Source organism: Rutilus rutilus, assembly GCF_951802725.1.
Source record: "Rutilus rutilus genome assembly, chromosome: 15".
Classification (NCBI taxonomy): Eukaryota; Metazoa; Chordata; class Actinopteri; order Cypriniformes; family Leuciscidae; genus Rutilus; species Rutilus rutilus.
In genome coordinates, this window is record NC_140220.1 from 36,061,152 (window position 1) to 36,123,341 (window position 62,190).

The following is a 62,190-nucleotide window of genomic DNA, read 5'->3' on the forward strand; positions in this document are numbered from 1 at the left end:
GGCAGGAAGAGGAGCTCACCCTGTCCTATGGAGGAATCCACCTGCAATCCAAGGAGATGAAGGGTTTGTTCATTTAGCTTCCAGGGAGTTCATGAAAATCTCATGCGAATACTACCACTGGTCTTCAACATGCTATCGGCTTCAGTGACATCCTCTTAGACAGGGTTTGCGGTCATCTGGTGATGGGGCAGATTCTTATTACATTTGCTCCTTCCTCTAATGGAAATGGCTGTATTATTGTTGTTTTGTTTTGTTTTTAAAAAAAGAAAAAAAGCTGTGTGGGAGGAGCCTGCACCAGACATTACCCTTGCTGAGCATGGTGGCATGTGCGTGGGAGCACATTGTCCCAACGTCTCATGGGTATAGCTCGAGTTTCTCTTCTTTCGCGCATAAATCTTTCGCCTTTTACTAAAGATTTCCGTGGAGGGGAACATTTGCGAGTGTCTGCTATTTTTGGATGCTCTGCTCACAGCAGAGCTACCTGCGCTTGTTCAAAAACAGAGGACTTTTTGCGGCTTGCTCCGGAGAGCCGCAGCAGGTTGGGCCAGCGTGGCAGAAAGAGTTGGCCGTTTTGTCCGTGTCTGGGGCTGGGTGGTCGTCAAACCATCGCCACTTTCCCAGTTCACAACTTCAAGTCTTGGGTCAGCTGCGTGATTGTAAGGTTTACCAAGCTCAAAAGGGTAGTGATGGGAGAAACGCAGCTTTTCAAAGCTTTGAGCCGATTGCTTCGCAAAGTGATTCAATGTTTCGAAGCGTTCGGAACGCCGCACGCTGGTGACCCCTGCTGGTCAGATTGGAAATGCAACAAAAACTCAGGCCAAACATGCATAAAACAACCTTTTACAAACCCATTGCAAACGCTTCCTTGAAAGTAAAATCTTTCAAATGCAATTAGCTAACCATCATCAGGTGAGTCTTGAACGGCGGGTTGGCTTTATCAGCAGCTTCCACGGTAAAGCCTGAGCTCATGCAAGGTGTTTGGCCGTGATAAAGAAGAAGCCTCCCCGTCGGGGAATCGAACCCCGGTCTTCCGCGTGACAGGCGGAGATACTGTCCACTATACTAACGAGGACTGGTCGTTACAGCTGTGTCCCTGAGCAGTACGGTACTGTACGCTCAACCGTTGAGAAGTCACTTAATACTGGATATGCTTTCCATTATGGGAGTTATTATTATTTAAGCCTTTTACTTTGGCCAAGGGGGGCAGGAAGAGGAGCTCACCCTGTCCTATGGAGGAATCCACCTGCAATCCAAGGAGATGAAGGGTTTGTTCATTTAGCTTCCAGGGAGTTCATGAAAATCTCATGCGAATACTACCACTGGTCTTCAACATGCTATCGGCTTCAGTGACATCCTCTTAGACAGGGTTTGCGGTCATCTGGTGATGGGGCAGATTCTTATTACATTTGCTCCTTCCTCTAATGGAAATGGCTGTATTATTGTTGTTTTGTTTTGTTTTTAAAAAAAGAAAAAAAGCTGTGTGGGAGGAGCCTGCACCAGACATTACCCTTGCTGAGCATGGTGGCATGTGCGTGGGAGCACATTGTCCCAACGTCTCATGGGTATAGCTCGAGTTTCTCTTCATTCGCGCATAAATCTTTCGCCTTTTACTAAAGATTTCCGTGGAGGGGAACATTTGCGAGTGTCTGCTATTTTTGGATGCTCTGCTCACAGCAGAGCTACCTGCGCTTGTTCAAAAACAGAGGACTTTTTGCGGCTTGCTCCGGAGAGCCGCAGCAGGTTGGGCCAGCGTGGCAGAAAGAGTTGGCCGTTTTGTCCGTGTCTGGGGCTGGGTGGTCGTCAAACCATCGCCACTTTCCCAGTTCACAACTTCAAGTCTTGGGTCAGCTGCGTGATTGTAAGGTTTACCAAGCTCAAAAGGGTAGTGATGGGAGAAACGCAGCTTTTCAAAGCTTTGAGCCGATTGCTTCGCAAAGTGATTCAATGTTTCGAAGCGTTCGGAACGCCGCACGCTGGTGACCCCTGCTGGTCAGATTGGAAATGCAACAAAAACTCAGGCCAAACATGCATAAAACAACCTTTTACAAACCCATTGCAAACGCTTCCTTGAAAGTAAAATCTTTCAAATGCAATTAGCTAACCATCATCAGGTGAGTCTTGAACGGCGGGTTGGCTTTATCAGCAGCTTCCACGGTAAAGCCTGAGCTCATGCAAGGTGTTTGGCCGTGATAAAGAAGAAGCCTCCCCGTCGGGGAATCGAACCCCGGTCTTCCGCGTGACAGGCGGAGATACTGTCCACTATACTAACGAGGACTGGTCGTTACAGCTGTGTCCCTGAGCAGTACGGTACTGTACGCTCAACCGTTGAGAAGTCACTTTATACTGGATATGCTTTCCATTATGGGAGTTATTATTATTTAAGCCTTTTACTTTGGCCAAGGGGGGCAGGAAGAGGAGCTCACCCTGTCCTATGGAGGAATCCACCTGCAATCCAAGGAGATGAAGGGTTTGTTCATTTAGCTTCCAGGGAGTTCATGAAAATCTCATGCGAATACTACCACTGGTCTTCAACATGCTATCGGCTTCAGTGACATCCTCTTAGACAGGGTTTGCGGTCATCTGGTGATGGGGCAGATTCTTATTACATTTGCTCCTTCCTCTAATGGAAATGGCTGTATTATTGTTGTTTTGTTTTGTTTTAAAAAAAAGAAAAAAAGCTGTGTGGGAGGAGCCTGCACCAGACATTACCCTTGCTGAGCATGGTGGCATGTGCGTGGGAGCACATTGTCCCAACGTCTCATGGGTATAGCTCGAGTTTCTCTTCTTTCGCGCATAAATCTTTCGCCTTTTACTAAAGATTTCCGTGGAGGGGAACATTTGCGAGTTTCTGCTATTTTTGGATGCTCTGCTCACAGCAGAGCTACCTGCGCTTGTTCAAAAACAGAGGACTTTTTGCGGCTTGCTCCGGAGAGCCGCAGCAGGTTGGGCCAGCGTGGCAGAAAGAGTTGGCCGTTTTGTCCGTGTCTGGGGCTGGGTGGTCGTCAAACCATCGCCACTTTCCCAGTTCACAACTTCAAGTCTTGGGTCAGCTGCGTGATTGTAAGGTTTACCAAGCTCAAAAGGGTAGTGATGGGAGAAACGCAGCTTTTCAAAGCTTTGAGCCGATTGCTTCGCAAAGTGATTCAATGTTTCGAAGCGTTCGGAACGCCGCACGCTGGTGACCCCTGCTGGTCAGATTGGAAATGCAACAAAAACTCAGGCCAAACATGCATAAAACAACCTTTTACAAACCCATTGCAAACGCTTCCTTGAAAGTAAAATCTTTCAAATGCAATTAGCTAACCATCATCAGGTGAGTCTTGAACGGCGGGTTGGCTTTATCAGCAGCTTCCACGGTAAAGCCTGAGCTCATGCAAGGTGTTTGGCCGTGATAAAGAAGAAGCCTCCCCGTCGGTGAATCGAACCCCGGTCTTCCGCGTGACAGGCGGAGATACTGTCCACTATACTAACGAGGACTGGTCGTTACAGCTGTGTCCCTGAGCAGTACGGCACTGTACGCTCAACCGTTGAGAAGTCACTTAATACTGGATATGCTTTCCATTATGGGAGTTATTATTATTTAAGCCTTTTACTTTGGCCAAGGGGGGCAGGAAGAGGAGCTCACCCTGTCCTATGGAGGAATCCACCTGCAATCCAAGGAGATGAAGGGTTTGTTCATTTAGCTTCCAGGGAGTTCATGAAAATCTCATGCGAATACTACCACTGGTCTTCAACATGCTATCGGCTTCAGTGACATCCTCTTAGACAGGGTTTGCGGTCATCTGGTGATGGGGCAGATTCTTATTACATTTGCTCCTTCCTCTAATGGAAATGGCTGTATTATTGTTGTTTTGTTTTGTTTTTAAAAAAAGAAAAAAAGCTGTGTGGGAGGAGCCTGCACCAGACATTACCCTTGCTGAGCATGGTGGCATGTGCGTGGGAGCACATTGTCCCAACGTCTCATGGGTATAGCTCGAGTTTCTCTTCATTCACGCATAAATCTTTCGCCTTTTACTAAAGATTTCCGTGGAGGGGAACATTTGCGAGTTTCTGCTATTTTTGGATGCTCTGCTCACAGCAGAGCTACCTGCGCCTGTTCAAAAACAGAGGACTTTTTGCGGCTTGCTCCGAAGAACCGCAGCAGGTTGGGCCAGCGTGGCAGAAAGAGTTGGCCGTTTTGTCCGTGTCTGGGGCTGGGTGGTCGTCAAACCATCGCCACTTTCCCAGTTCACAACTTCAAGTCTTGGGTCAGCTGCGTGATTGTAAGGTTTACCAAGCTCAAAAGGGTAGTGATGGGAGAAACGCAGCTTTTCAAAGCTTTGAGCCGATTGCTTCGCAAAGTGATTCAATGTTTCGAAGCGTTCGGAACGCCGCACGCTGGTGACCCCTGCTGGTCAGATTGGAAATGCAACAAAAACTCAGGCCAAACATGCATAAAACAACCTTTTACAAACCCATTGCAAACGCTTCCTTGAAAGTAAAATCTTTCAAATGCAATTAGCTAACCATCATCAGGTGAGTCTTGAACGGCGGGTTGGCTTTATCAGCAGCTTCCACGGTAAAGCCTGAGCAGCTCATGCAAGGTGTTTGGCCGTGATAAAGAAGAAGCCTCCCCGTCGGGGAATCGAACCCCGGTCTTCCGCGTGACAGGCGGAGATACTGTCCACTATACTTACGAGGACTGGTCATTACAGCTGTGTCCCTGAGCGGTACGGCACTGTATGCTCAACCGTTGAGAAGTCACTTAATACTGGATATGCTTTCCATTATGGGAGTTGTTGTTATTTAAGCCTTTTACTTTGGCCAAGGGGGGCAGGAAGAGGAGCTCACCCTGTCCTATGGAGGAATCCACCTGCAATCCAAGGAGATGAAGGGTTTGTTCATTTAGCTTCCAGGGAGTTCATGAAAATCTCATGCGAATACTACCACTGGTCTTCAACATACTATCGGCTTCAGTGACATCCTCTTAGACCGGGTTTGCGGTCATCTGGTGATGGGGCAGATTCTTATTACATTTGCTCCTTCCTCTAATGGAAATGGCTGTATTATTGTTTTTTTGGTTTTGTTTTTAAAAAAAGAAAAAAAGCTGTGTGGGAGGAGCCTGCACCAGGCATTACCCTTGCTGAGCATGGTGGCATGTGCGTGGGAGCACATTGTCCCAACGTCTCATGGGTATAGCTCGAGTTTCTCTTCATTCACGCATAAATCTTTCGCCTTTTACTAAAGATTTCCGTGGAGGGGAACATTTGCGAGTTTCTGCTATTTTTGGATGCTCTGCTCACAGCAGAGCTACCTGCGCTTGTTCAAAAACAGAGGACTTTTTGCGGCTTGCTCCGAAGAAGCGCAGCAGGTTGGGCCAGCGTGGCGGAAATAGTTGGCCGTTTTGTCCGTGTCTGGGGCTGGGTGGTCATCAAACCATCGCCACTTTCCCAGTTCACAACTTCAAGTCTTGGGTCAGCTGCGTGACTGTAAGGTTTACCAAGCTCAAAAGGGTAGCGATGGGAGAAACAAAGCTTTTCAAAGCTTTGAGCCGATTGCTTCGCAAAATGATTCAATGTTTCGAAGCGTTCGGAATGCCGCACGCTGGTGACCCCTGCTGGTCAGGTTGGAAATGCAACAAAAACTCAGGCCAGACATGCATAAAACAACCTTTTACAAACCCATTGCAAACGCTTCCTTGAAAGTAAAATCTTTCAAATGCAATTAGCTAACCATCATCAGGTGAGTCTTGAACGGCGGGTTGGCTTTATCAGCAGCTTCCACGGTAAAGCCTGAGCAGCTCATGCAAGGTGTTTGGCCGTGATAAAGAAGAAGCCTCCCCGTCGGGGAATCGAACCCCGGTCTTCCGCGTGACAGGCGGAGATACTGTCCACTATACTAACGAGGACTGGTCGTTACAGCTGTGTCCCTGAGCGGTACGGCACTGTATGCTCAACCGTTGAGAAGTCACTTAATACTGGATATGCTTTCCATTATGGGAGTTGTTGTTATTTAAGCCTTTTACTTTGGCCAAGGGGGGCAGGAAGAGGAGCTCACCCTGTCCTATGGAGGAATCCACCTGCAATCCAAGGAGATGAAGGGTTTGTTCATTTAGCTTCCAGGGAGTTCATGAAAATCTCATGCGAATACTACCACTGGTCTTCAACATGCTATCGCCTTCAGTGACATCCTCTTAGACAGGGTTTGCGGTCATCTGGTGATGGGGCAGATTCTTATTACATTTGCTCCTTCCTCTAATGGAAATGGCTGTATTATTGTTTTTTTGGTTTTGTTTTAAAAAAAAGAAAAAAAGCTGTGTGGGAGGAGCCTGCACCAGACATTACCCTTGCTGAGCATGGTGGCATGTGCGTGGGAGCACATTGTCCCAACGTCTCATGGGTATAGCTCGAGTTTCTCTTCATTCACGCATAAATCTTTCGCCTTTTACTAAAGATTTCCGTGGAGGGGAACATTTGCGAGTTTCTGCTATTTTTGGATGCTCTGCTCACAGCAGAGCTACCTGCGCTTGTTCAAAAACAGAGGACTTTTTGCGGCTTGCTCCGAAGAAGCGCAGCAGGTTGGGCCAGCGTGGCGGAAATAGTTGGCCGTTTTGTCCGTGTCTGGGGCTGGGTGGTCATCAAACCATCGCCACTTTCCCAGTTCACAACTTCAAGTCTTGGGTCAGCTGCGTGACTGTAAGGTTTACCAAGCTCAAAAGGGTAGCGATGGGAGAAACAAAGCTTTTCAAAGCTTTGAGCCGATTGCTTCGCAAAATGATTCAATGTTTCGAAGCGTTCGGAATGCCGCACGCTGGTGACCCCTGCTGGTCAGGTTGGAAATGCAACAAAAACTCAGGCCAGACATGCATAAAACAACCTTTTACAAACCCATTGCAAACGCTTCCTTGAAAGTAAAATCTTTCAAATGCAATTAGCTAACCATCATCAGGTGAGTCTTGAATGGCGGGTTGGCTTTATCAGCAGCTTCCACGGTAAAGCCTGAGCAGCTCATGCAAGGTGTTTGGCCGTGATAAAGAAGAAGCCTCCCCGTCGGGGAATCGAACCCCAGTCTTCCGCGTGACAGGCGGAGATACTGTCCACTATACTAACGAGGACTGGTCGTTACAGCTGTGTCCCTGAGTGGTACGGCACTGTATGCTCAACCGTTGAGAAGTCACTTAATACTGGATATGCTTTCCATTATGGGAGTTGTTGTTATTTAAGCCTTTTACTTTGGCCAAGGGGGGCAGGAAGAGGAGCTCACCCTGTCCTATGGAGGAATCCACCTGCAATCCAAGGAGATGAAGGGTTTGTTCATTTAGCTTCCAGGGAGTTCATGAAAATCTCATGCGAATACTACCACTGGTCTTCAACATACTATCGGCTTCAGTGACATCCTCTTAGACAGGGTTTGCGGTCATCTGGTGATGGGGCAGATTCTTATTACATTTGCTCCTTCCTCTAATGGAAATGGCTGTATTATTGTTTTTTTGGTTTTGTTTTTAAAAAAAAGAAAAAAAGCTGTGTGGGAGGAGCCTGCACCAGACATTACCCTTGCTGAGCATGGTGGCATGTGCGTGGGAGCACATTGTCCCAACGTCTCATGGGTATAGCTCGAGTTTCTCTTCATTCACGCATAAATCTTTCGCCTTTTACTAAAGATTTCCGTGGAGGGGAACATTTGCGAGTTTCTGCTATTTTTGGATGCTCTGCTCACAGCAGAGCTACCTGCGCTTGTTCAAAAACAGAGGACTTTTTGCGGCTTGCTCCGAAGAAGCGCAGCAGGTTGGGCCAGCGTGGCGGAAAGAGTTGGCCGTTTTGTCCGTGTCTGGGTGGTCGTCAAACCATCGCCACTTTCCCAGACCCAGTCCCAGCAACAAAAACTCAGGCCAAACATGCATAAAACAACCTTTTACAAACCCATTGCAAACGCTTCCTTGAAAGTAAAATCTTTCAAATGCAATTAGCTAACCATCATCAGGTAAGTCTTGAACGGCGGGTTGGCTTTATCAGCAGCTTCCACGGTAAAGCCTGAGCAGCTCATGCAAGGTGTTTGGCCGTGATAAAGAAGAAGCCTCCCCGTCGGGGAATCGGACCCCAGTCTTCCGCGTGACAGGCGGAGATACTGTCCACTATACTAACGAGGACTGGTCGTTACAGCTGTGTCCCTGAGCGGTACGGCACTGTATGCTCAACCGTTGAGAAGTCACTTAATACTGGATATGCTTTCCATTATGGGAGTTGTTGTTATTTAAGCCTTTTACTTTGGCCAAGGGGGGCAGGAAGAGGAGCTCACCCTGTCCTATGGAGGAATCCACCTGCAATCCAAGGAGATGAAGGGTTTGTTCATTTAGCTTCCAGGGAGTTCATGAAAATCTCATGCGAATACTACATACTTCAACATACTATCGGCTTCAGTGACATCCTCTTAGACAGGGTTTGCGGTCATCTGGTGATGGGGCAGATTCTTATTACATTTGCTCCTTCCTCTAATGGAAATGGCTGTATTATTGTTTTTTTGGTTTTGTTTTTAAAAAAAGAAAAAAAGCTGTGTGGGAGGAGCCTGCACCAGACATTACCCTTGCTGAGCATGGTGGCATGTGCGTGGGAGCACATTGTCCCAACGTCTCATGGGTATAGCTCGAGTTAGTGGTGGGCAGATTGTGGCTTCGTGAAGCAATGAAACAGTTGAACCAAATGGGCCATATTGTTTCGAGGCTTCGAACCAATCCGACACCTGTCTCAACGGTGACACCTAGTGGTCACTTGCAGGTGTTGATCTGAAACAACTTTGACGAGCCATTAAAAAAATGTGTTGTTTTTTTATTGTTGTATTTTTCTAATATGTGAAGCTTGTAACCTTTTGGCTCCTCACTAATGTTATTTTGGTCCTGCAAAATGAATATTAATCAAAGAAATCAAGCCACAATGTCTCACTTTTTTAGAGATTTTTATTCAAAAATATTAATTTCTCTGCTGTGGAAGGACTTAGCCTTCACACTCTAGGGCTAGGCTTTGACACAAATGTCATGATTTGATTCTATTTCAAATCAATTTGATATTGATTAACATCAACTGAAAACAGCATAGACTGAAAAATCGATTCTTTGGATCTACAAATCAGTATTGGTTTTGAAATACTGGATTCAAAATGAGAAAAATCGATCTTTTTAACCCAGCCCTATTATTTTGACATTGCAATCCTCAATACCTTTCTCGTCTCCTTGCTAAAAGCGCTGTCCTAGCTACTGGGTCTGCATTAACTTTTTGGCGGTGCCTAGTAACTCTCTCTTTGTTTGTGGGCATCTAAAATAAATTAGTAACACATAAAAAAAGACAAAAATGCATTAAAACATGAATATTTATAAAGTTTAATATTTTCTTTTAGTGCTAAACATCCCTCATTTATCTGAAATACAAATAAAATGCTAAAAACGTTATCTAAACAGTGACACTGTCATTCAGTGTAATGGATGACACTGTGGTGTAACAGACAATTTGCATTACACTGAATGACAAAACATTACCCTGAATTACGAAACTTCTACTTAAGCTAATATTGCAGGCTAACAACTAACCACCTATATCAAACAGTGAACTTGGCCAGAAAGGTTAATCATAATTATTTACAACATCTACTTATTTTGAAAAAATTCTAACAATAAAAGTTTTTTTTTTTTTTTGGCATTTCACTAAAATCAGTTCACAAGAAAGTGAACTGATAATATTGTGTGAGCGCGCCATCACTGGATTTGTTCCTCAGCACGGGAAATAACTTAATACTCTGTCATTTATGTAAGGGTTAATGCCCGACGAGGTGTCCATTGTCAGGTATTAATGGACGACGGCGAGGCGTGAACCGTCATGCAGCCAATCAGAATCGAGTATTCACCCAGACCATGGTATAAAGTCATACAGATAATATGACATCATTCGAAAGAGTAAAATGTATATTTTTATTTTTGTACATTCAAAATGACTACAAAATGTCATGCCTTTGAAAAATAAAGAAATCGGATCGAAATTAGGGATAAGTGGCCGGGCAATATGCTAATGTTTCGTCTTGATGTCACAACGAAACGACTTATGACTGTTTGAAAAACGATTCATTTCATTGACTCAGAGTCGACTCTTACTTTTGAAAGACAATACCTTTATATACGGTGCACTTTCAGATTTAAAATTTTGCAGGATGTTTCATTCACTTAGAGCTGTTACACTCTACATGAAAGGGCATTTTCAAAAATCCATAATAGGGGCACTTTAATGGAAACTGGTTAGTAATAAGTTAAGCTGGTAATGCTGTTTGTGGAGATGTTTAATCCTCCTCTGCTGAGATTTTGAGATATTTAAAGTGCCCCATTATGATTTTTTTTAAATGACCTTTCATGTCGTGTGTAACAGCTCTAAGTGAATAAAGACATCCTGCAAAGTTTTAAATCTGAAAGTGCACCGTATATAAAGTTATTGTATTTCAAAAGTAAGATTCGACTCTGAGTACACCTACGTGTAGGAGGCCTCAGGACAGCTGACTTTGTTGTGGCAATGGGTGTTTTTGTTTTCGACATGTGCTGTAGGCTACATGGTAAATCAATCACAACAGACTGAGCTGTCTAGCCAATCAGTAGCTCACGGAAAGGAGGGATTTGGAGAGATTTATTCATCTGATGAGTCGTTTGAGAATCATTGAAAAATGTGATGTGCAAATGTATATTATGAGAAAATTAAACAGTTTTTTTTACTTTTGATGCATGTAAACCTGTTGTAGGAGACTCTAGGAAACAACATTAGGAAACTTTAAAATAGCACAATAATGGCACTTTAATGTCTTTTATCTTCAGTTGATTTCAGCTAAGGCTGTGTCTGAAGTCAGTTGTGGTTCTCGTGTTTCTCTTTCCTTTAGGGATTTTGCTTGTTTTTTATCAGCTGTCTTCAATGATGCTCAATCATCACTCAATTATCTTTATGTATAGGCTATTTGTGGACATCTCAGGTTAAACTTCATGACATTTACCTTTATTTAAGGGATGAGGCCAGTTTTTTTCAGTGGTCTGGATGTCTGTATTTTTAAGAAGGCTGTAGGCTGTCTGTATTTATACAAGGCTGTCTGTATTTTTAAGAAGAAAGAGAAGGCTCGTTTTATATACAAATTGTTAAATTTGACAGCATTTTCTCAGTAAAAACATATTTTTACTGTGCATTTCTTTTGCTTGTTATGTTGTAGCCTAATACATTTGTTCTCTGATAGTGGATACTTTGCAAAGTTTGCCATTATTGTTTCATATGTTTTTGTAGTGTGAAATCTCTAAAACAAATGTCTAAAAAGCAGCACCAGACAGCTGAATTGATATTCAGCTAAATTGATATTATTTCTATGTGAACATATGTTGATATTATTACAATGGGAATATTTTCTTTTACCTGCAGCATTTCTGGTATTATTCCATAAAAAAAAAAAAAAAGCCAATTGTGATATCATGGTGATAAGCTCTCTCGCAATAAGCGCTTTTCTGGTCTGCATGTAGCCTGTGAGGGAACTAGTCTACCCAATCTGGCAACCCTAGGAAGCACTTTTGTGTGTTTTCCCACATGTGGGAGTCGCATGAAATCGGACACTTTCTTGAGTGCGAAGGACGCTTGACGATGGATTGAGGCAAGAATATATTTGCTCTGTACACAGAATTTACAGAAAAACGTTACGCAGATCTGGTGTCCGTGTAGCGCGACAACAAAAAAACAAAATAGTTTTAAGCTGACGGATCTTTGCTCTGCTCAGTCTCCACCAGTGAGAGAGAGCATCAGCTTGAACAAGAACCTGCGGCTTTCAGCACCCACTTGACTCCGGTAATGATACAAACAGCTTTTTTCTTTTGGTGATGATGTAGTTCAGAGCTGACAGGTCGAATTGAGACAGTATAAGATTGTAGAATGTTTTCATGTACATTTTGTATTTATCAGGATAGCTGTCTACTTGTTTTATTCTCGGTACTGTGGAATTGTATTTTCCTGCCTCGTCTGCCTAAAAGTGGTTGCGATCAAAAAAGTTTCTATATTTTTGTTGTCATACAATCATTTACTGCAAGTCTCATATCTACTATGCTATTCTACAGCAGATTTGTATTTATTGTCGTGTATATTGGAATGTCACCACTTACAGTCAGATTAAGACTAAAACGGTATTTGTGAAGATGTATTGAGGGTGTTGTAAACAGTGCATGCACCTTGGCAATCTTTGGTTTAACTTAATTAAATTGTGGAGAGTTAATCCATATTTTTTTTATTTAAAAATACCAAAGTATCTCAACCGAATCTTTCAGGTTAACTACTAGCCACAGCACACAATGGAATCATAAATGTAACGTTTTCTACTAAGTAATGTATGGGATGAGCAAGGCATGGCAGTGTACTGGTTTTTGCTCAATAATTGCTCATTAAAGGGACATACATTATGTTACCATCCTCAACCTTAGCACAAGGCATATATTTACCCTATAACATAGCTAAGTGAAGTCTTTTATTATCATTAATGATAAACCTGTCCTCTTTTTGAAGTTGATGTGATGATGATGAAAATATTTACAATTGTGTCATGTTAATTGTGTTATTCATTGTGTTATTTTGCTTTTGGAAACAGAATGCTGCACCAAAAAAAAAAAAAAAGTATGCATCTTCTCATATAAGATGCAGTCTGCAATGTAAAGAGACAAATATTGGAGACAGATGTGGGAACTGAAAAAGTGAAAAGGTTTGCAGAGCAGAGAGGTTTGCTCTCTTTTTTTTTTTGTCTCCATTATCCAGTAGATTTACAGTAATCTGAGTTGCATAGCAGCCACATGAGCTCACAGTGCTGTCCACGCTTTGTGCCAAACTGTCAGTGTGCACTTGTGTAATCAGAGAGACCAGATAGAGTGCTTTTTAATTACATTTTTAAACTGGGCTCTGTTTGTTTTGTAAGAAGTAAATGGTGGTTACAATGACCATTCAGACAGAAGTAGATTCTTCAAACTTTGACTTTTGTGTGAGCTTTATCCTCATGGAAGCCATGCAGTGATGGAGAATAGTCCAGTTCTCTGGCTTTGGTGGAATTTTTTTCTTGTTACATTAAGTTACAATATTCAGTATAGAAGACTCCTGATCATAATTCTTAATCACCTTAACCTTGCAGTTTCTCACATCTGGGAATTAAGATTGTGATAATGTTTAAACAACGTTATCAACATTTCTAGTGATGCACCAAGCATTTTTTTTACTATCAAATTGGTTGATTCCAATATCAAAACTATTCTGAAGACAGTCAGTTCCCTTCAGAGATACATTCATATAAACCCCCACCCCCAATACAATATTTATATTTTTCTTCCTAGATTTCGAGCACAGCGAACAGTGAGATTGCTGTGCCTTGTGCAGCATTTTCTCTCCTCTTTGCGTCCGTCTTCAGCGTCTCCTGTCTTTGGCCCGTATTAACGTCCTGTTTACAGACTTTGTAATATTTCCACACAAACCATTTCTAAACATTTCGTTTTTATAAATTACCTGTGAGGGTCAGTGAAGCCATACTCATTTCGATGACCTTAATAAATGCTAAATATAAAACTACAGTTTTTAAATAAAAATACACCTACTAGACACAATCTTTATTGACTAATGCAAAAAAAAAAAAAAAGAGCAATTCCAATGTGTGCTTGTCATGTGAGATGCCTATCCACACCTAAAATAAAATATTCCTAAGAAAATAGTAATAAAGTAAAATAAATAATTACACTTATTCTTTTAGCAGGTGCTTTTATTCAAAGTGACTTATACAAATGAGGCACAATGATAACAATCTTATTCCTAAATGACAGTGATTCGGCTCTATGTCTATTATGACAAGTACGATCACAGTGAACGTTCAGATCTGATCCGGAGAGAGCAGTTGTCATGTATAGATATGAAACAGCTTAACAAACAGTCTTTTCAAACACACAGTATTATTTCTGTCATACAATAATTCAGATTATTGCAGAAGTACTGGGATAAAAGTTTATAGTTCAGATATAAACACTGATGTCAACAGTAGGACTAAATCACCTTTTGAAAATAATTTTCCTTTGTTAAAAATGTTACTTTCTGTAAGTGGTAATTAGGCATTTTTTCCATACTGTATAGTATATATAATTTTAACGTGGTGTAGATCACATGTAAACCAAAATCAGATGCTTCTTTATGTGTGATTTTGTACCTTTGTTGATGAACTCTATGTAATAATTACCATTTTTGATTGTAGGACACTGTTATTTATGAGAAAGTCAAATGGTACAAACAGTTCTTAAAGTGTAAAGATGGCCAAATTGTATTCATTTCATTGAATACAATTGTTCATTTCATTGATTAGTTTGTTTGGGTATTTAAGCTCTGCGTTTCTTTCAGTTTTTTATCTGTTCTCGGGTGGTTGTTCTGTTTCAGTTTTTGTAAGTCTAAGTATCCTGAGTATGTTGTTTTGAGAGTTTTGTTAATAAAAGCAAAATCTGCTGCAATTAGATCTTTTTCTCATCTTTATTTGCCACTGACAACAGCTTGTTCTGTCCTTGAATAATTAATTTTGTTCCATTTGTTTGTCATTTTTGCAGTGGGTTGTGAATGGAGAACAAGGCAATGTATCTGACCACCAACAGTGAAGATAGGGATAACAGCTCATTTTATGAGGAGGGCTACGATGGGATGAATCTATCAAAACTCAACCTATGTGAAGAAGGTTTGTATCTTCTTTACTATTTCTTTATTGCCTGCACTGCACACCATCAATCACAGAGTTATTTATGAAATAAACATCTTCTTTGACTGTGTCTACCTCTCTTTGTACAGTTTGTTTATCCGACATCTTTCCATTTTGCTTTTGATCAAGACAGGTCCTTTCTGTCCTTTCAGTAGCCTCACAGCTGCAGTCTTTCTAACACTGTGTCACAACCAGATGCGATGCGATGAGATTTCAGCTACAAGCTTTGTCTGTCCACAGAAAACGTGATCACGGCCAATCAGAAAAGTGTGTGGGCGGAGTCTCTTGGCAAGCGCACTGCACTCGCAACCAATTGGATAAATGTATAATCAAATTATTTTAACATTATTAAAATATGTACTGAGTGACTTAATATTTTTCACTGAATACACTTGACTGTTCACATTGCGTTTGAGTTGATTTTAACCTTTTGGTTTCCTTGAATCCTAAAATCTGAGGTGAATGATCCATTGTCGCTTTCAGTACGGCTATAAATTAGAGCTGTCAACGTTAAAATGTTAATGCCTGCGATTAATTCAAAATTCTTAACACACTGAAATAATTTAACGCAAATACATTCCTGAAGCTTGTGAAATTGCATCATTACCGTAATTTACATCACGCTGTTAGATGACATTTCAATTCTAACCCTTTAACCCAATTTCGCTTCTCTGTTTGCAATCAGATCATTTTAAGCAGGTAAACTCTGGGTAAGTTTTCAGTCCAATTATCCAGTAAGTGTATTCATTCAAACAGTCAGCCCAAAACAGCGCTAATGTAAAGAAAACCAAGCTGATTACATGTACATTGCGTTTTCAGTGAATTATTAATTCCAGTGTGTTTCGTTTTAAAACATGAGCGTTGTCATATTATGTGATTGTTTCTGAAGAGCACGGGCCCTCATGCATCTCACTGTGTGAAATGTCAAAACATCCCACCGCTATATGGCCAGATGATACGCAAACTACATTTCTCGGCTACATAAAGCAAACAAATGTTTCACTAGTAAAGTTTTGATGGATGAGGATTGCAATCAAGCTTGGAGAAAATACCTACAGTTTTGTGAGAATCACCCTGATGGTTTCCTTTGCTGGATATAGCAAATGGTGACAAAATTAATATGTTAAACAAGATAAATGATGTATGCATAATTTCATGACAAGTACGACAAAAGGGTGCGATTAATCTCGATTAAAAATGTTATTAAAAAAATCTATTGACAGCCTTACTATAAATTATATTCAAACATTGAATAAACATTGAATAAAGCACATAATCAGTACCTCAGATTATCACTGTCATACTTTAGATGTTGTTGTTCCAGCTGCAATAGAAATGGAAACCATTTCTAAATTAGAATTGTTGCGTATTGCTGCCGTGCCTGATCAGGAGAAAAAACCTATATATATTATCGAGCCTGGTTAGGACGCAGTGTTAGAATAAAGAAAACCCTTTTAGCATTGGCAGCTGGGTTATAAAATAAATGAGGCATTTTTTTTGTTTTTGTTTCTTTTGTTTGTTTCTAACTTTTTTGTTTTTGATTGTTTTATTTTTGCTTAACTGCTTTAAAATGATTTTTTTTTTTTTGTTGCTTTTAAATAGAAAAAAAATAAGAAAATGACTACACATGCATAAAGACAATGTACAGTAAATATAATGTCACGCACCTATCACTTGAAGAATTAATTTTTTTAAATGTCTGTGTTAAAAGAGCACAATTTAATGGTGATCAGTCTCTACCCTCTATAATTACGGTAGGTGCTAGATTTTCAGCAGGAGCAGTTATTATTATGTAAATTACGTCTCTACGATGATTGGTTGATATTACAAGGTAGGCTAGCCTATTATGCCAATGTATTTTTCTCAAAACTCTAACCACTAAAAGCTCAACGGTGATTGTCTATTTTTTTATAAAAAAAAATTTACCAATGGAAGCAAAAGTCTCCGGCTATGGATTTTGCCTACTCCTCCCCTTCTCTATGCCCTTAGATTCGCTTAAAGCTGCAGTCCGTACCTTTTTTGGGTTAAAAATTATCCAAAATAATTTTTTGAGCAAGGACATAACCAGCCAGTGTTCAAAACTATCTGCTTGCCTTAGCTCGATTCAAAACGGTAAGCTTGTAATAATGTTTTTAATTCCAGTGGTACTGGTGGATTTCGAACATGATTGTAATTACATTGGCAGATTCGGCACATTCGCGGGAAAAAGCAGTGGTGGTTCACACTTCAGTAATATTTTATGGTCTTACAATGGTGAAATTGCAAACAACAAATACACATTATGAGACATTAAATTAAATGAATAATTAGACATTTTATTAACATTAAATCATTCTCCAGTTTTCCACCTCAAAATCATGAGTAGGCTGTGGTTTTGTCCAGTTTATAGCACTTTTTGTGACACTCTTTCTCATGAAAGCTCCTTGGCAGTCTTGCCTGTCTTGGTACTATACTTTCCTGGATCATGTTTTAATTCTGGGATTACCATATCAACTGAATTGTCAGTTCCCAGTTGTCAGACAGTACTTTCTGTCTCCCTTTTCCTTGTGCTTGCTTATACAGAAAATCTTGTTGAAAATTGTAACAGAAACCTTAACAGAACTAGATGAGACAAGCATTGTGCACCGTCTGTGTCATATACCAGGATTACCGTGCTTAAATGTTATTCAGGTGTTGTGTTTAATTACTTTTTTTCTTCAGATTTGTGTCCTCAAAACATTATTGTGTGTAGAACTACTTTCTAATTCTTCTTCCTTATAAACAGCCCAAACATTATTATTTCCAAAGGAAAATTTCAGAAGTTGTAATGGTGGCTTAAGCCGTTGCTATGCAGTTCCCTTTTGAGGGAACTCGAACTGCATCGATTACGAAACTTTGGGGAATGCCCCCAGCGTAGCGTGTCTGAAGCTTGAATGAAACTATTCCAATCCTGATTGGCGTTGCGTCATGACATGTGACGGCATACACGGAAGCTACAAAGGGATGCAACAGCGTCAGCTTTTTGCTCTTCAGTAAGCGCTCTGTGTACTATGGAAGCTTGTTTCCGCCACTGAATAATAAATAACTAATAATAATGGCGACTTTTTATCTCACAATTCTGACTTTTTTTCTCACAATTGCGATATATCAAGTCAGAATTGTGACTTTTTTATATCTCGCAATTGCGACTTTATTTCTCAGAATTGCGACTTTATTTCTCACAATTCTGACTTGATATCTCGCAATTGTGAGAAAAAAAGTCAGAATTGTGAGATAAAAAGTCGCAATTATTATTATTTATTTATTATTCAGTGGCGGAAACAAGCTTCCATAGATATGTACTATGAACAGTTTGTGTCTCATGTTGTCGAGGCAACGTGTAGATTACGAGACCGGTATACGTGTTTAAATATCTGGCTTTGACGAGTTTGATATTTTTATTCAGCCTATCATTCAGACCATTTTTCACTTGTCTGTTTATTATGGCTGCAATTAATTCTGATGAATTAAAATGATGGAATATCTGACTTTGAGCTAAATATTTCAGCTTACCATTCAGACCATATTTTGCTTGTCTGGTTATTATGGCTGCATTTAATTCTGAGGAATTAAAAAATATTTAATAATCGTCTGACTAAGCTGGGAGCAGAGCATGCATGGGCAGTTCTCGAGGGGGCTGCCTGCGCACATTATGAGCCGAGCTCATCCACACATCGAGAATCGTTTTAGACCAAACCCTGCCGGAGTGCAGCTTCAGGGGATTGAGAACGAATCTCGAATAGTACCCAAAATCAGCCTCGAGAGGCTGGTTCCCTTAGAAGAATATTTCAAAGCATGGCAAAACCTGCAGAATATTTCTCCTTGGGAAAGGGGTATAGGCTGCAGTTCCACTTCCACCCCACTGAATTTCAGTGGGTTGGTTTGGACTGCAGTCAACCCACAGTAGGGTCGGGTACCCGTTCCACATGATCAGGGTTACGCGCAGATGGTGTCTATGTGGAAGAAACCTTGGTTTCTGTCCCAAGGTTCCGTGCTGGGAGCGTCATGTTGCCGGAAAGCCATTTTGACAGACGCATCCCTCACGGGCTGGGGCGCAGTCAGGGGTGGCCACTCTACGAGAGGTCTATGGCAGGACCATCATTCTTCCTGGCACATAAATTGCCTGGAAATGTTGGCGGTTTTCTGAGCTCTGACGAGTTTCCTGCCAGACCTCAATGGTCACCTCGTTCTTGTGAAAACAGACAATATGTCAGTGGTGTCCTATCTAAATCATCAGGGGGGTCTGAAACCATGCCCTCTATGAGGCGGTGGAGTCGATATGCGAGAGGTTCGGCCCAGTGGAAGTGGATCTGTTCACGTCTCAAGAGGCAACACACTGTCCACTGTGGTTTTCTCTCACGCATCCAGCCCTGCTGGGGTTGGATGCCATGCTGCAGGCAGGGCTGAGGCAGTGCCTGTACGCATTTCCCCCGATCGCTCTGCTCCCGGGAGTTCTGGAGAGGGTCTGTCGCGACGGGGTCTGTCTACTGCTGTAGCCCCATTGTGGCCGGCCCGAATATGGTTCTCAGACATAATATCACTCCTAGAGGGCCCTCCATAGGATATCTCCACCAGGAGGGCCCTTCTGTTGCAGGCAGAGGGCTCAATATTTCACCCTCGGCCAGAGTTATGCAAACTGTGGGTCTGGCCCCTGAGGGGGCACAGTACAGAGAGGCTGGCCTGTCAGCAGGAGTAGTCGAGACCATATTCAGCTCTAGAGCTCCCTTCATGAGGAAACTGTACAACCTAAAATGGAATGTTTCACCATTTGGTGTAGAGAACGTGAGGTGGACCCAGTTAACTGCCCGGTGGCTTCAGTGCTAGAGTTCCTCCAGGATCGCTTCTCTGCTGGTCTTACCCCATCCACACTCAAGGTGTATGTGGCTGCCATTACGGCTTTCCACACTCCTCTGGGTGATGGCCCTTTGGGAAGTCATCAGCTGGTCGTACGTTTCTTCCGTGGGGCTTGGACGATGAGACCTGCGACTCGGACCAGAGTTCCCTCATGGGAACTGGCAGTGGTTCTCGAAGGGCTGGTTGAGGCCCCCTTCAAACCTCCGGAGTCGGCTTAGGCCAAGAACCTTTCTCTCAAGGTAGCTTTTTTTATTAGCCATTACTTGTCTGAGGAGAGTATGAGATCTTCAGAACCTTTCTATATCTTACGGGTGCCTGGAGTTTGCTCCAGGCGATATTAAGGCTATCTTGCATCCCAGGATGGGCTATATGCCTAAAGTGCCATCTAATGTGGCACGGCCTTCGGCTCGGCAGGCTTTTCATCCCCCACCTCACGTGATGGCGGATGAAGAAAGACTTAATTTGCTCTGCCCTGTCAGAGCTCTCAAGATTTATCTCCAGAGGTCTTCTCATGGCAGAAGTCAGACCAGTTGTTGGTGTTCTTTGGGTTGCTCAAGAAGGGGCTTCCCACAGCCAAACAGACCATCAGTAACTGGATCGTTCAGGCTATCTCTATGGCCTATCAGGTGCGCAGTTTGGCCAAAGGCCTATCAGGGAGGATCTAATTAAATTGAACTAATTTTTAATTATTAACTAATACTGGGCTTCATTTTAATTAGTTTTAATTAGGATTTGTTATTGTACATCACACAAAAGATGAAGCTTTAGTTTTACTCCAGAAAATCACTAACCTGGTTTACACCAGACCCTTCTCAGTCGTAACTGAGAGTGGGTCTGGGGAAGCTTCATTCACATCCCATTTCCAAAGGGGCGTCACCAACGGTCGTCGCTCAAATGCCTGTAGGCGCAATTAGATAGACCTAAAACCAATCAGAGCGATCGTCATCGTGTAAAGCCCGAAACACTGGCGGACTGTGTCCAGCTCACTCAGAGCTGGTCTACGCTAAAACTGCAGTGTCAATCAACAGTCAACAGGAGGGGCCTGTGCAAAGTGACGTCACATTGCCGCATCGAACAGCTTGTTCTGAGACAGTGCTTATGATTTATGGGGATTTAGAAAAAAGCACTGGGTGGATTTTTATCATTATAGGGTGGTTTTGCTCACACACTGCCAACACACATTTATGTTCAAACACCATGTAAAAGTGAATTTTGCATAATAGGTGCCCTTGAACATAAACTACCAACATCTTTCACTGTACTGAAAAACACATAAAATAACACTTAATCCCTAAATTTACTCTCCTAATGCAGTCCCTTGCAAAGCATGCTGGGAACTACACATCCCACAGCACAGGGTTGCATTTCTCAAAAGCATTATGAGCTAGGCTCTACGATCGTGGCAAAGGCTCTACGATTTACTTAGGCTTATGATGCTTTTGGGAAATGCAGTTCTGGGAAGTGGATCTGTAGTTCCCAGCATGCTTTGCAAGGGACTGCATTAGGAGGGTACATTTAGGGATTAAGTGTTATTATATGTTTTTTTCAGCAAAGGGAAATATGTTGTTAGTTTATGTTCATGTTTAATGTTCATGTTTAATAAAATTGTTTCTAGTTCAGTTATCTTTTGAGGCTGCTGAGTCAGCTATGGTATCGATTTATTATCGATACAGAGGTATTCAATTCTGTTATCGTACCGAAGCCAAAATTTTGGTATCGAGCCAACGCTATAGTCTTTCTAAACTGGATTTATCTCCCTAGTTCCTGATGTTAAAGTCAGTGTGTTTCCTTTCTAGACTCCCTGTTGATCAGTGTTTATCTTTCACAGTAGGTTCTTCAAAGTACAGGAGAAAGACAGATAATTGCTGTGGTCAATTGGATTCCTTCACTGCAATCAAATATGCCATTGTGTCCCTTTATATTCTGGTACTGCTCACCATATTTGGCCTCTGCATAGCAGGTAGGCATATTTTCTTTTTCTCTCTTTGTCTTTCTCCTTTTTTCTGAACCTTGGACTTGTGTTGGGCCAATTTGTTTCACATGTTTTGCATAATTTTATACTTTTTTTAAATCATTATTAATTGTAATCAGAGAAAGGAAGAAAAGGATCTTGCTTTAAGTAGGCTAATAAATAATAAACAAAAAATATTAAAGATATAGAGTTATTTAAGAGTTAAAAACATGCGCAGTGTATTTTAGGCAATAGAAAATAGGGCTAGTTTTGTTTAAAGGGCTCGTATAATCCTAGTCAAGACCACAATTTTAACACTGGCACTTAAAACCTACCCCTTCAAAAAACTATGTGCAAGTCCATTATGATTAAATTCCATACAGATTCATAAAACAATCCACAATGAAATGTGTTGTGTAAACTTTTAAGGTAGAACTGGCATAATGGATCTTACTAAACATAAGCCTCAGTCGTTTGTATTTAACTTTGGGGTTCTTCAGGACAATATTTGAAGCAGTAGGTGTTTGTCACGTGTGTGTTCTGTTTTTGATTAAGTTTTCATTGTGTTATGTTTCTGTTCACAGTTAGTTTCTTGATTAGTTCATATTCTCATCTGGCCTAGTCCACACGTACACTTGTATTTTTTTATAAACAGTGTTTTTCCTCTTTTGTTTAAAAAAAAAAAATAGCATTCTGACGCCTCTGTTCTGCAATATAATGGGAGAACTGTGCATGCATATGTATTCATGTTATAAGCCCTGTTAGCATAGTTATTAGCAGCAATATTTTGGCTACGTCTCATGTAAACAAAGGAGATAGCAGCTCACAATCTGACATCAAACAACGGAGATAACAGCACACACTCCGATGTCACAAGCCAAAATCTCTGGTTTCACCGGCTACACGACAACACTGCAACTGTTTTTTTGCAAAAAATTCTTCACACTGGCACTGGGTTTTCAAAAAGGTTTGGTTTCAGTGACCTGACATGCGTTTGCATGTGGACGAACAGCAATAGAAAAAGCTGCGTTTTGAAAAGTTTTGAAAATACCTGTGTTCGTGTGGACAGGGCCTCTGTTCCCTGCCTGTTTGTCTCCTAGATTACAGATTAATTAGTGTCCTCAGTTCAGATTTGCCTTGTTAATTAGCTCCTTAGTTGTCTGTGTAGATAAGCCCTCTGTTTCAGTTTGTTCTTGGTCTTGCTTGTTTGATGTCAGTGTGTTCGTGGTTGTGTTTCCTCCGAGTTATTCTCCTGTTTTTTGTTTTGATTCTTGGGCCCTGTCCCAAATGGAACCCTAAGCACTCGCGGTCTTCCTCTGAGTCTGCACTTTCGTGACGTGATGCCGCTTTGACTGTCGGGAAGAAGTCTGCTGCGGAGACCGCATCAGCGCGGGCTCGGCAAAAGTGCGCATCAAGGGCGCAAATCGACCACATGGGGGCGCTCGCTAGCACCCTTCTGAGATCTAAAAATGACAAATGGGACACACTACGGTCTCACGGACTTAACGGACACGCGCACGTGGCAGCCATTGTAAGTCCACAAGACCGAAAGTGCACATGAAGTGTGCCATTTGGGACAGGGCCTTGGACTAAATCAGTGGTCTAAAAACTAAATTCCTGGAGAGCCACAGCTCTGCACAGTTTTGCTCCAACCCTAATCAAACACACCTGATCCAGCTAATCAAGGTCTTCAGGATTACTAGAAACTTCCTTGCAGGTGTGAGTTGGAGCCGGTTGGAGCTAAACTGTGCAGAGCTGTGGCCCTCCAGGAATTGAGTTTGAGACCACTGGATAAAAGATTTATTTTGATTATCTCCTTTGTCGTGCATTTCATTACAACCACCGACAGTGTTACACATGATCAGCAACAGAACAACATTTTGCAGACATTCTCCACATGATACTATTCTTTTGTTATGTGAACTGAAATAACAGTTCTGTCAGGACCATTATCGTCAAATACGATTGACAATTAGCATATAGATTGGATTGGCGGTATGGTTCTGTTCTGGGCAAGAACTCGATTATGAGGCATGGATAAGATTAGGGAGAGCAGCGATAACCAGAATGATAATAGATATCATTAATGTCAATATTTTAATGTACAACATAATTCGAGAATTTAGTCTGATTCAAGGGGGAATCAGAATGCCAAATTTTGACTGACGAGAGGAGGAGCTGGGGATGGAGGAGGGTAATTAGCTCCTGAGGAACGCGATAGCTGTTGATAACTACTGAAGGAGCTTATATATTAGTACAGTGATAGGCGTCATATTCCTATTGGTAGACTTGGATCAGTTGAGAGTCAGCTGATGCGAGCTTGACTAACGTGACCTGCCAGAACTAACCCAATGCTTGATTATTTTCTTCTGGCGTTAGGAATTCATTCGGTTCACGTGACGTCACTGTAGCTTTGCGCCGCCATCTTTGCGACCGATCTCAGTAATGCCTGCAATATGTTGTGCAGTTGGCTGCAACAACAGCCGAAAGAGGAATCCTGAACTGGTATTTTATTCTATACCAAAATAAGAGAGAAGAGAGAATAATTTATTTAAAAGACTTGAAGTCTCATGTTGGTTTGTGGTTAATTATATTTCCATTATACTCTCAGTGGCCAACATTATACAGATAGATATCGACAGATAATGTTTTGTCTTCATTTTATTTAGGCCTACTGTTTAAATGCATTTTATCATGGTAAGTTAGTAAGATTTGGGGTTGTTTTGAATATAACTGTCTGTCTGTCTGTCTGTTCGTTAATACCTACCTAAATCTAATAAATATTTTTATGAAGTTCATAAATTGTCTTCGTCACATGCGCTTTAGATGTTATTTTGTGTAAGTAACGTTAACGTTAGCTCTGCAGACGATGCATAATCTCAGCCTTGAAATGCATATTAAAGGACTAGTTCTTCCAAAAATGATAATTCTGCCGTCATTTACTCGCCTTCATGTGCAAATCCTGAAGTTTACTTTCCGTGGAAGACAAAGGGACATTTTTGAATATGTAGCCTAATGGAGACTCTTCTTGTCGATGTAATGAAAGTGAATGAGTAACATTAGCCTACTGGGGGCTGTCACGCAAAAAATAATAATAATAATAAAAGACAAAAAAAAACATCACTAAAGTATCATAAAAGTGATCTAATACGACTCGTCCGTTATATTAATAGCGTTATTTATTCATATGATAGCTTTATGTGACGAACAAACTGCAATTTAAGTCGTTATATTATAATCACTGGTGAGCTTACCTCTTGATAGCTTTTAATCGCAGCCGAATCATTCAAAAAGATTCGACTCGAAAGATTCTTTTGATATTTGTGTGTATTAAACCTTCTCTCTGTAATTGAACATCTGTTCTTTCGGACAAATATGGCAGTCTTTTATGATATTCGGCTGATGTCTCTGGCTGTGCTGATGGACGGATTAGATAGATTCATTCATGCCGAACAGCTGCAGATTCATAGATTCATTCATGACATTGCCTCGACTCTCATGAACGCGCGCCATGAAGCTCTATGACTTTAAGTATTTCTACATCATGAAAGGCCAATTGGGGCAAGCCTGGGGCAGATAATAATGGACTAAAGAAAACTGGCGGTAACAAATAAGGATCGGAGGAGCCTAAATAGAAATTTTCTCCAGGTATCTCTGTCTCTCTCTCTCATTCAAATGGGCAGTTTGGGCGGCCATACCGGGCGAGTCGGGCGCAAATATGGCGGCGTTCTATTTGTAGTGACGTAGGTGGCATCTATGAATAGTAGCATCATTTTCCTTATTACTTCACTCCAAAGAAAATAGGCTGGCCAAGCAGTATAGAATGGATCCATACGTACTCGAAGCAGTGTACATTTAACATACTGCTGTAACATTCTGGCAGAATAGTTTGTCTTCCAAATTCCAATTCAAAGAATTTAGAATTCCCCCTGTGAAATTAAAGTGATTAAAGTTCCCCTGTAGTCAATAATTGTATCACTTAAAGCTCATATTTGATTACCAAAATTACGTTTAAACGTTTTTCCTTGTGAATTTTTTTTATTCATGCCTTAAAATAGCTTGAATGTAACTACACCCTCGCTTCACTTAGTATATGCAGAACCATGAATATGCAAATTAGCCCCACCTCCAGTCACTCACAGCAGCTGAGAGATTCACTCGGCCATCTGCAGGTAAACGCTGCACAATGGTGTCGCTCTTTACAATGTCGGACACATAACAGTAATTAATATAATTGTCCTTTTGACTATGTTATCAAACAGCTAATAATGTGTTGCTAATGTTACAAAAACCATACTCCCGTTACATCTCAGAGTCAGACAGCCAGAATGTCAGTGGATAAAGGCATATAGTTCATCATAACATCGTAATATATATCATACACCCGCTATATTGCTAAATCTACCCAATTTTTCACATCATAACAGAAAAATATACCGGGATAACCTGGCTCTTCTCGAGGCTCCCCTGCTAGGTCACTGTTAATGATAAAGCCTGCCAGCACGTTGATCTGATTGGTTACAAGGTAGTTTGTGATGTCAGAAAAACCAGCGATTTCACACCGTGTGTTTGAGACCGTCTTTGGTTCACTGCAGTTTTAAAGAGAAAATACTCAGCAATGGTGTCGACTTATGAATTTGCGCATGGTTTGTCTCGAAGCATATTAAAAACACCACATAGACATATAAACAACATTAAAAACTTGATTTTCACCACAGGGGGACTTAAAGTGATTGATTGTTTAATGGAAGACAAAAACTGACTCTGTGATTTCCTTTTTCCCCTTACCCTGAAGTTAGAGCACAGACCAAATTTAATCTAGCCCACAGCAGGACACACGGCGAGGATTCAGTGCTTATGTGGGCTGACCCCTAATGAACTCAAGATACCACTGAGATTTATGTATTAATTCCCTTTGCAAGTGCTGGGGCAGTTCTTCGTACGTGTATTACTCAGTTATTTGGATTTCATTGTTGACGATTTGACATGATCCAGGATTGTTAGCTTCTTCGAAGCTCATCCCGGAGTTGCTGTCATAGCAACAGATCCTTAAGCTTAAACCTGCTCGGGAGAAGCTTATTTCATGAAAACAGGATTAGATTGCATCTTGGTGATTTTAAAGTCTGTCCTAGCCACTGCTACTTTCTTACAAGAGTACCCTAATGAACCAGGGACAATAATAAAATAAAATAATAATAATAATTGAAAAATTGATTTAAATATATTATTCTAAAGGTGTGAAGTCTATCATAATATAGACACAGCCAGTTTTACCCTTTGAGAGATTTATTTATGAGGGGAAAATTACCTAATAATTTTATTGGAGTCTTACACACATGGGGCCAGATGTACTAAACAGGGGAAATTAGCAATTCCAAAAAAGCGCTGATGGGAGTGGAAAGTTCGATTACAACTTTAATGTCGTTTTGGTCACTTCTGTTGCCTTATAAAGGTCCAGAAAATGTTTCGTCAGGTGTGTGATGTTCTTTTTTAATATGATGTCATTACGTTGCTGTATTACGGCCAGCCAATCACTGCATTGCTGATCATGGTTTTAAGTATCGATATATCTGCCCTTTCCAATGAACACAAGAATGCGTAGTAATATCAGACAACTTAATCCAGACGTTTTAATCAAATCCACAAATTCGTTTGAAGAACCAAATTATCCAGAGATCAGTTTGTATGATTATATGATCTGGCATCTGTCGAATCATTTCAGATGTAGTAAGCGAGGTACAAAGAATGGACCCCAGATTGGTTTAAAATCTTTATTCACTAAAGTTCTACACCACTGAAGTATGGCATGCGTCCATCTTAGCATCCATTTCCATAGTGCATTCAACGCTCTGTCGAGTGTCTTTCTGTGTTCACTATAGGCGTGTTTTTACCTCGATGTTGACTGATCTAACTCCAAACCACATTTCTGGAATGGCAAATTAGCAATGTTTGGTTTAATCAACTCAGAGACATCTAAGTTTGTTAAATTATTACTAGACTATTATGCATCCCTAAGCTGTGTTTTAATTACCTTCACTGCATTTGAGCTATAAACTGCTTAAATTCTAGATTCTAGATTTTAGATTCAGTCAGACTTACTGTAAAGAAAGTTGTTGTGTAACTGTCACTGTGAATAAAACTAGATAAATGGTTTAAAAAAAAGCCTGCACACTCTATCAATAAAGAAAAGGACAAAAAACTGTGATAAAACCACTGTTTTATTGGCAAACGTTTCCGTCACATGTAACCTTTCTCAATGCCAAGTTTACAATGCTTTGTCCAGGAGCCAACTAAGCAACTAGCCAACGGCTTAGCATTGTCAACTTGGCATTGAGAAAGGTTACATGTGACCGAAACGTTTGCCATTAAAACAATTTATCAGTGCTTTTTATTGTATTTTCTGCTGAGTTCAGCACTGCCTGCTGAACTCAGCAGAAAATACAATAAAAAGCACTGTAGACATGTTCATCAACACAATATTGCAATATAGACTTTAAACAAAGCAACATAAAATACATGAGTGAACTACTCACCCATAGTTTGAAAAGATGTCTATCTGGTTTGATTGAAAAAGAGCTAAAAACTCACGCTCCTTAAAAACTGAGGTGCATAGATCAAAAAACTGATGATAATGATAAATTATATTTTTAAAATGATTAAAAAAAAAAAGCCTGCACACTATGAAGAAAAAATAGCACGATAAACTGTTTTATTGGCAAAACACTTAGTTACAGCAAAAATTGGCTCAGCGCAGAAACAAATCATGAATGTTGTGAAACGTTGATAAAAAAAAAAAAACTTGCATGTTGCTTATGAAATTAAACTTTTGAACTAATCATTTTCTTAAGGAAATTTGCTGAAACAATGACTCTTATCAAGGTGGATTGTAAAATGGGTGACTGCACATTTCTGATTGTGTTGCAGACAGCAGGGGAAATTGTCAGTGTTTGCTCACTTCATATGCTTTAGTAGCATATAAAAGTTGAACAAGACTTGGTTTAAAGTACTAGACAAATTTGTAATTATTATGTACATCAAAAACCAAATGTAAAAGACACCAGTGAAAACTTGAAAAAGCAATATATTCAATTCCTTCGACATCCATGTCTATGTATAAAAGAGTTTGTCTAAACACTCTTTGGTGTTGCCTGCACAAACTGTGTGTCAGGGTTGGTTCAAACAAGGAAAAATAAGATGAGGATCTAGATCAGTAACTGATTGGTGTATGACATAAAAGTACTGCAAGAGCGATTCGAAAGCATACAGAGCTGAACACACCAATGGTATTGGAGGTGAGGCTCAGTTCCCATCATGCCCTGTGGTTCAAACAGATAATGAGGCAAGGCAAGATTATTTATATAGCACATTTTATACACAATGATAATTCATAGTGCTTTACATAAAATAAAATAAAAATCAATTATCATAAAATAATATAACATGCTTAAGAAATAAGATTAAAAAAAAAAAAAAAAAGATTTAAAGGTATCATTCACCCTAAAATTAAAATTAAGTCATCATTTACTCACCCTGTTGTTCTACTGCCGTTTGCCGTTATTATTATTTTTCAGACCACATAAAGAGAAATGTAAAAAAATAATAATAATCCCACACGCCCTTGTCCGTATAATGGTAGTGAATAGCGACCGGCAAAAAAAAAGCGTAATTTTTTTTTTTTTTTTATCACAGACCGATCCCATGCAACATGTGCCATATATTCCAGGTGTTCTGGGGGTATACGATAGGGTTTGGTAAAAAACTCTTCTGAAAACGGCCTGCTTTGGAGGCGCAGTGTTTTTTCATTGCTATGATACAGAATATCCCCGGAAGTAATGTGTTACTAGTATCTAATTTCTCATATAGTTTGTTTTATCAACAATTACTAAATATAAAAATTGTATAATACCAACAATATTAACTTTGTTAACCATATTAACCATTGTTGTTCAATCATTATACAAGGATGTAACGATTGGTTGTTGTGGTATTTATACCACCCTTGGATGATTGGGTAAAATGTGACACTGATGAGTGCTGCGTTTTGACAGTAACAAGCACAAAAAAAAAAAAAAAAAAAAAAATCCTTATCTTCCAAGAACTAGTCCCTGTGGTTTATCAGAGCATGAGCTGAAGCCACTTCCTTGAGCCCCTCCGCTGCGGACTGCAAGCCAAGAACGTTTAACCCCAATTGTTTAAGATTACCTATATGGGCTGTTACGATCTTTAAAGGTCTAGGAGATGGAACGCAACATTTCGATATCACACTACTGCTGGTAGATTGGGAAAAGCAGAAAGAACCATGAATATGATACAGCCAGTGTTGGAAACTTGATAATTTATTACAAAAAGCCGAAGCCACTAGATACAGTGAGTGAACTATGTACAATGCAAATGAAAAAAGAAAATACAAATAATTATAGGGAAAAGGAACTTCAGTGGCGTCAAATTAAAGAACCAAATACAACAAAATAATTCCCTTAAACTATCTTCCCCACAACCTCTAACCTAATAAAAGAACAAACATAACCGACTTCTTCAGCGTATGCGACGACCTAAAATCCTTCTCTAACTAAGAAAACAAAAATACAAAGAGTGACGCGCACTTCTTACCTAGTGTGTCCAACACCTAACATTACTACAGGCACAATGTACATCGCGCAATCTACTGACCTGTTCTCTTTTCCCACATAAAGAACAACAAACTCAAAACATCGGCATAAAGCACAAATAACACGAAGGTAATGAATGTTAGACTGCACATACAAAAATGGGATTCGATTACTAACTGATAAAAAAGTACGCAACTGAACACACACACACACTGCCGCCAAATGAGACGCTCTGGAAGGCTTTTAAACCGACTTCTTGTTGCCAACAGTGGTCTGCTTCAGTTTGTGCACTACCATTTTAATACCACGACACTCTGCTTTAGATAAATGCTAACATGGACCAGTCACATGATGACATGCCATCATCCTAGAAAAATGGAGAGTAAATATATTTTGAAGGTTTTTTTTAAAAACATTTTTTGTTATGTTTTGGTTTGCCACTTAAATAATCTGAATCATAAAGCAAAACATGCAGAAACCCTGGAAATCTACCCTGCAGTGTTATTCAGTATTTTTGTTTGAAGTGCAGAGCAGACACATGCACACACACACACACACACACACACACACACACACACACACACACACACACACACACACACACATCAGCTGAATGAGTCATTCACTGCACAAGCCATTACATCATTCATCTGTTTGCTTGAAATTTAATATGAGTGAAATGGGAGGGAGGACGATCTACAAGAGAAGGGAAAAAAAAGGGTAGAGAAAAACAGAGAAAAACCGAGTGTTCTTTTGAGTTGGAGGGTTTTAGAACAGATGACTCACACCCTGTTTAAATTACTGAACATGCACCAAGCAGCAGTTCAGGCATCTTGTGTAGGGATTGAACTATGTGGATATTCTGTAAACACATGCCTGGACACTACATGTGTTACTTTAATGAATCAGACATTTCCTCCCCAAAATATGTCTTAAAGGGGTCCTATTATGCCCTTTTACAAATTCTTGATTTTGTTTTTGGGGTATCCTAGAATGTTTTCATGCTTGATTGTTCAAAAATTGCATTATTTTTCACATATTTTACATTATTACAGCTCCTCTCTCCCCAGTCTGGTTGAACGCGTAGTTTTTGATGAAGCCCCTCCTTTCGAAATACGAAATGTACTGTGATTGGTTAGCTGGTCCAGAGTGTTGTGTTTGGTAGCGCTTAGCGTGTGTTTGGGAAATGTTCCACAAGCTCTACTCAGATGTAAATATTAACGATGGCGTCAATTTCAAACCATTTCGAGCCAAATTCAGACCCTGACAATGTTAACAAACAATAGGATTGTGCTGAACGGATTTTAAGCACAGACTTTGCAAACACGGATTTCACTGGGCGTTTCAGGGTGGTATGTTTTTTTTTACGTTATTTTCTTGTAGATACAATGTTATCTACCATGTAATCATATTTTTTGGAAAACTATGGTAATTCAAACAGTAATCGATCACAAAGTCATGGATCATTTTCCTAAGGGGCTGTGAGCAGTCTTACAAAAGCAAAAGCTTACAAAAGCTAAAGTAAACACTATATCAATACTGTAATGTTAGTTAGCAGGCTAGCGGAGGCAAAGCTTTGCCCTTCATTTACATCATAGCTATCATAGCAACTACATAAAGCTTATGATTGGAACTGTTAATAGAAAACACAACTACAAATAATAAGACATACTTTGACAGTTGTGATTGATGTCCCGACAAAATGGGAATGGCTACGTCTTTCAGGAGAAGCTTTTGTGTATAGCCTGCATTGTACTCTCTTCTGGAAGCTGTCCTCCTTAAAATGTGCAGCGCACAGACAAATGTTAAAGGGATAGTTCACCCAAAAATGAAAATTCTGTCATTGTTTACTCACCCTCAAGTTGTTCCAAACCTGTATGAGTTTCTTTGTTCTGCTGAACACAAAGGAAGATATTTGGAAGAATGTTTGTAATCAACAGATCTCGGTCCCCATTGACTTCCATAGTAGGAAAAAAATATACTATGGTAGTCAATGGGGACCGAGATCTGTTTGGTTACAAACATTCTTCCAAATATCTTCCTTTGTGTTCAGCAGAACAAAGAAACTCATACAGGTTTGGAACAACTTGAGGGTGAGTAAACAATGACAGAATTTTCATTTTTGGGTGAACTATCCCTTTAAGGTTATAATGTTCAGGAACAGTGTAAAAAAAAAAAAAAAAAAACCTCTCTGTTCATCAGCCTTAGGACAAACTTTTTCTGGGTTGTAAAAAACAGCGACAACCAACACGGCCTCACCCCCTTTGTTGTGTGTTCCCGAGGGCAGGGTTTATGTCGATTTTAGGGTTTGTGATGTCATAAACCTGGGAAGAAGCTTGTTGAAGTCCCTACATTTATACAATAAAAAAAACAACAACAACATTTATGTGTTATTTTCACACAAAATCTGTTGCTCCATCAATGTTCAATAAACAACCGACATATAAATAACTTTTTGGTAATAACCTTTTGAGAACATTATTAAATTCTATTAACATTCAACCACTTTTGTACTTTAGACGGCTTATAGCATGAGGAATGACATTTTTTTTTATTGATCTTTTGAGCTAGATGTTGCAATTGCTGAACTCAAAACTCATGAAGAGCTCAGCAGTTTCTGGCCTTCTGCAGATCCCTCTGAAGAACCCAAATGTTATAAATGAGGCTCAGGTGATATGGTGATGAATGAGGTGAATTCCCGGTGGCCTGGCAACTGATTTGGCCCGCTGCCCTCTTTCTTTCTTTTTGAAAAAATTATATATTATTGCCTTTTTTTTTAACATTGTCTTTATTAAAGGGGTGGTATAATGCCCCTTTTTACAAGATGTTAAATAATTCTCAGATGTCCCTAGAGTGTGTATGTGAAGTTTTAGCTCAAAATACTCCACAGATCATTTTTACAGCATGTTAAAATTGTCCCTTTTTGAGGGTGAGCAAAAACGCGTCGTTTTGTGTGTCCCTTTAAATGCAAATGAGCTGGTGCTCCCGACAGAGAGGGCGGAGCTTCAAGAGCTTGTGCGTTAGCAGCTTGCAGACACGCACTAAAAAGTGTCAGAAACTGTTCTGCCTTTTATGTTCAAACCGAAGTCGGACAATGATGGAGAGACTCAAGAAGAAGTGACAACATGTAGAACGAATGAATTTAGTTGATGAATTTATGTAGCTGAGGTGGAGTTAACTATCCCCCAGGGCAGCTTGGCAGTTTCTTGGAGGAGCTTGAAGTTCCAGAAACTTGCGCTCTGCAAGCGAACAAAGTGTTGTGGTGCCATCTCAAAGAGGCACAAAATCTCTTTCTCTGACCTTTACCATGACGTAGCCCAAGAATAGACTAGTCATCAAATTGACAGCAAATGAATTACTACATATAATAGACAACAAAATACAACTTAAGGATTCTGTTTACTCAAATATAACACACATACATGACAATCCATCCAAAAAATAAATAAATAAATAAAACCTTTATTAAGAACAATATAAAAATGAACAACTTAAGATAACAAACTCCCTAAACCTTTCAAACATCCGCACACTACACATTTTTTTTATATAAGAGGCACAATTTCGTGCAAAACGGCTAATGTAATTTATATGCTGCGCTGCCCTTGTGGCCTGTGCTATGTGGGCAAAACGAGTTGATGTCACTTGTGAGTATAAAGGCATGGTGTGTTCAATTCTTAATTGTCTGACGAAGAGCCTACGCGCTCGAAACGTTACCACCTGTGTGTGAGTCTATTATTAAATTTTCATATTTTGGAGCCATGGTGTGCCGACTTTTTTTCCTTTTTTATTACCATAGTGTATGAAATGTGCTATATAAATAAATTTGCCAAATGGCAAAAAAGTACACATGCAAAACCAAAATGGCAGTTTACCAATCAGTGGGCATTTTCAAACTACAATGGGTGTTTTTAACCGACTTGCTAAAATCATGAAGGCCCACCCCTGAACCAAGTGGATTAGAGCAAATTCGGTAAAGCAGATGAAAATGCCCCACTGATTGGGAAACATCCACTAGTGTTCTGCAGAGATACATACCTGCATGATCTTAGTCATCAACTACAAATCACTCTTAGTTCAATGTCCCTGTCTCCACCCATGTGTGCTATCGAAAAATGTCAATGCTGATCCAACATACTGTAAATATTGAAATGTCAATCTCTTTTGGTTTGGATCAAAACTCAACATTGTATCAATGTCGCCTTGCCATCTGGGAATGTGGTCTTGCAGACTAGTTTGCTGCTGCTGCAGTGCAAATAAAGAGCTACTGCAAACATGTAGATAGACTGCATTGAGCAAGTAAGCAGATCTAGATTTAGGTACTACAGAGGATAAGGTTGGTGTCAGTGTCAATAAAAGCTGCAGTGAGACCTGTTCACAGCTAGCACTGAAAAAGACTATTTAAATGTGTACGTTTGTTTGGCTGCCTCTTACAAGCAGAGGACCTATCATCTAATGCCAAGAAGTACATGTGGTGATTGGCTGACACATTATAGCTTGCACTAGAGTTTAATGGCTAAACTTCAATAAGTCGACCCCAGGGGGAGATTAATCCTCTGTTCTCAGTTCTTGAACATAGAGTCAAAGCAGTTAGCTAAGTTTAGTGCAAGTCATGTATAAGTTTGGTTGCAGCTATCCAAATGGCTACCGATGGAGATCACCATCCAGGTGCCCAGATAATTGGAAATTGTGCAGTGTGGGGTTTGTAACCGGTCATTTTAAAGTAACTATTTTTCAACGTTTATCCCTTTCCAGTATCAAAATCCCATGCATCTTCACAGAGGGAGGAAGCACTGCTGGAGAATGTGACTCGTCTGGGAGAGCACACTGAGACCTTGCAGAGATCTCTTAGCCAACTCCCCTCCCAAGGCGACCTTCTGGAGAACATCTGGAAGCTTGAGAACCTCTTCCATAATCATAGCGAACAGCTGCAACAGCTAGGTAACCGCCAAAATGCAAAGCAGAAGAGTCTAGAAAGTTATTTATACCCACTTGGTAGTCAAACACATTTTTAATAACCATATTAATACCCATCAATTTACTTACATATTTTTCTCATTAATTTTGTAGAGGAAGTGACACCATATTCTTATTTTATATTGATGTATAGAAATGACAAAGTATGATAATAATTAAGGGCCATATCATATACCCAGCACAATGCACCACCAGGCACGACGTGAGTGTTTTCTGCTAGTTTCAGCCCGACGCAGTTATCATTTTCACATCCTGTGCCACGTTGTTTAAATAGCAAATGCATTGTCGCTCATCTGTTCGCCCATGGGCAGCTGGTCTGAAAACGAGGTGTGTTCAGGTGCATTGTTGGTGCGTTGCTATTTTGAGGACCTGAAATAGACTGCGCCATTGACCAACTGAAACCTGGTCTAAAGTCAATGACGTAATATTTTTTTTGTAATAGTAACGTTCAGTTGTAAGTTATTTATAAGTGGTTAGTTAATGATGAACTAATCATTTACAAAACATTCATAAATGATTAGCAAGTGATATACTAACATTTTATGTATGTTTAGTAAATTCTGTTACAAGTCATTTACAAGTGATTAGTAAATGATTAACTAATTATTTACGAAACATGACTGCGTTTCATAAATGTTAATTTTTTTTTATTTTTATGTTTTGCTCACATCAGTGCACAGTGGTTAGACTCCATCTGCTTCAGAGAAGACAGCTGTCTATACCCTCACCAGTCAGCACTTACACTGCAGTACACACTACAGTGTTCAACACCTGTTATAGATGTGTAAACGCATGAATAAATCATTTACAACACTTTCTGCATCCCCTAATCTCAAATATACAAGGCATTTACAACACTTTCTGCACCCTCTAATTGCTACATACATACATACAAAAAAAACAAACACATAATTTATTAAACATTTATGAACCACATATTCATGTTTTGTAAATGATTAGTTAATCATTAACTAATCAATTGTAAATGACTTACAGCTGAATATACAAAACATACATACAATAATGAACATAACACTTATTAATAATTTATGAACGCATAGTCATGTTTCGTAAATAATTAGTTAATCATTTACTAATCACTTGTAAATGACTTGTAACAGAATTGACAAAACATACATAAAATGTTAGTATATCACTTGCTAATCATTTATGAATGTTTTGTAAATGATTAGTTCATCATTCACTAACCACTTCTAAATGACTTACAACTGAACGTTATTATAAAGTTACCTATTTTTTTATTTAAAGAGCGCGATAGTAATGTGCGCCTATAGGCGGGTACACTCGTGTACACTCTGCTTATTACACACACAGGGACGCGCAGCAGCACACAAACCAGCCAAATATTAAAAATAAAAGGATTACAATGTAAAATATTATTATTGTGTACATAAAAATATGGTGGAATCCGGCTTGTCCCGTAGATGATCTGCACTTTAACCTCGCGCACAAGCAGATCCGTTTCCTCTCTGGAGAAACTATAAAATTCCGTCATGTATAGTAAATAACGCCTTGCGCTTTAGACTGTGCGCTTGAATCGTTAAAATAGGGCCCAATGTACTTAATGTGTACACATTTTTACATACTTATACTTACTATACCTGGATGTAAATACATACATAATTAATTTCCATAATTACATGTATAATTATCATTTTGACCCCTATACCTTACCCACCTTTAAATCTAAGCATACCACCAAACCTGTCCCTAATGTTAACAATCAGTAAATAGTAATTAAAGCATAAAGTGGAACCGTGCATTTACATTTATTTAATTTATTCCCTGTGCCCTTCATATTAATATTCCCGTGGTCTATTGTTTGAGCTACATGAATACTCATTTGAGTCTAATATGCCTATATTCGTATTTGAGCTGAACACACTACATCACATCAACATAAAAAGGAATTTACGTGTGCAAGTGTGACTAATACATGCTCTACACTTCTGTTACTAATGCGACCAGGGCGACTAGCGCAGGGCTTGGAGCGTGACATCAGAGATCTGCAGGCTTTCTCTGAGCACACCACGGACTCTGTGGCTCAACTCTGGGAGCATCTAGCCATGATCAATCATTCTAGTCAAAGGAACAGCAGCAGTCTGGGAGAGGAGTTAGCCTTTGCTGCTGGCTCTATCCGAACACAGGATGCAGTTTTAAAGACAATGGAGGTAAATGTAGAGACTCTGCAGGAGCGTCTGAAGGAGGTGGGATGGACAGTGCAGATATTAAACCATTCACTTAGTGGAGATGTGAGTCTGCACCAGGTGAAAATCTGTGAACTACAGGAGAAGATTGGAAATGTGTCCCATGATGCCACAAGCATGAGGATCACACAAATGCACCTTGAGGAACAGATCAGGAATGAGATTGAAATCCTAAACGTCATCACTGCAGATCTGAGGCTAAAGGAATGGGAGCACTCCATGGCACTCAAAAATTTAACTGTATTACAAGGTAGGAGCTTGTCCCTTTTCTATCATCGTCTCAATATGGACAATTTTACGGAGAAAAAAGCTTCTTTTTTTTTGTTTAAACTGTTAAGTGTTTGATGTTTTTTCTAACAGTCTTTTCAAAATTTACAATTTTAATAAATATATTAATAAGAATGAACATTGCTTGATTATAACATACATAAGGTGTATGCACTTCTGAGTAGTAACAGTCATTTTAATGTAATTTGTCATTAGGGATATTTCTCGTAACTCAACCTGTGTGGTTTGTTGTCCTCTGAATCCTGCACTGGAGTTTTTCTTCAGTGATTTAAATATTACTAATAGTGTTTGGTTGAAAGTTCTGCCCATTGTGCTTAACCTAAATATGGCCAGTACCCAGTTCATGCATTAAAATATGCTAGTCAGAGAACTCTGAGGACCAAAACATTTCATACTCTTTTCATCAGAGTAAAGAAATATTGTGTCTACATTATAAAAATGACCTGAGATCAGGTAAAAAACATATTTACTGTATAGACACTGGTTCATGGGTTAAGTGAAATCGTCCTCTTGAGGTGAACCATTGAAATTTCAAAATAGCTATGAATTCGAAATAGTTATTCCCAGCCTTATTTACTGAAGTCATGTGACTTTGGCAGTTTGATACACCCTCCGAATCACTGGTTCGAAACAGAACATTTGTGAAGGACTAGGAGTGAAAAACACTGCACTATATATCCTTCAGAGACAGTATCTGCCCATCTTGTCAAAACATTAATTCATTATAATAACGTGAGGGCAGAATTATTTTAATATATATAAAAAAAAAAAAAACACAACTGCCATGATACAAGTCAGTGTGTTTCTAGAAACACTATTGCAGTGGCTGGGAAAGAACTAATTTGATAATAATAAGTATTTCAAAATAAGCCCAAACTATTACTAAATTACAATAAGCAAACAAGATAATGCTGTTTTTAGAGCTGTTTCGAGCATCCTCATGTAAGATATTGAGAGATTTCATTTATTTTACTTGCAGTTGATTTCCAGCTCTGTGGCTGCAAGTCACTTGTAATTGTTGTGGCATCTGCTCTTTGTTAGATCTATGTTCTCCTTTTGTGCATGTTTCCTTTGGTCTAGTTTGATTACTAATTGGAGCAGCACTCGTTCTGAGTTTCTTTGATTATCTCCTTTGTTTGTCTTTAGTATTTATGTAGTCTGTGTTTTAGTTGCCCTTTGTCTGTTGTGTTATTGTTGTTGCTTTGATCCCTGTGTTTTTGTTACTATAGTTAACCCGAAGTGTATTTTGGAGTTTATTATAATTAAAGTATTCACTGACTGGAAATAGATCCAGCTCTTTTATTTTCAGTTTGTTTGCGACTCCATTGCTGACACTCTTTCTCCTCGTTTTTTTTTCTTTTCTTTTCTTTCTGTCTCTTCAGTGAATGAAATGGAATTCAGCATGAAACTAGTTGAACAAACTCTGAGATTCACAATTCCAGATAAAACCAACCTGGTTTAAATCAGGTTCAGCGGTCTCACAAAGCTCAATATACATATTCTCTGTCAACAAGGTTTAATTCAGAGTCTGCAATTAACTCTGAGGTGCGTGCACCTGAAAGTGACACGTGTGGAAAACAGCCAATCACACGGAACGTGTAGAGCGCCAGTTTGATTCACTTCTCGCAAGAGAGACGTGCAATTCACTTCTCTTCTGAACATTAAGAGACCGTAATGAAAACAATATCATGAAATTAAATGCATTTACAAGGCAAGAATAAACACTGCTGCTTCAGCAAATGTTTGAGAAGGAAGCTGAAAGAAAATATCGGACTATATCAATGCAAGTGAAGCAACCAAATAGGCCTTATATTTTATAGTTTCACAAAGAGCTCAAAATAATACATGTAAGCTTAATCTGTTCAAAAACTTCGTAATCCGGCATTCTATAGAATGCCTAGGTAATGTATAGAATTAGGTAATGTATTTTTGCCAAAAACCATCAGGCATTCTATACAATACCGGGATTTCACACTTTGCCGGTAACATACAGTGCAATGCATAAGTTAATACACCCATGCTAAAGTTGACTAAAAAGAGGAATAAAAAAATCATATTTTGGAAATTGAACTTAATGCCTTAATTTAAAAAATTAGGAAAAATCCAACCTTTAAGGACACCAATTTTCTTTGTGAATGAATAATGTATCGTAAATAAATAAATGTTCTTCCTTAAAATACATGGTGCATAAGTTAGTACACCCCTATGTTAAATTCCCATAGAGGCAGGCAGATTTTTATTTTTAAAGGCCAGTTACTTCATGGATCCAGGATACTATGCATCCTGATAAAGTTCCCTTGGCCTTTGGAATTAAAATAGCCCCACATCATCACATAGCCTTCACCATATCTAGAGATTGGCATGGTTTTATTTCAGTTAGCCTAAAAGCTAGTTTGATTTGCATTGCTCTCAATGGGAATTTAACATAGGGGTGTACTAACTTATGCACCATGTATTTTAAGGAAGAACATTTATTTATTTACGATACATTATTCATTCACAAAGAAAATTGGTGTCCTTAAAGGTTGGATTTTTCCTGATTTTTGAAATTAAGGCATTAAGTTCAATTTCCAAAATATGATTTTTTATTCCTCTTTTTAGTCAACTTTAGCATGGTGTATATATTTATATAAATAATGTATTATTTATATAATAATGTTTAATTTAAAAGCAAAACTTAATATTATTTGTAAATTAATATAAGAATTATAAGAATATATTATATGAATTATTATTAATTATTATATTAATTATACATAATTACAATTCATATGATATAAATATAATAAATAATTAGCAGCAAAAGATGGGCAATTTTGTCTCTAAAATTCTCTCTAAACTGCTTTAATTTGGTGTGAGAGATACAGAGGGAGTGGCTTTAATGCATCAGATACATGTCACTTTACTCAAAATATATATATTTTTTATTTCTGAGTTTTGGTTTGGAACTCTAACCCAGAATAAAACCTGCTCCAGAGCAGGTTAGCCGTGTAGCATAAGTTACAATGGCAATGAAACCAGCTAAAAAACAATCTATATTATTGAGCCCGCAAAACCAGAGTTTGCTCAAACTAATCTCAAACTTACCTGGGTAGCAAGTTCTAGCAACTGAAACCGGCTTCATGCAACAGGCCACCGAAAACAATAATGGTCAGTCATCACTTGTAGACGGATCCTACTTTAATTAACTCCAGTACTACGTCAGTGTTACTCCCTGAACATATAAACACTGAACAGTGTTGTTTTAACACTGAGGATTTGGCTGTGACACTTCCCCCATTTGCCATTGGTTGGACAAACAAATACTGTAGTCCCAACCCAAACTCACACGATTGGTTGAATCAGTATTCCTGTGTCAGGGCTGCTTGTGATGCTTAAACAAACAGAACAGTGATTTGAAGGCATCACAGAGTCACAATACTAAACTTTTGGGGGAATCAACCTATGAAGAGATTACTTATAATTATAAGAGAGTATTGTAAAAAAAAATAATTATAATAATAATCACACACATACATTTTAAAGAATTGAGTAAAAGTTGTTTCACCCAAAGGTCTACAGAAAATATGTCCTATCCTTCATAGTCCACATACACACACAGTCCAAAGAGCAGGGTAAACATGTGTTCTCCATTGTACAAATTGGACTGAACAAAGAAACAGAGCCTGCTAGTCTAGGTCATAAGAAATCTGTTGTTAGGTGACTCTGGAGCCAGCAATGAATCGATTTTTTACACTTCTGTTTTAATTGTTAAATGTTGTTGTTCTGTTTTTAGGACCCCCAGGACCAAAGGGTGAGAAGGGTGATGTGGGGCCCCTGGGACCAGCTGGACTTCCTGGTTTGACGGGAATTAGAGGTGTAGTACCACACGCACACAACACACAGTGAAGCACAGCCAAACACATCATCACCAGCAACTAACTGACCAGCTATAGCCTCTAAATCATCCACATGTATGAACACAACCCAGTGACAGCTCATGTGTATGTCATTTGTCTTGAGTAGACTGTATATATCCTAAAGAAACTTTTGTTTTTGTTTTTTTGTCAGGCTTGTCAGGAGAAAAGGGCATTCAGGGTCCTCGTGGACTGGCAGGACGAGGTGGGCAGGATGGACACAACGGAGAAAAAGGAGATATTGGGCCTGAGGGACCAAAAGGTTAGACATTTATGTTGACAAACACACACACACACACGTCTGGTTCACTATCTTTGTGGGGACTCTCCATAGACGTAATGGTTATTATACTGTACAAACTGTATATTCTCTCCCCTTACACTAACCTTACCCCTAAACCTACCCATCACACAAAACTTTCAGCATTTTTACATTTTCAAAAAAAACTTTCATAAGCTTGTTTCCTCATGGGGACCACAATTTAGGTCCCCACGGTTACACGAGTCAACATGAGTCTGTGTGCATTCAGGTCCCCACTGGGATAGAAAATCATGTACCCATTAGTTTAAATCGAGCATAGCGTTAGTTCTGGCAGGTTCACATCAGTCAAGTTGACGAGACTGACATGTCAGTCATCAGCTGACTCTAAGCAGCAAGGAGTTCTTGCCCTGAACAGAACCACACCGCAGATCCAAACGCATGCTAATTGTCAATCATCTTTGAAGATAATGATCCTGACAGAACTATATTAGTGAGATGAGTTGTTTTATAAATAATGATTCAGCATTCACAAACCATGTGTGTGTGTGTGTGTGTGTGTGTGTGTGTGTATACAAGTGTGGCTTGCGAAAACACAGTTCATGCAGCAAGAGAAAAACAGATATAAAAAAGTCAAGGGTCAGGAGCCCAACTAAAGTAAACAACAGTCTCCATAATGGTAACTTCAAACCAAACATTTTCAATTAAACATCACAATAACAACTTCTGTAGATGTATGACAGAAATAAAGTCATACTGGTGAATAATAAGTGTAATAATGTGTAATGGTTGGAAGTCAGTTGTAGTACTTGTTTTTCTCTATTTTCTGCTCTTGTGTTCCTCTTTCCTTCAGTGATTCTGCTTGTTAACAGCAGGTGCTCAACAATCACTTACACGTTCACATAATTATCTCACTGTAACACTGCATCAATGTTACTTATACTCTTTGTAGTGCGGATTTTCCTGTGGGGTTGAAAGGGTTAACAGTGTAAGATAAAAGGACACACCCACGAAATGTATTTTGAAATGTAAGTTAAAAACAGGTATGTAGTTCACTGTAAAATTTAGTTTTTTGGGGTTACCATTATGCTGAAGAGTAGAGCATGTGCTTTAGTCCAGGAGAAGATCTACAAACATTGATGATGTGCTACATGTTGCTTTATTTAAGAGGCGGTGACTGTGTAGTTGCTGGTCCAGTGGAAGTCTCAGAAATACTTTGCTCACATTATTAGTGCATTATAAATATTAGTTAATTAATTTAAACTGCAGTTGGTCAATTTAAGTCAGTCGGTTTCTGCAAATGAAATTAGTTAACTCGAGTTTTAATTTAGTGCATGGTATCTTTACAGTAACATACTGTAGATTACAGTAAATAACTGTACAATTAACAGTAAATTCACCAGTATTTTACTGTAAAAAAGTCTGGTAAGGTCTATCAGTGTATATTAGTGAGGAGATTTTGGACCTCACAAGTATAGTCAAACCTGTACTCACTCACATTAAAGTGTAAACACAATTTAAATATTTATTGTTCACTGTTTGATTAAAACAAGTGTTTTGCTAGGTTTTCTCACCCTTTATCTTTGTTTCAGTTAGCCTAGTGCTACCCTACTCAACATGAAATGTGTTTCCAGACATTTTACTTTTCTGATGTGACATTTCATCCACAATTATACCAGGAATGTGTAATAAGAAAATAAGATTCTATTTCTGTGGTATTCTTTTTAGGGGGTTCCTAAAAGCGTAAAATTGACTAATATTTAGAAGCTGCATTATGTCACAGTTCAGTACAGAAACAAGTGAAGGAGGACTGTGTGTGTTCTTGGGAGTTTCAAACATGATGTCATGATGTAATTTTCCTTTAGTTCTGGGATTATAAGTTTCATGACCTTCAGGTTCAGGTGTTTGACCAAAAACACTTAGCAAACAGATAATAGGTAGATATTAAATTGCAAACTCCCACTGAGATGAATGAGAATGCTAAGCTAGATGGTATAGCTTTCTCTTGGTAATATATATACATCCTTTACTCTACATAAAGCATCAAATATGTTCTTATTTACTACGAATGTGTCATGCCACACAACAGTTTAGGGTTCATTGTGAACAGACAATTCACTTGTCACTAGAAACTTGGTTTGGACAGGGTGTGAGGTTCTAGGCTGGTAAAATAGCTAGTTGACTTCAGGCTTTACTTACTTCTTTGTTTCTATTTTCACTCTTTATTTAAATTTCAGTCTGAGCTCCAACTCCAACTCACTGATCTCATTCTCCGAACATGTGCTGCTCCTTAAACACCTTCCAAAACATATAATGATTTCCCCTAATGTTCTCCAGAGCACCATACCATCCTCCACTCGCTCTTCATCTTTCCTCAACTTCCACCAAAACAATCCACCCATTTCTCCTATTTTCATTGCCTCATTCTGGTGTTTATTGGACCTCAGAACCTTGTTTTTGTAATAGAATCAACCTCACTTACATCCACTACGATCTTGGGCCTCACAAGATATGTGTCCACACTTCTTGTGGTCTTTTGCAATAGATGCGTCATGCTTTCAAAGCATGTGACAAACAGCTGCGAAAGATCAGTGTGAATTGGCCGAGATTGCTGCTGACTACTACAGACCAGAAGAGTGAGACTGTGGCTGTGTATGACTGACATATATTCTAAATATCATTTTTAAATTGCTAGTTTTTCATGCTTTTAAGAGGCTACTTACTTGTCAGGAGTGACAAACACATTTGCAAAATCTAAAATTAAAATCACACTGCCTAATATTCACGCTACTGGATGCCTTTTGAGTACCCCTGATCTATATTGAATCTGCTCCCACAGATGATCTATAAATGATTATAGTTGCAAGAAAAATGGACTGAATCTTAAAATCTGTTAAAATACATGTATCACTGCAATGTCCCTCCATAAACCCTACCAAACCCTCTAAGTGGCCATAGAAACCACAGTTAGTACAAATGCAGTTTATTTCTTTATTTCACCACTATGACCAGAATTCACTGAAACAGACACTTGGAATTTGGTGTTCCCTCTCTGTCAGTCACCTTGACGTTGGGTCAATGTACTGACACTAAAGGTCGCACTTGGGAGCCCCAAACACCTCTGATATTTTGAGAAAAGGCAAATAAGAATTGGTGAGTAGAATTTGCATGCCACTTCCCTGACAAACGGGTATAAAAGGAGGTGGCTTGCTCCACTCATTCAGATTTTTTTTTTCTTTGGAGCTGAGCGGTGTGCAGTCACTCTTTCCATTCACCTCTACACGAGGGAATCTTCTATCAAAGCTGCTGTACACAACACATTGCAGCGGTGTCACGGTTCATGAATTCACTGACTCTTTCTCGCGCTGTGTTTGTGTTTGTGTGTGTGTGTGTGTGTGTGGGCGTGGTCGCTGATCAGCCGCTGATTGTCATCAGCGCCAGCTGATTCTGATCAGCGATCTCTATTTAAGCTCATGGTCTTTCGTCTTGTGTTTGTCAGATCGTTGTGGGATTTTTCCCTGTGCTGTGTGGTCTTCGTTGGTGTTCCCGGTTCCCGTTTGATGTTCGTGTTGAGTTCTGCCTGCCTGTCTTCGTCCAAGGATCCTGTCTCGTCTCTTCACTTCACGGGTTCGTGTTGTGTTCCTGTCAGCCTGCTTCATCAAAGGATTCATCTCTTCTTATCACGTCACGGGATTCGGGTTGCCCATCTGCCCCCTGTGCTACCAGGGATTAGTGGACTGAGTGTTTTGATTGCTCCTTCTACGTGTTCATTCAATAAAACTGAGTTCTTGCATCTGCATCTTCTGTCTTCATTGAAACGTCACAAGCGGTCTCTCTCCATTCTCTAAAGCACAGATAAGCACAAAGAGCTCCCCTGGGCACTTCAGCAATAAAAAAAAAGTTCTTGGATGGCCACAATCTCTGCCTTTTGTGTTTGCGTCTGACCCACGCAGAGGCAGTGTTCGTGTATGGTTTTATGTTCCCATCGTGAGAACATGGCCATGGCAATGTAACTTTCACAACTCTCTTTTCTGGCTAGAGAGATAGTCACTTCAGTCGCTACCCGTTCTGGTCCTTCTGCTATGCACAAGGTCGTGGGGGCAAGCACTGAGGGCAGCATGAGGACAACATTAGGAGCATTTCTGCCGGGTAAATCCCCACTGACCTCCCATTCCTCGTGTTGCACGTAGGGCCAAGTGGAGATCCTGGATGAGTTTGGCAGCTTGTCTCATGGCAAGCCAAATTTCTGAATCGGAGCTCCAGATTAGGACAAACTGTCGATTGTCGAGGGTGGGCTGGATGTTTGCTATCTTGGCTCAAAACACGACTCACAGCAAGGTTCACTTTTTTGACCCCCCAATGTCGCAAGGTGGCCTCTTGGGCAACACTGTTGTGGACTTTGCCCAGCAGTTCTTGGCAGTTAAGAAGCAGACATACATCTGCCTTTGGCGTGATTCCACCTACAAAAAAACCCTGCTCCGTCTGCTCATTGAAGATGGCATCTACCTGTGGCAGCCCCACCAGTTCCGCCATAGTCCATGCCTATAGCCCGGCCACAGCGTCGAGCTTCTGGGGGAAATGCAACATAGCTCGCTCATCAGACGAATCTCAAAAAGGCTGTGAAGCATCCCTAAGATGAGCGACCCCATTGGAGGGGCAGGTGGAGAATCCTTTGTTCCCTTTTCTTCTTGTTCTACCAATAGCCCAAGTGGCAGCTGCATCTAAATTTGCTTCCTAATTTCTTGTGTTACACAGTCTGCAGCCTGGACATATTAGATGCAAGTTTGTTGCCTTCTCATATCTGTCTACTACGACCCTTGCAAAGCCCTGCACAGGTCAGCGTGGTGTTTTTCAAGGATGCACAGCTTCCTCACCCATCACTGGCCAGTTCCAGTTGGGGTTTATGGAGCAAGGTAGGTATTCCAGTACACCCACAGCCACAGAATCAGCTTCCCAAAATGCCGACTTTGCTCCACTTCGCTGGTTGTTCCTCTGGTGCTACTCGTACTGAGTTTGGAGGCCTGTCTAGCGTCTCCCAACCCGTCTCACTGGACCTACATTGGCATATCAATTGCCTCGAGTTGCTAGTGCTATTGGTATTACACAGATGTTGTTCAAAGTCAGGGAGGACGAAGAACAGGTCCTATTGGTAGCGCCATATTGACCTACCAGGACTTGGTTCTCGGAACTCATGCTCCTTGCGACTTGCAAATTGTATAATTTTCATCATTCCCCTGATCACAAAAGAATGAATTTTGAATGGAAATCTCTGTTTTACCTGCAGGTATGAGAGGAGAAAGAGGACAGAAAGGAGAGAAGGGAGAGCGTGGAGACAAAGGAGGGAAAACAGGTGATCATTTGATTCATGCAGAAAATAAACATGCTACATTATAACATTGTATTTATGTTTTTACTTCAAATTATGCTTTGTGAAAGTATTTTGTTAATGTATGTTAAAGTCAAGTCATACAATTTTAATGATTACATCCTTTGAGATTCTCTTAATTTATAATACGTTTTTTGTTCAAAAGATTTAAATAAATAAAATAAATAATAAAATAATAATTTCTTATTTTAATAATAATACAAAAATGAATATGATGACACCCAAAGTACTTAATTTCACCTGAAAGGGGGAATAAATATGACAACAGTCACCTGTCCCATACAGAAATTGCATTGTCTGAGTATTTGGGAATATTCACAAATAATTTATGCACACAAAAAAATCAGAGTTACAAAATCACACATTTTAGATGAGAACAATGCATCACAGTTCTTTAAACCAATGAGCATTTAGCTGTGTCGTCAGCAAGTCCTTTCCCATCCATCAGCGCAGTCGCTGTAGAGCAACGGCCGCCTCGTCATCGTGAGTTTTTTGGCATATATCAGCATGACATCAGAGCATGCATCTCACTGTGATCGCCGGTGATTGGTTCGGCACAGATTTTACTCAGCTCAAAAACTGTTTATTGACAGACTCTGCAATGCAGTGAGCAATCACTGAGACAGTTTTAATAAATGTATCACCTACTTTCAAGCAGTTGTCCACTTTCTTTACCATTAACATTTTGATTTTAATGCAGTCTTTCATTCTCTATACTTATTTTCTTAAACTCTCTTAAAAGTCTCTGAGCACACCCTTCTAATGGCCCAATTCATATGGCTTTAATCAGCTGTGTGGGTGTGTGTTTGCTGCCAGGAGTCACACAGCTGTTACATATTTACGAGATATTTTCTGACTATACCATCTCATTGATCTACAGTACTCAGTGTGTTCTGCATTAATGTCATGAAAGGTTAAACTTTGAACATTAAAATCTCTCTGCATGAACTTGCTCTTATCATCTGACCCCGACACCAGGGACTAAAACAACTGTGTGAAATCTGCATCAGTCTGACAACAAAATCATCTTCTCTGATCACTGTTGCAGGTTAAGCTAGAGTTTAGGATTTTGAACTCTTAGAATAATATGTCTCAAACCCTGCATATGGGACCACAGTCGTATGCCTTGAATAGCAGTCAAAAGCAGTGAGATAAAGCCATGGATGATATTGAAACGCTGGAGAGTACAAAACATGGGGCCCTATTTTAACAATCTAAGCACATGGTCTAAAGCGCACGGCGTAAGTGCACTTACGGTGTATACGAATCCACTTTTGCTAGTTTAACGATGGGAAAAATGTTCGGTGCGCCCGGTGCCATGGTCTAAAAGGGTTGTCCCTATTAATGAGTAATAGGTGTGTTTTGGGTGTAACATGCAATAAACCAGTCAGAGTTTCATTTCCCATTCCCTTTAAAAGCCAGTTGCGCTCGCGCCATGGCGGATTCGCTATTTACGTGGTGGAATTTGTAAGTGTAAAGACTTAACGCTTCTCCAGAGAGGAAACGGATCTGCTCGTGCGTGAGGTTAAAGCGCGCAAGCAGACCATCTACGGGACAAGCCGGATTCCACCATATCTTTATGTACACAATATTAATATTTTACATTGTAATCCTTTTATTTTTTTTATATTTGGCTAGTTTGTGTGCTGCTGCGCGTCCCTGTGTGTGTAATAAGCTGATTGTACATGCGTTGTGCACCCGCCTATAGGCGCATATTACTAATGCGCCCTTTAAATAACAAAAATAAATAAATATTGCTTTTATATTGCTTTTGAATACAGGCTTTTTTTTGTTATTTAAAGGGCGCATTAGTAATATGCGCCTATAGGCGGGTGCACAACGCGTGTCTTTTTCAGTTGCCTCAGTGTAAGCAATTTGAAAAAAACTGTAATATACTCGTATGATTTGTCGACTAATCGCTTAAATGAATGACTAATAGTCAGCTAGAAAAATCTTTAATCGAGGGCATCCCTAGAGATAAAGACACCTAATATAAAGTGGGATTGATATTTAAATGGGATTTTTTAATATGTCTGTTTCTCTGTAAGATGTAATTTGTAATATAATCATTCTGCAATGAATGTATATATTTCAGTTGAAGAATCTCTGGTAAGGCTTGTCAACGGCTCCGGGCCTCATGAGGGTCGAGTGGAAGTGCTCCATGAGCTTCGATGGGGGACAGTGTGCGATGACGTTTGGGACATTAAAGATGGAGACGTTGTGTGCAGGATGCTGGGGTACCGTGGTGCCAAAGAAATCCACAAAACAGGCCGGTTTGGACAAGGTCAGAGCCATTACATGGTTAAGAAAAAGACATGCTTGCAAATATTCACTGCACTCTACAGTACTGTCATGGGTTTAATCGCTAGGCAGTGTATGCAGTTATTATATGTATTGTAGAACTCAAATGTAATTTGGATAAAAGCATTTGTCAAACGTGTAAAATGCATGGCCATTGTTCTATGACATTAAACCATAAAGATTGAAGAGATGTATGAGATTAATTTTTTACAGTTTTCTTTCTCTTTTAGGCACTGGGTTAATCTGGATGGATGATGTTGCTTGTGTTGGTACTGAAGACTCTATTCACCAGTGTAAATTCTCAGGATGGGCGAAAACCAACTGTGGTCACGTAGAAGATGCAGGAGTGACCTGTAACATATAGCCTGTTTCAAGTCTGTAGAATGGACAATTAATCTCTAAGTGTGGATGATTTACTGCAAGCTCAGAGGAAGCAGTATTGTGTCACTCTACAAAGCAGAAGACTTATGAACTTGACTGTGGGAGAGTAAAAGGCCTTAGAGATCAGACACAGGGTCAACATACTGTACCAGCAATGATACTATTACCCAAATACTCCAGCCATATCCATCAGACAGGGATACAAATAATATCCCACATCTAATAGAAAAGTGTGTGTGTGCTCTATGCTGCTGCTTGTGTTTGTGTGTGTATAAAAAATATATTTTTTAATGAAAGCCCAGCTGCAGTTTACATTCTGTACAGATAGATGCATTTAACTTTCCAAAGACTTTTATGAACACATTTCTGAATGTTAGTGTATTTTTTATAACATTTAACTCATTAAGGATTTAAAAGGCTTGTGTAGTTGCAAATGTGCCTTTAAACTATAACTTTGACCATAACATGTCATGGCATGGTCAGCAATTGTATACCTCAGTTAATGGTGAGTACCATGTACAGTCTGTATTCATTATTCAGTAGCTTCATTATAATACTAAACTATCAGTATTGGTAATCTTGATTGTACAACAATAAATTATTTACCTATTTTAGTGATGAATTATCCAGTGTGAATAATGAAAATGATACAACAAAATAAAATATATATTATAAATCACAGTTTCTAAGAGTGATAGCATGCTATATAATACACTAAAGCCTTTTTTAAATAGTTTAACAAAAATGATTTAGGATATTTTTACTAAGCTTTTCCTTCAGCCATTGTAGATGACTACAGGCTTGATTTGCTTAATTTGGATTTCTGCCGATCAAAGTCAAATTAGTGAACGGAAAGATATTTTGTCAAGTTTAGCTTTCTCTGATCTTTCATTGTGCAACATGTCGTCTTTACTCTGTTAAAAGTGCTGTAAGTAAATTTCAGACGTCAACCACGTATGCTGTTTCTTATACTCTCCAAAAACATCTCAGAAATCTGAAATATTCTAAAGGATTCACATGCAGAGAGAGTCTAGTTTTCTGACTAGTGCAGTCCTGATGTTTACTCTAGTGCTGTCATGTTGGAGTGATGTTTGTGGGTGAAATGCTATTTCATGCATACTGAGTTTTTTACACTGTTAAAGAGTTGGATTCCCATGCTAAACATGGACAAAGTTTCAAAAATTTAGTTGTACGTTTGATGGAGTATTTCTGTGCCAAAAATACTCTTTCCGGTTTGTCACAAGTTTCGGAAAGTTTTTGTCGAGTATGGGCATGTGTGACGTCAGATGGGGCGGAATTTCCTTATACGGGTCCTAAGGGCACTTCTCCCGGAAGGGCGCGCGCGCACCCGTAGACCAGCGCGAGAGAGCGAAAGCAGTACGCCCATCAAAGCGCTGTGCTCGCTGCAGTCACAGGACTTTGTTTGTTCCCTGCATTTCAACGATGATTGTTTTATAAACAAGGCCCAGTTCGACGCCGGATTTAGCAGTCCCAACGATAAAGGTTCACGGTCGTGCGTTGGAACCGCAGTCGGTGAGTAAAACTGATTCAAATGTCAGTGTGTGTTGTTAGCTATCGGCGCGTAAGCACAGCTTTAGCTCCGCCCACACGGCACGCCTCCAGCCGCTCGTTTTTTTCCGGAAAGACTCGGTACAGCCTATCTTTCTTTTATAAATATAATAAAACTAAAGACTTTTTGGAGATATGAAGGATGCAATACTACTCTATAGGTACTCAAGATTAACATGAGATTGACTGAAACTGAGTGTTTCACCCCCCCTTTAACAACACTGACAGGGAAAACAGGAGGAACATGGTGCGACAACAATCCAGTAAGAATACTTTTCAATCCACAAATCACAAACATTTACCATGGATTTACTGTAATAACACTTGCTGTAAACATGGTAGAAATATGGGATAGCCTATTCATATAAAATGTTATTATATTAATGTAGACATGTTAAATATTAAAGGAGTGAAATATGAAATATAGGGTGAATTACAGAAACCAATGGTTATCTTTAATAAGAGTAGTTCTAACTCATAAAGAATATTTACATTTTACCTTTAAAAATTAGGTTGTTAAAACGTTACAGATGTTACTGTCTGTGTTAATGAAAATAAATTTACATCAAGCTAACTCAAGCTATACTGTCAAATGTGTATTTCCAAGAGACAAAACATGGAGGCTAATATATATACAGTTGTGGTCAGAATTATTGGCACCCCTGGTAAAAATGATCAAAGATAAAAAATAAATCTGCATTGTTTATCCTTTTAATCTTTCATTCAAAACATTTGCAAAAATCAAACCTTTCATTAATCACATTATGAAATAAATGTTTTTTTTCCAAAACACACAATATATGTTAGGGATAATGTACATCTAGCCGGTTGTTCTCTCAAAATAAACCCAGACAGGGTGATGAGGACTTTTCCATCAGTCTGAAGGGGGTTATTTTGAGAGAACAACCGGCTGGATGTACATTATCCCGCTTATTACACGGCTACTTGCCACATAAGTAAATAATTAGACACGAAATATTGATCTGAGTTGAAATATTTTATTAGGCCTTTAAACGCAAAGCTTCCACAGAGAGAGCAGTTGCAGAGCGGCAAGTTAAACTAGACGGACATTTAACAGTTTACAGTCATACAGCTTATTACACAGCATGAAGAGAAGCTTTGCGGTTCGAGTCCCGGCTGAGCCTGCAGGTTCTCTGTGATCAGAGGTGGGCACAAATACATCAAAAACTATTTTGTTACAAACTACAAATACTGGCTCATGAAATGTAACAAAATAAAATACAAAATACTGATGTGAAAAATGTATTTAAATAAAATACAAGTAATTAGTATTTTGAAAATACAAAAATACTCCCACAATAATCTTAAAGGGATACTTCACCTCTGGAAAGATGAATGTGTATTTAAAATGGGTCATTTATGTAGAAGACATTATTAATTATTATTAATTATAATTATTATATTAATATTTATAGACAAATCATTTTTGAATTTGGAGCCTTCTAGACTGAGAAAAGCCAGAAAATGTATTTTTGGCTTATGTGGATGAAAGACAACAACTCCCAGAATGCACTTGCTTCGCTGCTCTACGAGGCCACTCCCAAGCCACGCCTACCGGTAAGAGAGCGTGCAGTTAAACAACAAGGCTAGGCTACTAGTGAGTCTCCGTGACGAGTCTGCCCGGGATTTCGAGATCGCCCAAAATGTCCGGGATTCGGCTTCTGCATTCTACAGTCGCCATTCATAATGTTTACTGTGGCGAGCAGGACGAGGCTGAGGGCCGCGGGAGAACGGCGTGATTACTGATGAGCGACACCTGTGAGACGCACCGGTCTCGTATCTCTCACGGAGGAGCGGGAATTTTCTTAGCAATGTTAAAACGCACATCAACCGATCACTTGTTTAGCGTTCATGTAAACACTACATTCAGATTCACCAATCGGAATGAATTCAGTTAGATTGAAACAAAAGGTGTGCATGTAAACAATGAATGGCGACTGTTAGAAAGCAAAAGCTGAATCCCGGACATTTTGGACGATCTCGACGGCTGGACATGTCCGGGAAAAAGAGGATGGTAACCTCTACTACTCAGCTTTCTCCACAGAACAAGAGCCTGCTAGCTTAGCTTCCAAAAAAAGACGGCTGACACTCTGTGTACATTCTGTGAGTGAGATCCCCCTATGGGCGGGTTGAACACATGCGGGACTGCTCCTACTACTGTAGTCTCTCGCCTCTGGCCAAAAAATCCTCCGATGACGCAAAAGGACGATTTTTGCGTCATCGGAGGATTTTTTTCAGACAAAAAATACATAAATCTCTCGTCTCAGGGGGATATGAGGATATGAAAATATATGAAATCACGGTAATTCGAAAATACTACAGGTTTTCTACTAATACAAAGCTTAATGCTAAATCCTGAAGTATCCCTTCAAGTCTTTTTTTTATTACTGAAAGGTCAATAACACAAATAGTAGCAATAACACAAATATGAGAAATGTGTAAATTAAAAATGGCGAAGTAGCAAAATAAAAGAAATAAAAACAGACCGAGAATTTTCGTCACAAAATCAAAATTCCATTTTAATCATAATATATATGATTTATCATATTAATCATAATATGTGTGGGTTTGTTTTATACACGAGACTCTAACTGCCCTGATCGCGTATGCTTTTTCCATAGTAGAATCGCGCTGCGTGCGCAATTATTGAAAAACAATAGGATTGATGATTATTTTTTACAAAATCCAACGGAATATCAATATTTCTCATATGTAATACGTTTAAAAACGTGTAAAAACTGCAGATGGATGTTAAATTGTGAACGCTTGCTTAGCATGGAGATTTCAGTGGAGTTACGACAGGCGCGCTGTTTCATAATAGGTATAATTTTTCTTAAGTATTTAAGTATTTGAAATACTCTAAATACACTCCCTCAAAATATTTGTTACAAACTACATTTTATTTTTTCCACACCTGCAAAATACAAATTACAAAATACACTAAAGTAATTAAATACGTATTTAAAATACATTTAATTGAAATACTGCCCATGTCTGTCTGTGATATCCTTCAGGTAGGCCTACAACAGTTTCCACCACAGTTCAAACACATGCAGCATAGGTACATTTGCGCTACTCGAGTGTTTGTGTGTAAGCCCAGTGATTGATGGTCTGTTCACTTCAGAGTGATGTGAACGTCCAGAAAACATTGCAAAAAAAAAAAAAAAAACGTTCTTAATACATATAAAAATATATATTTTTGTTTTGTTTGAACGTTCAGAAAACTTCCAGAAATAATGTTTTCAAAACATTTTCAAAATGAGTGAATGGAATGTTCCTTTAATGTTCACATTAACCAAGAAAAAAACGTTCTTAATACATAAAAAAAACTGGACGTTTTCAACGTTTAAAAAACATTCAGAAATAACGTTTTAATAACATTTTCAAAATAAGTGAATGAAATGTTACTTTAACATTCACATTAACCAAGAAAAAACTTTCTTAATACATAAAAAAAAAAACTGGACGTTTTCAATGTCTAAAAATCCTAATTAGCAAAACGTTCTGACAACTTGTTTTTGTTAGCTGGGACAGAACCTATTTGTACTAGTTTGGTACCATTCCGGGCATTATTAGTGGGGTAATTTACGAGATACGTCCTAGGATCCATTAGCGCCTGCTCTAACATTCGGCTGATATCTCTAAATAGGCTCTAATTTTAATGATGTTCGACCAAGGGGAAAAAAAGGCTTCTGGGGGGTGTTTGGCTCGAGGTCATGGTGCAAAGGACCCTAGGTTGATTTTACTCCGAATCATCCTTTTAATCTCGCCTTCGTGGACAAAAATGGGCACCCATAGGAATGAGATGAACTCCGAAAGAGATTGGTTCTCACAACTCAAAAACACCATAAAGTGAAACAATAAATAACTATAAAAACTATTGACTATAAAACTGATAAAATGAATAAAACAGGATCGGAGAGGAATGGCAGACAATGCGCACAGTGTTCACTCATCCGGAACCGGAACATCCGGAACGTTACTCCTTACGCTACTCCAACATCTTACGTCATACATCGTCAAGTGTTACTCTTTTGGCATAAGTTGACTTGCGTCTGCCGGAAGTTAGTTATTTTAGTCGATAATGTTTTAAATATGGATATTTTTCTTAAACAAACACATTGCTTCGCTTCAGAAGGCCTTTATTAACCCCCCAGGGCCGAGTGGAGCACTTTTTTATTATGAATGGATGCACTTTTATGGACTTCCAAACATAAATGGCCATTCACTGCCATTATAAAGCTTGGAAGAGCCAGGACATTTGTTAATATAACTCCGATTGTATTCGTCTGAAAGAAGCAAGTCATATACACTTAGGATGGCTTGAGGGTGAGTAAATCATGGGGTAATTTTCATTTTAAACACAGATAAAAGACATTAAAAGACACCAACATGTGGTCAGACAGTGATAAGTGCAATTATCAGGAATCAGACCTGAACAGCAGATCAAATCATAGAGAATGACCTTTTGAATGAGTTGGGACATTGATAAATTGCTGTAGTCCAAAACTATTTAGGCATGATAAAAACTAATTTGAACATAAATGATCTGTATGTCCACATGGATATTAAAATCACCAACCAAAACCACGTTGGGGGACAAGGAACAGAGGAGAAGTTAAAAATGTAGAAAATTCCTGTAGGAATGTAGAATTTGCCTTTGGAGGCCTGTACACAATAGCAAAGATAGTTGGAACAAATCCATTGATTTGCAAGGCAACAGATTCAAATGATATACATTTTGTTACAGGGAGAGTTGTAACTTTCCATTTTTCCTTATATAGTATTGCAAGCCACCCACCCCGACCAACAATACGTGGTTTATATAAAAAAGCTTATCCAGGAGGAACAGAATGGTTAAAATGGAAAAAGTCATTACTTAGTTGCCAAGCTTTTGACATGATTGACCATAACATCTTTATCTCCCGTCTTGAACATTCAGTAGGTTTAAAAGGCACAGTCTTGAAATGGTTTCAGTCCTATTTGAGTGGTAGATGTTTTTCAGTTAATTATAGTAATATGACCTCGGGTAAAAAAAAACTCTTCCGTGGGGGGATCCGCAGGGGTCTATTCTTTCTCCCATACTATTTTCTTTATATATGCTCCCCTTGGGTAGCATTTTCAGAAAGTATGGAGTATCATTTCATTGTTACGCCGACGACACGCAAATGTATCTACCACTCAGGCGCTCGACCAAGTCACTTTTAGAGTGTTTAAAGGACGTTAAAAACTGGATGGCCAAAAACTTTTTAATGCTAAATGAGGATTATTGTATTTGGCCACCAAAATAACTCCTCAGAAATGATATCAGATTCAAGTCGCCTGGCATCTTACTCGAAAATAACTGTTAGAGATTTTGGATGTTTTTTAATTGACAATAACCTAAAAATGGACAAGCAAATTAACTCTGTGGTCCGGGCTTGTTTTTATAATCTGCGTTTATTAGCAAAAAATAAACCATTTTTATCAAATAAAGATTTCGAAAGAGTAATCCATACTTTTATTTGATCACGGTTGGACTTTTGTAATTCTCTGTATTGTGGCATCACCGCCGAATCTTTGTCTCGATTGCAATCGGTGCAAAATGCTGCGGCGAGGCTTCTAATGAGGGTAAAGAAACACGAATCAATTACACCCGTACTAGCGTCTCTAAATTGGCTTCCAGTCCATTTTAGAATAAGATATAAAATATCATTGTTTGTATATAAATCGTTTAATAACCAGGCCCCACCATATTTGGCAAACCTTTTAACACCATATTACGCTCAGAGAATCATAAACTTATTGCGCCTAGAACAAATGGCCTACATAAAGGCGACCGGGCCTTCGCAGTAACCGGGCCGAGACAGTGGAATGAGCTGCCGCTGTCTATCAGGTCAGTTAGACAGAGAAAATCAAACTCAAGATCAAGCAGGAGGTCATACACGAAATGGCCTTTATAGGAGATTGATAGAATATTCCATAGTCCAAATGTAAGATCGTTCTTACCATTGTTAGAGGTAGTCGCCTTGGTTAGCTTAGCTATAACACAATGTGATCAACAGTCTGAATATGTTTCCTTGGAGGATGAGGGTTCGTAGACCAAATGGATGGAATTGCACTCGGAGAGACATTTTTAAAACTCCGGTGAGATCCACGATGAACATATTTACGGCGTGGTATAAAAGCAATATCCTGATTTGGGTATAAAGCAGACTGAGGCTCGCCGCAATACACGCGTAGCTGCAACAGTTCTCTAAAAAGACAAAAGTGTAACTTATCAGCTGAGGTGTTCAGTGTAGATTCAGTTTCTAATCCTGTGTAATGTGTTCAATTCAGCTATAAAGCAGCTCTACAGAAAACAGTTTAGTTCTCATGACTAATCGACTACAGGTTTTTGCTCACACGTAATAATCTAAAGGTAAGATGTTGGCCCCAGCTACTTTATCTTTGAAGCCATTTGTGTACAAATAAAATCTGAAAGAAATTAAATAAAAATCCTCAGGAAGGTCATTTATTTTGTAAGCTGCATTGAAAGTTCCATGCAATGTTTGTTTTTTTTATGTTAAAAGTAACTGTGTTGAATACAGTATTCATTGCAAGCAATACATTGTCTAGGGATGAAAGTACCTAGAAAGTCCACTAGATGGCATTGTAGTGAACCAAATAAAAAGACAAAATGCAGACAGATACATACTCTCTCACATTCATTAGTTGTTTCTCTCTTAAACTTGCAAACACTCACTGCATTAACTTTGTTAATGAAATTAAAATGGGAGGCATTTTGAATTTTTGTCTTTATTCCCTGATGGTTTGAATGAAGAATTATAATTTCCGTTTTTCTTTTTTTTTTAAACATTGTGTTTCTCCTCATTGTTTGTAGCATTTGTATCATTTGCATATTTATATACATTTATATTATTTGCTGCAGTTGTATATTTGTAATCAGTGTTGGGAATGTAACAGGTTACAAGTTACCCTATTTAAAATATAATAAGTAGTGTAACTTTTTCAATTACTTAAAGTAATGCAACTGATTACTTTTCTAAATTTCTAAATAATGTTTTCAACTGTTAATCATTTTCAAACATTTAAACCAGGCAGGGTTAACCTTGTACTCAACAGTAGTACTCAACACTGATATATTAAAGGGGTGGTATAATGCCCTTTTCACAAGATGTAAAATAAGTCTCTGATGCAGTGGTGTAGTCTACGTGATACGCAGGTATACGCCGTATACCCACTAGAAAAGGCCAAGGATTTGCGTATACCCACTTAAAAAAAGCGTGAGGATACGTATCAACTTCGTTTTGTGTCAGAACTTTCACACTTTCATTCATAAATTCACCCCGTCTGTGTTTGCGAATGCGAAGCGACGGAATCGGATCGAATCGCGGAATCCAGTCACAAATGGAACTTGCTATATAAAGCAGAACGTCACGGAATTAGGCTATTTTTGAATGAATAAATCAAAAGTAGCTGCTGTACAATGAATCAAATCTCGATATGGACTAGTGTCTATGAATATTAAAGCTAAAAGAGACTGAAATTGTTCTACGCGTCTCTGGGAATGAGCGCTCAGTGTATGCTCCACTACACACACACACACACACACACAGAAGCACGCGTGACTCACGCTCGTGGTGTTTTCAGCGTTTCACTGTATTGAGACATGATGTAAGCTACACATGTGCATTTCATCGCAGAGCTGCTATGAGAGTCACTTGATGAGAATTTCACCATTTCATTTGATAAAACTATCGTCATTCATTCGTTTCATTATGAAACTGTTATGTCTTTACGACAACCTGTCAAAATAAAAGTTCTGTATAACTTGAAGAAATTATAACAGAAATATATTACTATTGCACAGAGTATACTTCAGGCCTAATAATAATAATAATAATAATAGTTTATTAAAACACACAGAAACTCAAATGTCTACAACCCACCAAAATAAAAGTTCAGTCTAACTCAAATTAATTAGAAAGGAATTGCACAGTAAAATGTATTTTAAAATAACATTTTTTTCAAAAACACCATTTCTAAAAGTAAATTTGTATTTGTGCCTATAATGTTTTTTTTTTTTTAAATTGTTGATAATTGTCAACTGATAAAACCTGTGCTTCAGGGACCATATTCATATAACAAATAAATAAGTTGATAACACTTAGTATTTCATAATGCTCTCAATTACATGTCGATGCATACTGTATGCATTAGTGAGTGTGGTGGTGCTTACGGGGTAATGCTCTGGGCTGGGTGAGTATGCGGCGGCGGGGGGGTTATATTAGAGTATACTCACTACAAAAAACTAGACTACACCACTGCTCTGATGTCCCCAGAGTGTGTATGTGAAGTTTTAGCTCAAAATACCCCACAGATATTTTTATATAGCATGTTAAAATTGTCAATTTTGAGGGTGAGCAAAAACGCACCGTTTTGTGTCTGTTCCTTTAAATGCAAATGAGCTGCTGCTCCCGGCACAGGGGGCGGAGCTTCAAAAGTTTGCACTCACACAGACGGACACTGAAAATTTAAAAAACTTTTAGCCTTTTATGTTCAAACCGGATTCAGACAATGATGGAGAGACTCAAGAAGAAGTGACAACATGTAGAAGCAACAGGACATTTCTGAATGGTTAGTTGGTGACTTTATGTATCTGATGTGTAGTTATCTTCTAGTCATTGATTAGCATATTCTGTAATAATAATCTATAAATCGTGTTCAGGGGGCGGGGTTTATGTAAATTCTAGGGTTGGTGATGTCACTAACCCAGGAGGAAGCTCGTGTAGTCTCTACCAGCTGTTTGTTGTAGTCCTTAAAAAGCGATTTCTTCAAAAGCAAATATCTCTCTTTGCTTTGAACTTTGAGTGTTGTAACTTTGCAGATGTTGTTTATGCTCAAACAGCAACATTACACACTAACTAAAGTTAGAAAAGTGAAATCATAATCAATCACCCCGTTAATAGAAGTGTGGCTGGTAAAGATTTAGCTAGCAAGCAGACTATCTAATTTGTTATGAATGGAGATTAACACAGTTAAATAAACTACAGGACAAGCACTAAGCAATACAGAGCTAAAATATGTCTTGAATACAAATAAGTAGCATGGTGTGGCAGGTGGGAGTAGGCAATGCCTTTCCTACTTTATTCAGTGACTGCTTACTAAGTTGCAGATGCTTCCTCAGGTTCGACATTGAAACCTTAGATGTTGAAAGCATTTTAATAGTTGGCAAACATATTTTGCACTGAACTGTTATATTTGTACCCTTTTCTGATTTCTGGGTGAAATTAATTTTTAATATCCAGCACTGGAACGCATTTTTATCACTCCACCATGGTGGCAAATCTCAGGCAGGTTGTAGCCTAAAGCTTTCAGCTGCAATGTGGATTAATGTAATTGGCAGACGTGATGTGCTGCGAATTCAAACAAGAGAACCAATCAAAAGCATCAGAATAGCATTGCTTTACTAAATGATGTTTTATTAACAAAGTTCGGGAGGAGCACGTTCAGACAATCAAACCTAATTAGACACGAGTGGACCACACTCTGTTAATCAACCCAATCAACGAGCTAAGAGGTGTATATATATATATACTGCAAACTTACCTCTGTTCGTTGACAGTTTAACAGCATCCCTCCACTACCCCATTTCCTCTGGGTACTCTGGTACCCAGTTCTCTGGGTACGGGCAAAATGTCCGAGCTCAGAGCCCTCCCCCGGACAGCACGCCAAATACGCATAATCTTTACTCTGTTTAATTGATGTAAGAGTGAACCTGTGAAACAGCCTTTAAATGGCAGGAGGCATCGTGCACATCAAAAACAGGCAAAGCAAAAAAAAAAAAATTATTTAACATATCCTAGCTTTTTACAGAAAATATTCAGATGTAACCACCTTTGTAATTGTTAACATTTAAGTAACTGTAATTTAATTTGATTGAAGAATGGTATCAAAGAGCACATCCAGGATCCTAACTGACGACGAAGACTTGACAGAACATCCATCAAGTGTTAGACAGTAGTCTAGGTTATTACGTGCGGGGGGTTTGGTCTAATAATTAGAATCTCGTTTTTTGTGTTTTTTTTTTGGGAGACAATCACATCCTCGAATCCCAAATCAACAGGTGATCCATTGAAAACGTCTGCATACTCTACTCTTGAGTGATGTGTCTAATGTAGAGAACTGTTTAGTTTTGCAAAAAGTTTGTTTTTTCAATTGCAAACTGAGTGTAAAGCGTATAATGTGGCTGTAGTTTTGCAGACTTGGTGAGATTTGGAGTGAGCCTCAAGTCCCACTTTTAGTGTGTAAGCAATTTGAAAGAACTGTAATGAGTCTCTCCACCAGGAGTAGCCCCGTCTGATTGGTCATGGCGGCGGTGTTGCAATCTGTAGAGATATTCTTAATGTTACTCAGAAAACAGGACTTTACTTGAAGTGTTGACTTTTGGTAAACACTTCTGTTCTCGCTCTGATAAACACCTCTGTTTTCTGACGACTGCATGGTATTTTTTCGGACTCTGATTTATTAACGTTCTCTGCCTCACTCCCCATAGCATAAATGAGACCGTTTACTTGAACTTTTCCGTCCTCTATCAAGCTTAGTAGCTGTCCAGAATCACTGCAATCTCTGTCTCCAATCCATCGACTCCATCAGCTTATCAAAGGAAAAACTCAAAGGCGGATTCAACTTTGTCCGTCACTTACGACCCATTGTAAAATGACAGGCAGTTTCTTC

At 39.2% G+C, this 62,190-nt stretch overlaps 1 protein-coding gene across 3 annotated transcripts; it reads left to right on the plus strand.

Moving 5' to 3' along the window:
- The first annotated feature begins 11,588 nt into the window (after nucleotides 1-11,588).
- Nucleotides 11,589-50,177, plus strand: scara5 (scavenger receptor class A, member 5 (putative)). Of its 3 annotated transcripts, none has more exons than XM_084433176.1 (10): nucleotides 11,589-11,822; nucleotides 14,588-14,712; nucleotides 21,437-21,565; nucleotides 34,921-35,106; nucleotides 37,132-37,620; nucleotides 41,434-41,514; nucleotides 41,709-41,816; nucleotides 47,098-47,163; nucleotides 49,295-49,483; nucleotides 49,731-50,177. In XM_084433176.1, the coding sequence occupies exons 2-10, from the start codon at nucleotides 14,598-14,600 to the stop codon at nucleotides 49,862-49,864; spliced, it is 1,497 nt and encodes a 498-aa protein (XP_084289302.1). In that variant the 5' UTR covers nucleotides 11,589-11,822; nucleotides 14,588-14,597; the 3' UTR covers nucleotides 49,865-50,177. The 3 variants fall into 3 exon arrangements, with proteins under 3 accessions (XP_084289302.1, XP_084289303.1, XP_084289301.1); XM_084433175.1 differs by having other exon boundaries at nucleotides 11,601-11,822; nucleotides 21,434-21,565; XM_084433177.1 differs by lacking the exon at nucleotides 21,437-21,565.
- Nucleotides 50,178-62,190: the final 12,013 nt, after the last annotated feature.

What these genes read in the sequence shown, in the direction of transcription:
- scara5 (XM_084433175.1), top strand. Translation starts at nt 14,598, where the DNA reads ATGGAGAACAAGGCAATGTATCTGACCACCAACAGTGAAGATAGGGAT. An exon ending in ATTTGGCCTCTGCATAGCAG is followed by an intron (nt 21,566 to 34,920) that starts GTAGGCATATTT and finishes ATCCCTTTCCAG; the next exon opens with TATCAAAATCCCATGCATCT. An exon ending in TGGTTTGACGGGAATTAGAG is followed by an intron (nt 41,515 to 41,708) that starts GTGTAGTACCAC and finishes TTTTTTTGTCAG; the next exon opens with GCTTGTCAGGAGAAAAGGGC.